At 41.1% G+C, this 60,948-nt stretch overlaps 1 protein-coding gene across 4 annotated transcripts; it reads right to left on the bottom strand.

Moving 5' to 3' along the window:
- Window positions 1-10,795: 10,795 nt before the first annotated feature.
- Window positions 10,796-60,725, bottom strand: LOC141790574 (dual specificity testis-specific protein kinase 1). 4 transcript variants are annotated; one of them, XM_074670553.1, is made up of 10 exons: window positions 60,481-60,725; window positions 54,837-54,907; window positions 25,748-25,938; window positions 25,284-25,405; window positions 24,966-25,014; window positions 24,411-24,560; window positions 17,447-17,620; window positions 16,741-16,824; window positions 11,868-11,954; window positions 10,796-11,516 (listed from the first exon to the last, which is right to left on the bottom strand). In XM_074670553.1, exons 2-10 carry the CDS (start codon window positions 54,865-54,867, stop codon window positions 11,412-11,414), a joined length of 993 nt encoding a protein of 330 aa, XP_074526654.1. In that variant the 5' UTR covers window positions 54,868-54,907; window positions 60,481-60,725; the 3' UTR covers window positions 10,796-11,411. The 4 variants fall into 4 exon arrangements, with proteins under 4 accessions (XP_074526654.1, XP_074526653.1, XP_074526656.1 ...); XM_074670552.1 differs by having other exon boundaries at window positions 25,748-25,941; XM_074670555.1 differs by lacking the exon at window positions 54,837-54,907 and having other exon boundaries at window positions 60,481-60,724.
- Window positions 60,726-60,948: the final 223 nt, after the last annotated feature.

The raw sequence follows: 60,948 nt of genomic DNA on the forward strand, positions 1-60,948 counted from the left end.
GTGGCTCACAACGGACCTTTGACTTCACAACATTTATCTTAATGTTACTGAAACATAATAAACAGAGTCAATCAAACAGGAGCAGTTTAAACTTATGTATGATCACCTTAAAAATCAGAGAAAATGATCAGCACAATTCTGTACCTCTATCTGAGAGGCTGCAGGTCGCTGAGGACTCTGCTCTGAAGTTCCCAAGGTCTCGTTCTCTGCGGGGTCTGTCTCAGTTAGCTGGGCTCCATCCTGTAGAACAAGTTCAACATGAGAGTGCAGATTTTTGAGAAAAACGATAAGCACTTACAATAAAAAACAAAGCAGTATTTGAGGAATTTTGCTACTAACTTTATACTTTGTGTGCAGAAACAATTTTACTTTGAAAATAATTTATTTGACTCTGATTTCAGACGTAAACTTGTCTCCTGTGCTATCAATCAACTCCAATGCCAAGCTAAAGTAGTGCTAGCAGAGCTAAAGGTCCTGTTTCCACAGCTTATACAACTGGTAAGGAGAAAAGAGTAACCTTGTTTTAAAGGACTGTGATATTTGCAATGTAATTTGAGTTTAAAGCACAAAAAAAATCAGGCTTCTTAGCATTAAATGTGTAGCATGTTGCTCACTTAACGGGGTCCCCACAAACACTGTGGACCTGACAAGTGTGTGTGGGAAAGGGGGAGGGGGACTAGAAAAACAACATCCTGACTGGACCCCAGAACTTCATGAAAACCTGGATGTGGCTCACATCAGACCTCTGACCTTAAGGGGTCCCCACAAACACTGTGGACCTGACAAGTGTGTGTGAGATAGGGGGAGGGGAACTAAAAATACAATATCCTGACTGGACCCCAGAACATCACCAAAACCTGAATGTGGCTCACAACGGACCTTTGACTTCACAACATTTATCTTAATGTTACTGAAACATAATAAACAGAGTCAATCAAACAGGAGCAGTTTAAACTTATGTATGATCACCTTAAAAATCAGAGAAAATGATCAGCACAATTCTGTACCTCTATCTGAGAGGCTGCAGGTCGCTGAGGACTCTGCTCTGAAGTTCCCAAGGTCTCGTTCTCTGCGGGGTCTGTCTCAGTTAGCTGGGCTCCATCCTGTAGAACAAGTTCAACATGAGAGTGCAGATTTTTGAGAAAAACGATAAGCACTTACAATAAAAAACAAAGCAGTATTTGAGGAATTTTGCTACTAACTTTATACTTTGTGTGCAGAAACAATTTTACTTTGAAAATCATTTATTTGACTCTGATTTCAGACGTAAACTTGTCTCCTGTGCTATCAATCAACTCCAATGCCAAGCTAAAGTAGTGCTAGCAGAGCTAAAGGTCCTGTTTCCACAGCTTATACAACTGGTAAGGAGAAAAGAGTAACCTTGTTTTAAAGGACTGTGATATTTGCAATGTAATTTGAGTTTAAAGCACAAAAAAAATCAGGCTTCTTAGCATTAAATGTGTAGCATGTTGCTCACTTAACGGGGTCCCCACAAACACTGTGGACCTGACAAGTGTGTGTGGGAAAGGGGGAGGGGGACTAGAAAAACAACATCCTGACTGGACCCCAGAACTTCATGAAAACCTGGATGTGGCTCACATCAGACCTCTGACCTTAAGGGGTCCCCACAAACACTGTGGACCTGACAAGTGTGTGTGAGATAGGGGGAGGGGAACTAAAAATACAATATCCTGACTGGACCCCAGAACATCACCAAAACCTGAATGTGGCTCACAACGGACCTTTGACTTCACAACATTTATCTTAATGTTACTGAAACATAATAAACAGAGTCAATCAAACAGGAGCAGTTTAAACTTATGTATGATCACCTTAAAAATCAGAGAAAATGATCAGCACAATTCTGTACCTCTATCTGAGAGGCTGCAGGTCGCTGAGGACTCTGCTCTGAAGTTCCCAAGGTCTCGTTCTCTGCGGGGTCTGTCTCAGTTAGCTGGGCTCCATCCTGTAGAACAAGTTCAACATGAGAGTGCAGATTTTTGAGAAAAACGATAAGCACTTACAATAAACAACAAAGCAGTATTTGAGGAATTTTGCTACTAACTTTATACTTTGTGTGCTGAAACAATGCTTTTTGATTCAGTCTTAAAATGTCCCCTGCTCTATCATCCCCAGCACATCATTAAAATCTGAAGGACCTCTGATTTATGTACATTGACCTTAATGATATTAAATCATATTTAAAGTGCTTACAACTTTTCAAAATTAACTAACCTGTTTTCTCCAAGGCCAATCAGCTCCACCATAATCGTATGTTATTTCTTCCCCAACATCAATGTCCCTCAGAGCGAAGAGACACAGGTGTGGTTGCCTCTCTGTCAGGATCTTCTTCATCTTACAGTTGGGTTGCTTGTGGTCATCATTGACCAGCCTTCCTAGACTGCTGTCTTCTTGAGCTGCATCAATACTAATAAAAAGAATATCAACCATTTAAGAGTTCCCTTAACTTAATCTTCTATTGGATCCTGACACAATGGCCCACTGAGTCTTAGAACGAGAACTTAAGGCAAGATCATTTAATGTTTTTTCGACTAACACATCTCCTAAGTACACATCTTTACAGTCAAACAAAGTAATTAATTCCTTTAATCGTAACCCTCTGTGCAACATAAAAAGTCTTTCAAATGGAGTGTGAAGAGGTGTGAAGTTCACACATAGCCTTACCACCAAGTTCTCCCATGCCATTGAAAGTCAAACATGAAGACAGCACATCTGCCATGGTATATAGATCTTCTCCTTAGGGCTTCATCAGCATCAATCAACTCCCCTCTGTACTCCACTACAAAGTCTCCTTTACTGAAATGGGCCTTGGTAAAGACCCCTCGACCTGGTGTGAGCACACGGGTTTGATGTTTAAAGAGTTACAGTTGTTCATACTCCCATCCTTGGAACTGAAAGTTCTTTAAGTAAACCTAGCATCATTAAGAGGTAGGCTATGAAATTAAAATGACAAAATGAAATAGTAGTGAAATCTTAATCATCATACCTTTGAAAGAGTTAATATATTTCACCTCCAGCTTTGCTGTCTTGTCGAGACCCTTGACAGCATGTTCTAAGGCATCCTTATTTGGGGAAATCCTTCGCCTCAATGAAGCCATTCAAGATCCTTTAATCAAATACAGTGCAATTTTAATGAAACCATAATCAAATCAAATCAAATCAAAAATAACAATCATAACCACAACATGTGATCACATGTCTGAACAGCACCCTGCTGCAGTTGCCACCACTGTTTCTTCATTAGATGATTCCCACAGCTGATCTGTCATTTCATTTTAACATTAATTTTTATTGCTGAGAAAGACTTTATGAAACAGATAAAGAAACCGTTGATTTGAACAAAACGTTATCTGTGACGTATTCTTTATGTAAGCTGGAACAAAAGACATTTAAAGAGACACATTTTAAATGGAAAACACTGTATCTCATTATTATGACTAACTGTCTTATAATCATGACTTAGTATATCATAATTATGATTTAAATTTATTTACATTTTTACCTTTCCTAATTTTTTTCTCAATTGGCGGAAACGGGCTTCCATTTCATTCACACTGGGCTCTCAAGTCTGCACCGAGCGTGAGACACGTATTTTAACCTGTTCACGCTCACACCTCTATTTCTCACGCAGAGTAATTACTGAGGCCATGCCAACATAGACCTGCAACCCCTTTATAAATGGACACCCTGCAGCCAATCAGAAAATAGCATCACTGTCTCCGGGGGAAAACAATGCAAGGTGGTTTAAAGGAAAAGAACGCACATTAGCAATGCATACTGAACGCAGATTAGCGGGTGCGTAGCTTCATGACCGGAGCACTCCTTAGCTAAAATACTGCAGTTAAACATGTTTAACCTGACATTAAGGCAAATAAACAATAAGGCGTGTCACATGATTATTTTCTTGTCAAATAAAAAAAGCCAGACACAATAATGACTAATCAGTGTACAATCATGTCGCATTAATGTTAGCCACATAACTTTTACTAGCAGCTAGCTTCGTTGGTCATATAATATCCAATTATACATCAATCAATACAGTGTCATAGAAATGTCCTAAAATAAATCACAGTTAAGAAGATTAAAGTTAAACTTACCTGGGTTTTAAAACAACTTTTATTGCCTTGCTTCGTTCTCTGCTGCCAAGTACGTCTCTCACGTGTCTTCTCTCCGTGCATGAGTTAAGGAACGCTTGCATCTTAAAACGAGCACATCCTGGACGGGTGGTGCTGCTTATAAGTTAGTGATTCTTGTATCCGCCCGCCTGGCATGTCAATATGTAACACCAAGGCCCCGATTCACACTACAGCTGCCACAGCCATAGGGTTTTTTTTTCTTTCTTTTTTCATGTTAACTTTATTGTAAAAAGCGTTACATGTTACAAACAAACGAACATACCGCTGTATGGTGCAGGACCCTCTGAATTCCATTAATCACAAACAGGAAAATAAAAACATATTTTTTTATGGAGCCCCGAATAAAATCTTGAATATGTCCAACTTTCAGTTTAATGAGAGCACCGTAGCGCCAAAAAAGTCAAAAAGAACATGAAGAATATTTTAACTTTTCTTTTTCTTGTGTTGTTGTGTGTATATTTTTGTGCATCTTTGTTGGATGATTGCTGTATCTTAGCCCCTGGCTGCAACTATGTGTATATTGTTAATTGTACTTTGGTAATACTAGAAGAAAAAAAAAATACTCCAAAACAAAAAAAGAAAAAAGAATCTGCAGTACTGTAATAACTTTAATTGCACATTCTTACATGAAATAAAAAAATAAAAAAATAAAATAAGAATAAAAAAAACGAAGAAAACTAACTTCCAGTTTGCCTTTTCAGGTAGGCTTTTGTGTTGACAATATGGCAATGCTCAGTCCCTGCAGATGGGTGCTCTTGGCTGCCTATGGGTGCTGACAAGTTGTAGGGCGGCCATGTTGGTCCGGTCGGCCGCTACATTCAGTGTCATCTGTTTGACCGGAGCAATGAAGTGTCATCGCATTAAATCAACCATAAGTCAATGAATACTAAACTGATTTTCACACATTTTTTTCTCTGTAAACCTCATACTTATAGGTCTGATACAGGACATATGGTTTGGTGTATTTTGATATCTACAATAGCCTTAACTGTAATAGAATAATCTGATATATGATATTCGTGATGTTTGTAGGTATTTTTCAAAGTATATGATGTGTATCAATTCAGATAGGCAGATTTCATGAGATTTCTCAGCTTATACTCATCTTATAAAACTAATCAAACGTGAGTGCAACAAAATCCATACTTAGCCTGGTTTTATTTAAATATTTATTCTATCTAAAGGGACAGTGCATATTAATAAGTATTTCACATAACATCAATGTAAATATTTCAATTTATTTCTATTGTAGCCACTAACAAACCAGAGCAGAGTTCATAACTGTAACTACTGTAACCTGTATCCAACTTCTTAATTAGGTCAGGTTTGTCATCCACTGAGCACAGCCACCTGTAAATTTATTGAGAAGTAGCTATTTAATGCAATAACAACAGTAGTTTATTGTCTGTTTTTAGATAAGTTTGATGGGTATGAGTGGGTAAAAGGATTACAATAATACAGCTTGTGACCTCTGTGTAAAATTTGCTTGTTAAAGTAATACCAGCAATATATTTTTATTTCTACCATAGCATTCTTTTCACTGTGATCTAAGTCTGTGTTGTGGAATATATGATTTGTAAAGTCTCAGCTAGCCTAACAGCAGGGTGAACACCGGCTGTAAGCGTAGCATACCTAACGTGAGCTGGCTACGGTTTTGCTGGTGGGCATAAATACAGCACAATAACATTCTTTTCTGTGAATCCAAACAATAATAATGTTCAATCTTACCTGTGAAAAGTAATCCCCTGAGCCTTGACCCCAAAAGTCTGCCGATTTTCATGGGAATACACTGCACAGTGCTCTGGCATCTTGATTTCTCTGCTGCTTCAGCATATATTTACAGGTAGGTTGACCGGACCAAGAAGGCGGCTGTATTTCTAGTGCCCGAGCAGCCATAGGGCGTCTACTCTTAATTATGTCCATGGCCACAGCTCCATCAAGGCTACTCAGAAGTCGCTACAGTCACACAGACTGCCGTTTACTAAGAACAAATCATGTTTCTTCATGAATATTCAGGTTCCCTTAAATACATTTTAAAAGTTAATGAATAAAAAGGGTTATCCAATCTGTTTTCCCATTAATAATATAACATTTGACTAGTGTGACGGCCACAGGTCTTGGGATCAGGGTGTTCTGTCTGGCCTTCCTGCCTCTGTTGTCTTTTTTCCAGGTCTTCCTGGTTTGCCTGATCCTCCCCTCTCGTTTGGGGATTGGATCCACTTGGTGGTGACGTATCTTGTCTTGAAGGAGGATCAAATCCCCCTGACTGACTGTGTACTTTGTGGGCTAATGTCCTAATGCTGGCTTGAAGGAGACTAGGAGTTCAAGATAGAGATGAGATCAGGCAGCTTCAGTCCAACACTTAATTCAAAGCAGGCAGATGAAGTTGACACTAAGGTGGCACACGGTCAAAACCCCAAAAAACTAGTGTTCAGTCCCTTCCTTTTATCCCCATGGGGGTGTATGCATGCAGTTTGTCTATGGACAACAGACTTTCTGTCTCTGGGTTTCTGTATATTTCTGGGTCTCTGAGTGAGCAGAAGTTGGTCAAGCACAGCTGAGAGCACTAAATCTATCAGTCCTGATAAAATGAAGTATTTGTCTCAAGTTCACAGTCAGGCTAAAGTTTTCCAAGGGTCAAAGGTTAGCTCCTACTCTTACTCTTGCACACGCTGCAGGCTTCTGCAGGCTTCTCCTTTCCACTAAATGAATCCACAACATTTCCCCTGTTTCGTAATGTGACATCACAACAACCTAAAATTAAGACCAGGGGCACATGCTAAATCTATAACATTATTTTACTTGTGCATGGATATATGTGGTACATTTATGAGTCAGTAATACTGATACTATAGGGTGATAAAATAAAGGCAGCATTAAGGGACATTACCATTAACAATGTCAAAATTTAGCTTTAGTTTATAATCACTGCACATCTTTTTATTAAATAAACTTTCTGTATAACACAAGAACCATTTAATGGTAAATGAAGTAAATCACACAAGCAATAAGTAGATCGGGCAGTCCCACTCTCTCACTGTTTTCAAAACTTCTGCTGGGGCAGTCCCAGACAGAGGCACATTTCTTGGTTTACAAGCTTTCAAAAACTGTCTGAGTCCAACATGGGCTCTCTCTCTGCCTTCCTGGAAGGCTCGTACCTGCCAGGCACCAGCCTTTGGTTTGGTTTGGTTTGGTTATGCTGAGTTTAGCCTTTGTTTCCTTTACACATAGTGTTACAAATCTGCCAACATTTCACAGCACCCAACACCCTCACTTCACTACTGATAATGACTTAAACACTAGTTAGGTTTTATTGAGTTGTTCAATAAATTAATTTCTTTACTTAAAGTTATCACTGTGTTAACCTCCCTTATTTGTTATGCTCTACATGAGCTGAGCATAAGACTAGAAAATTCTACATTTTTTTATTTTTTTTTATGTAGTTTCAATGTTTATTGTACCTTTTTTTATTTTTATGAGTGACAATATTGTGTTCATGTGAAACTCGACTCTTGGCTTTTTAGCATGAATGTTTTCTATGTATTCAGAACTGATAGGTAAAAAGGTTGTTCAATTTGACATGACATATCACATATGGTTAATAATATGACAACATATAGTCTTAAAAGTAATTTATTTTGATATGTGAATAAATGAATAAATCAATAAATAAATTTGATTTAAATTTGCTTGACTTACAATAAGCCTGTATTATTACTCAGTGTTGATACTTACTCCACTGTGTTTGAAATCCATTTTTTTAAGTTATGTTAGAAATAACTGTCAGCTGCTCTTACAGGCCTACATTAAACTGAAGCCCACATAGGCTGTGTGTTCTGAGTTTTGGTCCAATCAGCTTATTCGTACCTCATCTATCCAGTCCTGAGGGCTGTACTACAAAGCCGGATTTGCGCCGGATAGAGCTCCTCCCACAGTGAAGTGTCCAAGCTGCAAACATCTCACCCTCAGTCTCTGATCATCATCCCTGGAGCCCTTAATCATGTATCGCTCTCCTCCACTCTCCCTACCTTCACCCAGTACTGGGTGAACTGGACTGCCCAACCAGACACAATCAAATTTTGGAAAAAAGCGTGAGTTGACAGTCACCTGGCTGCATGGACCGTGATTTACCTCACTGATAGACCACAGTGTGTGAGGCTCCAGGACTGTGTCTGACATGGTGATCTGCAGCACAGGAGCACCACAGGGGGCAGTGCTCTCCCCCTTCCTCTTCACCCTGTACACCACGGACTTTTGCTACAACACTTGGGGCTGTCCACTCCAGAAGTTCTCTGACGACACAGCCATTGCTGGATGCGTAACGCAGGGGAACGAGCGGGAATACAGGACTGTCATCACTGACTTTGTTGACAGGTGTGACGTGAACCACCTCCAGCTCAACGCCAGTAATTTCTGTGGCCTCATTTTCACTGGGCATCTGGATGAGCTCTTTGATTGGTCCTTTTAACATGCCCTTATGAAACATGAATCTAAACTTTTTCAGGTGCTTTTGTGAAGTCAGTATTGGTTAGAGATGAAGCGGTACTCTGCAAAACTTCTAAGTCCTTACAGAACAATTGCGACGCACATAATACATGGAATGGGTGCTCTGACGGTGACCTCATCTGGAGCTGTAAATCCACCCACTAGTTCACACAACTTTGTGAATGATGAGCACGTCACCTGAAAGTTTTGCTTCCATTCAGTGTCAAAAAACTCCAGAAGCAAAACTCACTCCCTCCAGTCTCTGTTGCGGACCTTCATCCACAGCTTTCTGGTCTTCAGAGGAGGCATTGGCAGAACAGGCAAACATCTGAAAGCACTCACCAAAGGCCCTCTTCTCTATGCCTTCCATTTTTTCAGTAATTTGAGTTTGAGCACGCTACTATAAAGCTGTTGCTTGAGTAAAAGAGTTATACCAGTCACAACTTCAGTGTCGCAGCATGTTGCATCTTGCATGCATCACATCGGGCCTGCTGTAAACATACAATACAGTTTACTTGCTTTATCTTTGTCGCATTATTAAGATAATTCTGAATACCTTTCTGTGGTTCAACCAATTCAGAATTGTAGCTGAGAACATCAGTTATAACAGTTAAACATTAGTTACAAAATGCTGAGTTTAAATCAGGCTCATAATTGCAGTTTATATGTCGGCTGGCAGGGCTTGGACACAATTTGCATGTGCTTGGATTGGGTGGGGATTGATATTTTGGGCCTGATCTAACCTCTAATATCTAATACCCCCTTGCTATTTTATCTTAAACTTGGTTAGTCATGCCATAAGAGCAAAAAAACACAGAGAAAAAAACCCTGCAAATCCTGGTTGTCATAATTAATGCATGACAGGTTAAAAAAGCACATTTAACGATGTACAATTACAGGAACTGTCACTTAAGTGTAATTTAATGAAGAAATATCCCTTTTAAGGCAGTATCACTCCCCTGATTTTATATTTTTAATTTATATTTTCATATTTATGTATTTCTGATTTTGGATGTTTTTAATGTTTTACCTATGTTATTTTTATTCTTACAACATCCGCTTGTATTGTCTTTTAGTTTCTTTATCATTTGCAAAACATTCTGTAACCCCATATAAAAAGTGTGATATAAATAATACTGATAATAATAATAATAATAATAATAATAATAATAATAATAATAATAATAATGAACAGCAGACAGAGCCTGCATCAAAAATGGCTGCATGCCCCTCCATATTGTAACCAAATGTGTGTAAAGTGTGTATAGGGGTAGTACCACTCTCTACCACTAGAGGTCGATACTGAGTTACTTCCCTGATACACACCTAAGCACACTTTTTCGGGTATATGTGCAAAATGGGGAAAACCCTGAAAACTTCACAGGAGACTATTTTGAGCTTTCTTTAACTGAATTTAAGCTAAAATTTGTGGGGTCCAGCATTTTGGTCCCCACTTTACTTTCGGTCCCCACACTGTGAGTGGGCTAACATGTTTTGGGCCCCACATTGTAACAAAAACACACACACACACACACACACACACACACACACACACACACACACACACACACACACACACACACACATATATATATATATATATATATATATATATATATATATATATTGTCTTTAATGTTTTTTTTGGAACCATTAACGTACATAATGTCTCCTGCGTGAGAATTCACAAGTGCAATTATTGCTACCATTGTGCATCTTGAAAATCTCAATGTAAACAAAAAGGAACAAAAAAAAGAAGAGGAAACTCAGTATTTCTTTCAAAGTTCACTTTATAATGAAGCTGGATGAAAAATCAAAAGTCAATACAAACCAGAAATTGGTAAACACTGCTCAACCATTGTCCCTTACAAATAACCCCCCAACCCAGAAAAAAACCCTATGCTCAAACATTAACACTTACATCTTCACTTCAAAGTAACTTTATCAACTGAGAAGAGTCATGACTGAAGAGAAAGCTATCAGGAAGGAGCAGAAACCTGTAACTGACCTGTTTCCACAGAGAGACGTTCTCTGTGAGGGACCTGAGCAGAAATGGATCATGATTTTAAGGAAACACCACCAGAGCGCTGTGCTTGATGCTTAAACATAACTGCTACAACCAAAGAGAGGTCTGGATCTGAAAGGATGAAAAATTGTTTTTTTATCTTGGCCTGTTTCTGTCTGGAACATGGACTAACCATCTTTGAATGTCCTCGCCTCCTGATTCATCATGTGTTAGTTCCATGAACCGGTGGCTGCAGAAATATTTTGTCTCATCTCACACAGAGATAGAGGTGTGCAGATCATTCTGGAGTTTCCTGTCAGAGAGCTGCCCAGATCTGAAGAGTCACAGAGACAGGGGATCACACAGAGGGGGCTTAAAACACATCACCAGACTTTAGCATTTATGCCAGACCAAACCAAGAAGAACCAAGACAGGGTGAGAGGAAATAAAACCTTTGAGCCCAGTGAGACATTCAGTAAAATACGGTCACCATGAGTTAGACCATCAGCTCCTTCTGTACAGGCACATCACAGCAAAGTGTCCTCTGAGGGGTCAGAGTGTTTCCACTCTCTTTCACACACACTCTGTGTTTTACTCATTTGTGTGTGTGAAGGGAGAAAAGCCTCAGGAGGGCTGAAATATTCAGACGCATTCAGGGTTTCCTTCTGCTCACGATCAGTCCAGTTTCTTGTTGGAAAAGCAAGAAACAACCTCAGGACACTTGTTCTGCTTCCAGAGGGGGTTACTGACCCCAGACCGACAGCTCAGGACTTATTCACTTCAGGCTTGCTGGGCAGCTCCAGACTTTCAGCCACTTCTCCCATTTCGTCCAGCAGCTCTGTGAACGCTGGCCGTCTGAAGGACTCCATCTAGGAGTGAAGGAGGAGAGAGCAAAGCAGAGCTACAATCAGCACAGTCTTCAAAATGCAAAAAGAAATGGGAGTGAGACAAAAAAAAAAAACGTATTCAATTTATTACAAACAGTGATTAAAGGTAAACAGTCTGTTCATCAGCTGATCAACAGTTTTAGAGCTCAGCCTTCAAAAGATCAAATCTGCTCTGAAATATGGATTCAATGGCCCTCATTAATCAAGCCTGTATACAACCAAAAAAAATGAGTGAATGCTAATTTCCATGCACAGATAATCAGTGGAGGTAGACTGGTTAAGGAAACAGGCTTAGGAATCTCCTAAACTGTAAAAGTCAGGTTTTCTTCCTACCATACAGCAGCTGGCCGCTAACTCCAGGAGACGCTGAGGACAGCCCGTCACCATCTCTCTGAAAGCCTCCACATCCAGTCCGTAGTCCTGCAGCACACAGACATCAGCAGTCTTAGATAACAGCAGACATAGAGAAGGTGTGTCCTGTTCAATGCAGCCAAAAGTGAAGACAGTTTTTTTATTACAGCCTGAGATAAACTGATGTTAAAAACATATTAATACATGTTCCTATTTAAATGTTTTGCTATGAATGACACTAATGTGCAGAAAATGATAACAATTTTCAACAAAATATGATACAGGATAGAATTCAATTAGGCCATATCCACACATAGCCGGGTATTTGGGAAACCACATCTATTATTATACGTTAAGTCCTATCATCCACACCAAACTGCAGTTTAATGACACTAAATACCATGTTTTCTGAAAACTCCAGCCAAAGTGAAATTTGGACAACTCCAGTTTCATGGTTTTGTGTAGATGGAAAACAGAGTTTTTGGTTCTTAGACGTCGCAGCTGAATGACGGGGGATCACTCTGATTGGACAGCACAGGTTTCACTGGAAAACACTGACAAACATGGGTTTAGCACTCACTGGTGGATTTGCCCACTGCAGCCACTGTTTCTGTGTAAACTGCAAGCGCATACAACAGTCCAACTAGGGCTGCACAGTATGGCCAAAATCCAATATTTCAATATTTGTAGGCTATATCTGGATACACGATATATATCTTGATATCCTGATTTCTCCTCTAAATCACTCTATTAATGTTAAATCCAACCCTTTTATGCATAAAATGACACCAGTATAAAGATTTATGCAGACCTTTTAGTTGTTTTTTCTTTTAAATTTAAATGCAAAAAAGAGATATCTCAATCAGGTAAAGTTTAGCAAACCTTTTATTTCAAACCAAACATTATGTAGTCACACATTTTTAGTTCCAGTAAAATAATTCATTCAGATTTATTCAACTGGCTGATTATATTATAATTAATAATATAATATAATATAATATAATATAATATAATATAATATAATATAATATAATATAATATAATATAATATAATATAATGTAATATAATGTAATATAATATAATATAATATAATATAATATAATATTTTACTTTCAAAATATGAATTAGAGTTGAAGATAATATTACTTTTATTTCCATAAAACAGCTACCTGGATAATGTTGATCATGCTGAAAGGACTCTAGTGATTACTGTCTCTGAGCCTGGGGTCTGGTTGACTTGTATTGGATTTGGGTTTGTCTTCTGATAATATCCCAGCTAGCTGTATAGCTCATCTGCCGTCATGTTTCGTGCAGTGCTGCTGATTGCTGAGATCGAACGGTACTCGGGGTGGCAGAGTGCGCAGAAAAGCGAAGGTGAAAGTTAAAAACATTCAGCGTTTGTTTCTCGTTGTGTGGAGCTGGAAGAGAATGAGGGATCATACAGGCAGCAAAGCAAACCAAAATATGCAACGAAACTCTGGAAAACCAGCCCCGCGAACCTGCAACCCCAGACTAATAAGGGTGCGTCTCAATGCGTTAACTTCGTGCTTCCTCCGTCCTATTTCCTCCACAACACCGGAAGTACTTTCCCAGTCGCCACTTTGAAGACTGTCCCAAAGCGATAATTGCGCTCAGGGGAGAGAGGAGAGAGGAGACTGATCGAAGGAGCTATGATCGAGGAGACACGAGAGCTTGCTTTGCGGAAGTCTTTTCACTGAACGACACGCCCCCATATGGAACATCACTCTCTGATTGGACGCTGCAGCAGCTCAGACTTCACATGAAACTTCACAAACACAACGGAGTTTAATGAGAAAAAAGACAAGCTGGGGACAGGCACAGAGGATCGTTCAGAAACTGATCATAAATCTGGTAATAAAGTGTTTGCTGTGAGTTTAAAGCACAAAACACTGAACACAACCATCATCAAATCAATGTAACAGAGGATTAATACAGAAAACTGACTGATAATAATATCTTCCTGAGACACAATAAGATGGGATATATTAATATATTAATATAACCCACCTTATCTGATCGTGAACTCTGAAGCTTCAGAGTTAAAGGCTAAATAATTCATAAATAATCTCACAATTACGCATTTTACAGGAAAAGTGATCAGTGAGCTTCTAAACAGCACACAGAATAAACAGAGAGCAGGTTTTCTTCATGGTAACGTGTTTGTTAAACTGGTTAAAGGAACAGACAAATCTCTGTTACTGTTTCTGTTTGATCAGAGTTATTACAGCGCACATGCCCAGACGCACAAACAGCTGTTAGAGCTCACTGACAGATGATCCAGAGGTGATCAGCTGATGCCGTCATCACTGAAACACGTTGCTTCATGTGACGCTCCGAAGCAGAGGATGTCCCATTGCTCTAAAAAGAAATCTCCTCCATCCTCTCTCCTCTCTTCATTTCCTCGCGTCTCTCCCAGGCATCTCTGGTGGGCGGGACTAAGACGCAGGTGAACAACGCAAGTGGAGGAAGGAAGGATGGAACTTTGGAGCTTTGAGATGCACCCTAAGACGTGCAAGCGACTTTTCTTCTCTCCTCTCCTATCACAACACGCATGCCCAGGAGAATTTTTTCAGGGTGGGCTGGGGAGCGTGGTGCTCGCTGTGAGAGGAGCACTGGCTGAGCAGCAGAGAGTGAAACCAGCGAATCACCGAAGAGATTTACGTTCTCACGACTGAAAACATTTAGTTATCTTTTTATACTCAATGATTGCGATATAGCCGTGTTGTATATCTCAAGCGCAAAAGCCCGCGATACATCAAGAATACTCGATTTATCCCCCAGCCTAAAGTCCAACAGCAGCATTGTTAGGATTGTTGTGGTCTACCATGATGTGCTTGTGCTGCTCAATCTGCCGAATCTGCTGACTGTCTTTAACAAAATGAGCATCTGTTGCTCAACTTCTGCTCCAAGCATTCAGCAATACACCAGGTGACTGGCCCAACTCTACATCAGTGGAGATCTACCAAAAGCTGCTTCTGGACAAGACAGTTATAGCGCTACCTACAGGCCTGGTATGCTAAATACAGGGTTTTCAGCCCCTCAGCATTTCTGTGTAAACGCAGATTTTTTTTCACTGTGTTTTTGTGTTTGAGGTGAAACGTTGTTGTGTGAAAGGGGCCTTATTCTGTTACAAAATAAAGTCCTTCTCATTTTGTGCTAAAATTTTGTTTCAGAACTCAGGACAGAATTTAAGATGTGTTGAAAAGTTGAATACTTAGTGATTCACCTTGGATTATTAAAAAAGAGTTTACAAAACTGTTATTGAAGCTTTTCAATTTATTCTCTTTATTTCAACGTTATATGGTCAGTTAAAAAACCAAAGTGTGCTCCTACAGGTGCAATCAGAGGTTAAGAAATTAAAACTAAGAATCTGAAATGACCAAAACAAACCTGCTCTTTCAAATTAAAAGAGCTGTTTAGTAAATTAAAAGTGTTTCAAGAGTCTCAGTGATTTATCATTTGTCTTTAGTCTTCACTCTTTGAAATCTGGGAGATAAATTAAATGAAAAAATTAGTCTGAATAGACATTTTCAAAAGAGGGCATGAAGACTAGATGAGTACTATTCACGCAGGATTAGTGTTACGTGGGGACCTCTGGTGGTTTGATTATCACGCTTTAACATCAGTTGTTGATGCGGCGCATTCTCACAGGATCAGTAAAGCCTGTAAATAACTTGGTGTTTCTTATGTTTCTGAGTAAAAACACTGCACAGACCCACAGTGCACCTCACTCTGCAGCTCACAGCTAGCCGTACGTCCTGATAAAAGAAGACGACCACATTCAGCTTCAGTCAAACAATGTGCACTGAAAATGTCTGGATACGCAAAATAAGTTTATAGTCCTACAACTTAGAGACTACTACGCAAAAGGTCAGTTCTTATTAAGTTCTACCCTTGATATTCAACCATCAGGAATCTGGATTTTGATGTGTCTGAGTTTGTGAAGCAACACTAACTGAAGCGCTGTGATCTTGCTTTACTCTTAAAAAAGGTAAGCTAGTTCACCTTTATTTTCTGCTGACATTACCATAACATGCTCACTCTGCTTGCTCCATAAAGGCCATGAACTCATCCTTTAACACAGTCAGCAGCAAAGCCTCTCATCCTCCCTCCACATCTGGATCTCTGGATTTCTGTCCATACACGACAACTGCTCAACATTAGCTCTGACTCTGCATAGATGCCTGATAATCTACATTTAAGAGCAATAAAACAGAGAAACCAACACTGTTTACTACAGTAATACAACATGAGAGGTTGTCTGTCTCTGTGTCTCAGCCCTGTGATTGGCTGGACACCAGTCCAGGGTGTACCCGCCTCTCACCCCAAGACAGCTGGAACAGGCTCCAGCCACTGCGACCCTGAACAGGATAAGAGGTATAGAAAAATGAATCGATTTTTTTAAGTCAGACTTGTCCAGCCTACTTACCCATGACATATGGGGGTCTTGTGTCTATCTAAAGTGCTGTTAAAACCTTTGTTTGGAATGACCACCACCGTCTCAACCATTTTTAATCAGAAGAGGATCAGAAAAATCTGCAGACACCTTCTCAAAAAAATGTTACCACCTGACATTAGAGAGGAGGCCATTCAGACTAGATTATGGAGTATTATCAGAGGATCTGTGTGTGTCTGAAATATGGTTGGTGATTTGTCCTGGACTTTCTACTTTACACATTAAGGACATGATTGATTCACACAAAATTAAAATCACAGAGGTCTTCCACAATTGTTACAAATGAGCAGAGGTCACCAGGCGAAACTGACCCCATGTGACCAGGCCTTTAGATTCCTGGTTTTGCAGTGGGACAGATCATAGTGTGTTAGCTGTACCTGTGTTCGGGGAAGTATTTCTGGGTCAGCAGGGATTCTGGCCAGGATTTCACAGAGCACGATGCCAAAGGAAAAAACATCCACCTGGACACAATGAGGGAAAATATAGATACCTTCAATGAGGTGGATACCAAACATTAAAATTTCTGAAAACTCAAGCAGTTGTCAAAAAGTGCATCACACACTACAGCAGAGGTATAAAAGAACAGGAAGCAGTCACAGGCTATAGTAATCAGATTACCTTTACAAAGAATAAGTAGTGTAACAAATTACTGCAAACTACTTTTGAAATTCCAGAAATATATTACAGTTTACCCCTTTCTGAGGATATTTACCCACTAATGATTTAAGATCCATGGATTAATTTCATCTCCCATGTCAGCTGAGCAGCCAGGTTAGTCTCTTGGTATGCCTTTGTCCTGTAAAACTGGACATTTTCAGGCACCATGGGGGGGTCCATCTCTTAAGTTTTGTCATGAGAAAAGATGATAGCATCATTGTTGTCAGATGTAAACTGTGTCCTGGTACAAGGCCTCAATCAGCTTCGATCAGCTCGGACTGGATTTTCAGAGTTTCTGCTCATCATAGCAGCAGACCCCTCTGTCTGAGTAGCTTATAAAAGAGGCCTCACTGATTTATTATCTTACTTCATTCCTGAGCCAGACAAACTGACCCTGGTCCCTGAGCTACCATAGAAGTTTGTTACCTTGCGATCGTACGGCTCCCCTCTAAGCATCTCTGGAGCCATCCAAAAGGCTGAGCCCACCAGTGACAGCTTCCTGGCGGGGTCTTTGACTGGCAACTCCACCACCTCTCTGGCCAGGCCAAAGTCCGTCACCAGGGCCTCCCGACCCCGAGGCGACACTCTGATCAGACAGTTCTAAGGAGCATAAAAAAGGAGCATGTGATTGTTGAAAAAAACACAGTACGTGACATTAGTCAGCCCAGGTCAGTACTTGCATCACATGGAGAAGTACTCAGCCATCCTGTTTTTGCCAGACGCAGCTGTGACTAAAAAATTCAGCGTAGGGAAGATCAAGAGGGACATGAAGTTATGACCAGAAACTACCTAAAAACACCCAGACTTTCAAATTAAAACAAAACCTGTCAAAGTTAGATGGTATTTATCTGGACTACAACAACAAAAACATAATGAGCGGAGCCAGACCAGGAGTCAACAGGTTTGAGGTTTTACAGCCCAACATGAATGAAGAGAGACTTATCAATGGAGGGGGAAGAGCAGGAACTCCTCGGTCTGTGACTCCAACTGTCTGTCAGTCACACTGCTTGTTGGACTGAACACGCAGCTGGTGTGAGTTGACAAAAGCAGTCAAGGGACTGCAGACCTATCTGGTGTATTTGAGGCGTTATCCAGCACAGGTCAGTACTGGAGATGTTGCATCAAACGTAAAAATAAATCAAACCCACGACAGCTAGATGTTTTCCCGTCATGTTCTCATTGTAAGCTATTTTATGTGTCTAAAACAGACATGGAAAGTTTTCCCAGTGACAGAGTGGCATCCATGTGTTTATATTTTGAAGGTAAGCAATAGAAGTGTTGGTGGTTATGAAGGGGAGTTGACAGCAAAGCTGGTCCGTCTTGTTGAAGTCATCCTTGTGTCTTCATTTGACCCAGTACAAAGAGTCCAGGCATCTTTAATGACCCTGGGTGACTTTAAGTCTTTTTTAATTAAACAGTGAGATGGAACAGAGCACCACAGATTCAGGTTTACCGATTTTGGAATAAAAACTAGAGAGATCTTGAAAAAAGAAAAATTGTGACGTATGTTGTATCACAAAATTTGTCCATGCAGATTTTTATTTGTTCCATTTGAGTGATGCACTTTGTTTAGCTGCAGTGTTTCCGATTGGCCAGCAGAGAGAGCTATTGGGCAGAGAACATCAACATTTCCTATTGTCCTCTTAAAATGAGAACATAAAGCTCTCCTTTAAACCCTGGAGGTGACCATGCAGCCCTCGGACACACAGACCCTCTCTGCATTGATTGAGTTAACAGACTCTGTCATCAGCACCTTTCCTCTACACTCAATAATTCACTAGGACCCCCATGTGAAGAGGATCAGTGCACAACAAAGACTCAGTGTGGCAGCTGGAGGCTGGTGGTAAACTGGTTTTCAGTCTGTGTGGAAATGAACCAGCACTGGTTGATTTATTTCATGGTGAGACATGCGCTGAGAGGCCTCAGTCACAACAGGAGGCAGCAACTAGTGTGTACATCGGTCTATATGAGGGGTGTGACACATGTGCATCATGTATATCTGTGTGTGTGTGTGTGTGTGTGTGTGTGTGTGTGTGTGTGTGTGTGTGTGTGTGTGTGTGTGTGTGTGTGTGTGTGTGTGTGTGTGTGTGTGTGTGACATAATCAGCATCTGGCTGTTATTCCAGCAGAAGCCTTTTCCATCAATCCTACCCTGTCATTACGAGGAGACTCTCCTGGGAAAGACTTCAGTCCCAGACCTCTAAATTTAGCCCTCCTCTGGTCTCTGCCAAGGAAAGCAACACTTTGGGAACAAAACTAGAGCACATTAGTGAATACAAAGAGGAAAAAAGAGGAGCTTGTAAGCTCTAATTAAAAAGGGGCCTCTTCATTTCCAGGAACTTTAACTCTGGAGCGAGTCAACGTGCAAAGTCACAGACGCATATTCACAAAGGCAGCTTTGGTTCAGAGGGCTCAGGAATGCTGCTTGCCTTTTGGATGTCCCCAGATACCGGCACTTCAGGCACTTTAATGGGTTTGCTGTATAGTTACAAAACTTCAAATGAACGTATCACTAAACAAACAACAAAAAAACATATATATATATATATATATATATATATATATATATATATATATAGTCTGAATAGGGGTGGAAGGAACTCCATACACGTCCTGCTGTTACCATCTGTCATTGAGCAGCTTTATGGTGTTTTGTGGTTTATAAAAGCATTGTTGTACTTTCTTTAAGATGCTTTGAGGAGGATATGTTTTAATTGGACTACCTCACCACCTTCTGGTCCAGAGTTTCATGCACACTGCCTTAAAAATGTGACTTTTGTCCAGGCATGTGTTTGTTTTGGGACAAATTTTCTTAGTTTAAGTCAGCTTTTTACTGGATACAAGGTATTTATCAGTACAGTTATGAAGTGCGGTTGTTTGAAACATGAAAACAGGCGTATGTTGTAAGTTTGTAACGTGTGTCAGTAGCTGGCTATATGTGGACTAGCTAGTGCTGCTATGAGACATGGCTGTAATGTGTAATGTTTGTACCAACATGTGTGCTGGACACACAGGAATCCTGGTTTTGTCCTGCCAGTCATCTACCAAGCAGAGCTAATGTAACCTCACTCTTTGTTTTATTGATAGACTCTCAGGTTTGAAACAGACCACTGCAGAATAACTGCTGACTGTGGGTTGGAATGAACATTAGCCTCAACAGTTTACCCGATGTGTTAGCCTTTAGCTTGTGATTCAGCCTTTAGCTTGTGTTTTAGCCTCTGGCCTGTGTTTTCCACTTTCTGTCTAAAACAGTTAAGGTCTAGTGTCCACCATCACTACGAAATTAATCACAGAAAGCGTTTTCATCAGAGAAAAACACAGATATCTCTTCTTTCTACTAAGCTCCATCAGCTGGTGTGGTGTTCGTAGAGACCTAGGTGTGCTGTCAATCAATCTGGTCCTGTTCGACCCGGTTAGGAAGCTAAGAAGTAGCATTTTGAAATAACCTGTGACCTGTAATACTGGCACTGATAATCTCATTTTAAGGTGTGAACTTTTTCAAGATCACTTAAGTCATCAAGCAGTCCGGTTTAGATCAGTACGAATTGGTATGGGTTGGCCTGGTTAAAGGTATGGTAGGTCATATCTTCTTCTTCTCTTCTCATCTTTTCATTCTTTGTCTTCTTGGTATTTCAGGAACTGCTTTAGCTTGGCTCCGATCATATCTGTGGGATCCATCTCTTGAAAATGTTTGTTGTGATTTGGGGCTATATAAATAAAGAATTGTTAATTGAATGAACTTATGTTTGAGTGGAACATTTTAGAACTGTTAACAGCCCTGCCCCAAACCATAACAGAGTCCTGCAGAAGCTTTGGGGTTAATTTCTGGCATCTCTAAAAGCACCAGGCTTTTAATAAGTCTAAATAACTGAGACATTTAATGCTGAGATAAGGTCAGAGCTGGTAACCATGACGCAGCATGAGTCAGCTTTCTTCTGACAGACTAGGCTTCAGGCTTTCTTTTGGACTTTCAGTGTTTGAATCAGTGTGTGGTGGTTTGTTCAGTGTTATGGAGGAGACCTTCATCACATTAGATCTCCTGGATTAACTCAGAGATTATTGATGAGTTTTCCTTTGAGTCTGCCTGATCCCGTTGGTTTGTGAAGAGGGAGAGAGCAGACCACTTTACAACCTCTGTGCCTGAGCGTGACACAAATCCACTGTGGCTTCTGTGGGAATAAAGTGAATTGGGTAAGAGCCAAATGAGCTGCTTCAGGGTGACGTGCAGGAGAGGAGGGCCCCCTTTTCACATACCCATGCATGAGAGACTCAAGCTGTGGGTCTAGCAACTGCTACTAGTTAGCAACAATCTGTTAGCATGTCAATGGAGCATCGATCAACTTGTTGCTTTGCTTTGTCTGACTTTACTGTGAAGCCTGGCAACCAGAACACAGGGACAGTGTGAGCACACACACACACACACACACACACACACACACACACACACACACACACACACACACACACACACACACACACACACACACACACACACACACACACACAAGCACAAATTCATGCACCTCCAGGCCTCACATCAGTCTCCTTTAAAGTCAATGAAACTCAAAGACAGTGGTCCTCATTTATCAAACGTGCGCACGCCGAATAATGGGCGTACACTGCTTTCCACGTACAGATCGGCATTCATCAATCTGAGTGTAGCCACAAGGCACACTTAAATCCCACGTCAGGTCTGAGTTCATGTACCCAAGTTTCATGTCAGTGGGGAGCCGCAAGAAAAATCCATCTGAGGAGGAGAATTATAAGATCATATGAGCGCAAAACATTTCAAACAGAAAAACTGATGTTTTTAGATTATTATTTTAATCGCTAATTTAGATATGACACAATGAATGTTTTTAACATTTCACTCTTCTTCTGACAATCTATAAAACACATTGCTATGAAAGAGCAGCAGTGTGAGCTGTCAGCTGGTATAAAAAATGTGCGTTTCCTTTATCTGTTTACTTTAACCTTGAATATTTGGGAGTGTGTTATATCAATTATGATTGTTTTTCAGCCGCTGCATTTATCAACAACTGATCAGGTGTATGCCGTGATTGGCTCTGGTACATACGGTTCATAAATCACACTTAAACGCTGCCTGAAGCTCAGTTTTACACCCAGATCTGCACCAATTCCCATGCAGGATTGATATGAGGGCCAAAATGAGACTGTATTAAGTTTTTTTTTTATGTAGGAGCACAACCATCTGAACCTACAGCTCCCTAAAGTAATATAAAAGTCTCAAAAGGGGCTCACCCATAACTCAAGGCCTCTAGCAGGCTGGCCAATCAGAAGGAAGGGGTTTGTGGGGCTGGGAGCCTTAAAGAAACAGCTCCTAAAATGAAGTGTTTCAAGCAGAGGCTTAAACAAGGGTTCCTCACACACCAGGGAGAGAACAACATGGATGTCTTCAGCTGTAAATTATGGAAAGATACTACAGGGTCAACAGAGAGACAGTATTAAAAATAAAAAAGCAGAATACCCCCTCTTTAAGTTACATTCCTCTTGTCCAACCAGCATGCAAACTATTCATGTGACTGTATTTATAGTTTCACTAATCCAGTGTAAATGATCTTTCCAAACATTAGGCTGACAAACCACAAGTGGAGCAATGTGGTCTCATTTCTAATATTCATTTTGAAATATATCCAGTACTTCTTAGAGGCAGCGTGCTTTCACTAACTTTCAGTTTGGACCCCTCAGTGTTTGTGACAGACTAAAAAGAACAGTGTCCACTAATGCTGCCGTCACACCAGACCTAAATCAAGTTGTTTGCGTGAGTGGATCACATGTAAAGTCTGTGTAGAGATACACGTAGATATATTTTGTCTTGTATTCTTGTGAACAACACAAACTGTTGTTGATTAAGAGCACGGGAATGAAAAGAAGCTAACTCTGAGGAAAGTGATTCAGGAGGTCTTGTTATCCCGGAACATTGTGAAAACTTGAGTGCATCACTCAGGGAGAGCTGCTGTTCGTAGTAACCAGTTATCTCTTTCCACCCTTTCCTTCCTGTAACATCCCCTTCTTTGTAATGTACGTGGATTTAAAAAGTAAACACACAGCTTTTGGGTGATTGATACGGTTGTTGAATTTTCGTAGCATGTGACCTCACATAAGACGGATTGAAACAAATATAAAAAGTGAGACATCCTGAAAAAGCTGATGAATAATTCACATTATTAGAGAGGTTTCTCGCCATGTTGTCTGTACTGTGTTTATCCATAGAGGGGTCTCTGTGGAGGGTGTTTACACATCTGAATGACCTGTGTCAGCTGAAGTGGCAGATTATCTAAAGCAGTGATCCCCAACCTGTGGGCTGAAGGGACTGCAAGTTGGACAACAAATCATTTCCAAAATAGTTAGATATTTGTGGGGGTGGGGATGTAATCATACACAAATAAAAATGTTGCTTCATGTTACAGATGCTGTGTAAATGACTGTAGAGCTTCCAACATGTTCCTCATGTGTTCAGTTCAGTCCTTCATGCTCAATCTTCAATAATAAAAAACGCTCGGATCATATGCAGGGTCCCTGTTTCATAATGAGGATGGCTGCACACGGCCACATCACAATGAAGGCTGCTTTGCCTTCAGGATTATCATCTTTCTTTTTTTAGACATTTTAAACGTACATTTTACTGTACAGGGCTCTTGCACATGCAACCAAAACTTTTAAGAATGCCACAGACATTTTTTCGAGGTCTCACTGGTGCACCTGACGCTGCCTGAAAGGAAACAGATTTCTTTCACAAGCAGCTTCTCTCTGAGACATAAGTTGTAGTTTTCTGTCTTATTTGTTTTTAAAACAACCAAGGTGTTTTCCTCCAGTTGTTGTTGATCAAACCCTAAAGCCTGTTAGCTTTTATAACACGCTGTGTCCATGTCCCTCTGTGCAGGGGCTTGTCCAGATATTCAGACTTGGGTGGCTCTATGAGGGCAGTGGCGTAGGTAGGGGTGGCCAGGGTGTGCACAGTACTTTTTTTTTTTTTTTTTACTAATCATCCTCTCTAACCTCACTCCCTTCTTTAACAACTGTGAGTGACTATGATTGTATAGATATACAAAAAGTATGATACCTACATGTGCATCAGCCAGTCTGATAGATTTAAAGTTGTTTCTGAGCCCAGATAAAAACATTGATCTCAGCCTGGCTGCAAACTGTGCCCTTAGATAATTCCTCATTATGTTTGTGTTCAATAAATAATTTATCTATAAAAGTTTTAATTTGTGATTTTTTTTCAGGGTTCGAGCAAAGCCCTCCCTCACAGTTTCAAATCCCCCTGAAGGAAACACTGTATGGCCCCTGTATTAAATAAAAAGTGGGCCCTGAGCTGGAGTAGGCTTGGAACCTTTGATCCAAAGAGCAGAGCCTCTGGGTCTCACCTTTGAGTTCAGGTCCCTGTGATAAATGTTCTTGTAGTGCAGGTAGATCATCCCTCTGCTGATATCACAGGCGAGGTCCACTTTCTCTCTCCAGCACAGGGGGACGTCTTTCCTCGCCAGAAGCTCCTCCAGACATCCTCCGTTCACGTACTGAAACAACACACAGTTACCAGAATGCTCTGCTCCTGAACCAAAGCTCCACAAAGAACCTGTTCCGTTACAACGAACTCCGTGGGTGTGATGACTGTGAAGTTAATACACACTATCAAACAAACGTGACATAATGTGAAAACGTTTCTGAATGAATCCAAAGTAAAGCCTGAGGTCCAGACTTCACTCGCTCACCGTTTCATTTTCAATATCAGCTCGAATCAGTTAGCAGGTTTTCTTCACACCTTAGACACAGCCATCCTTTGAACACACACACACACACACACACACACACACACACACACACACACACACACACACACACACACACACACACACACACACACACACACACACACACACACACACACACAGCAATGATGACTCAGGAAAAGGAACACTCACCTCTAATATTGGATACAGTTTGTCTTCTTTGACACAGATTCCCAGATACCTAGAGAACAGAGAGGAAACAAATCCATTATTTCTTTAGTTTTTTTGACAAAGATTCTCAAGCATTATTTATAGTTTTGCACACAAAAAAAAATAAAATAAAATAAGCAACAGGCTATCTCTCTTTTTCTTTTTTCCTTTAGACAAATTATTTATGTTTATGTAAAAAAAAAAAAACCCTTCAAACAGAAAAGGACTGGTTTAAATTAATGTTTGGATTATTGTTGTCTTTGAGTATCTTAGTAGGGTAGGGCATGACTAAAGCGATACCTGACGATGTTTGGGTGGGAGAGCTTCTGCAGCAGGCTGATCTCTCGTACGATGCTGTCCTGGTCTACGTCATTCTTGTAGATCTTCACCACCATCACCTTACAGCTGGTGCTGTGCATCACCTGAGGGACACGACACAAGTTTCACCTGAGCTGTAAAAACCAAACTCAGACTTTCTCAATCACTGTTGTGCCGTGCTGCCTCTTTTTGGCTTATTTCATCAGGGACAAAGCCTACATGTGTGAGAATGAGCTCCTCTTACAGCTCTCTGCAGCTTTCACATTAGCAGTTATATAACACCTCAGCTGGGGATGAGTATCAAGCCCCCACGTCCTCAAACGCTGGTGGGCCAATCATGGAATGGTAAGAATGTCCCAATTAGCAGCTGAAACAAAGCGAGCTCTGATAGCCGCTCACACGTAGGCTGGTGCCACAGCCGAGGGGAGTGAGGGAGGAGGGATCACCTTATAGACTTTAGAGAAGAAGCCACTCCCGATGAGCTCGGCTGTGAAGTTCTCCCAGAACTCGAGTTTTCGGACGGCGGTGCGGAGCTTCTGCCAGCGGTCCACCTGGAAGTATTTGTCTGAGGATTCGCCTAAAAGGGTGGGACTGCTGGGCTCTGAGGACACGTCAACATCACACATCCTGGAGATGTCTGCTGTCAAAGAAGACACATTTACATATTCAAATCAAATTAAAGCTGTGCAACAGAATCTGTATATACAGCACAGATTACTGATAAAGTAATCCACAGGTTAGCTTTTCTGCCACAACTTAATTCAGGCTATTTCCCCTTTTAACAAAGAAAACCTTTAACCTCTTATGACCTGACCAGTGTGTTTTCTTCTTCACCTTTTCTGCAGCTTCACTCACATGATGTGCAATGACTTGTCTGCCAATTGATGAATGGAGCATGGACTGTGACTATGTTACACACAGTCAGACAAAATGAACCTTTTTGGACATTCTTTTTTTTTTTAATCATTGTTGGTGTAGAAATTGGTCTGATTTCTGTTATATTCTGAGTCATACTAACCACTCATACATCAACAAGCTCCAGTGTGTTCTGAAAAAGATGTGTGCATGGGGGCTGTCAGTTGGCTGTCTACATGTGACTTTTGTAGCATGTGTTTGGCGGAGGGTTTAATGCCCTGAAGTCAGACTCCCAGGCAAAGGTTGCCAGGCCTCATCCCGTTTGATTCGCACGATATAAGTAAAGGATAATGGCTGACAAGGTGTCCATTATCAGAAATAAATGGACAACACTGAAGCGTGAACCAGATGATGGACACGTCTCTGGGCATATTCTACTTATACCATGGTCACTTACAAAAGAAATAAATATCATGGCTCTTTGTGGCCATGCCCATCGAGTTACAAAAAGTCCTTGTTTGACTTGTTATCATCATTATATGTCATACACAAAAGGAAAATTTGAAGTTGATCTGATAAAAAACAAACAAACATGGAACTAGTTTGTTCAAATAAGTACTCTGTAGATCATCAAAACACAACTTATAACTCTAATTTCTGAACTTTCTGTTAGAAATTCACTATGGTCGTGAGAGACTTTTCTGTAGCTACTGTCATAAAAGTTATGGGGCTGCAGTTTTAAGTCAATAGGGTGCACACTGGGGCAGCGTTTGGCAAGAATACACTGGATTCATAAATTTTTCGCCATGACTGAATTTTGTGGTTAGGTGTGTTCGCATTAATTTCAAACCAAAGGCACACAATTTGGGGTTAAATTCACTCGTCAGGTAGTATCCAGACACTGGGGGCTGCTGGTCAGTCAAGGAGGGCAAGCTCATTTTTTTCCGGCCTACAAAGATGCTTTTAATGTCTGATTTGTCTCTGAGTTTACTTGGCTGTTCTTGTCTCTCTTGTCTTGCTTCTTCCTGCTTTATCTTCTGTATTATTTTATATGCTTTTTTAAAAAAATATTTACCTATGTAAAGCGTCTTTGAGTACCTTGAAAAGCTCTCTAAATAAAATGTATTATTAAATATATTATTACATCATAAATTTGTTTATTCATTTAAACGTAACTTCTACCCTCTGTTCCTTCTCAAGAAAATTATCTCTGACCCTGTCGTACCAACCAGGTGTTTTTTCCAGGGATTTTACTGGTGTTCTCTCAATGGCCAGCAGAGCTAGACTGCTTAAACGCCCTTGACCCATTGTGTCGCGGGCGTAAGACTTCAGCCGCTTTAAACAGGAGAAGCTCCTCTCTACACCTGCAGGCTGTAAGTGTGAGTGACAGGGGGAGAAGTTCCACAGCTGTAGCTGAAGCTGCTTATTGGTGAAAAGAGAGAGAATCTTTAAACACAACGCTCGTTGTTTTTAAGAAAAGTAAACTTGCTGGGGATTGATAAAGCCTCCGGATCAGTCCAGAACAACTGAATGTATAACTCAGAAGATGCTCCGGTGGAAGGATATACTTCAAGATGGCTGACTGGCTCATTTCACTGTCAATCAAAAAGGGATTCAGTCTCAGACAGATCATCCAATCATCATGCAGAAGCCCAGTGTCCAGGCCAGCCACTGCCTCATAGACCCCCAGAGACGCTAAGCTTGGGCGGGACAAAGCCCAGCGTTTATCCAATGATCGTCCAGTTTCCACAGTGGAAAGACCCACTCTACGCTTCCCCACTGAAGTCAGAAGATGCTGAGCGTCCGACTGTGTTAAAGTGCTGAGACGCTGCAGGGATGAATGAGAAGGAGGTGGAGCCAGTTACCTGTGATAGGTAGCTGATTCTGAACAAAAGATGAAGAAATTCTAGCACATATTTTGTCAATGCAATGTACACACAGTAGTACATAGCACCACTTTCTTTTGGGGATACTTTAGGAGAAGCTGAGCTTCCCTTGCAGTCTTAGAGCAATCGCCACTGTATGCAGAATAGTGTTACATGGTGCTATGCTTAAGCTGTTTGCATTACTCAAACAGGAATAACATGGTTGAATTTATAAAATGAAATGAAACAAATACACTTGAAGGAAGATTATTACCAGAAATAAAACAGTTTCAAATGTGGCCTGGTTTGTCAGATACATCAAAACTTGAGTTAATGTAGTATTCTCATTTCAGTTCATGTGAAGGGTTATTTTAATTTGGCTCACTTTGCTCTCTAAATGCTCGACTGATCAGCAAAAGACAAAAGAGCCAATTATGCAATGACAGTATGCAGGCGGCCCTGGATGAAAGAGAGGCTCACAAAAAGTCTGTTTCCACTCTCCCACTTATTAGCTGCATGGATTAGGGAGAGTGGCTCCACTTCATGAGGGAAACAAAGGCAGTGAATAATGTGAGGCCTGAAATAGAAGCAGGAGAACAGGGAGGCTCACTTCAAGCACACACCTTTGGAGGTAGTCAAGAGAGACTTGAGGAGAAGGTTTGGGATCATTTCTGAGAAAAGACTCTCATTAAGGGTGTATGCATCTTTTGTGTGGTTGGTCACCAAACTCATGTTTGCAGTTTAATGTGACAAATACAAGACAAACACACTCTGCTACCATCAGGCCTCTTTCAGGAGCTCAGATACAAACAGACAGAAAGAGAGAGTTGGTATTTTAGAAAAAGGGTAGGGATGTGCTGATCTGACTTTTTGAGCCCAGAAATGAAAACACATACCCTGGATCAGTATCGAGCAATACTGATCCGATCCCATACCAGGATCAATTTATCACTCTCTATTCCTTTACATGAGGATGAGATGAAATATTATGATTTGCTAACTAACAAACATTATAACTGTGATGATGGGGATAAGCGTGAGACACACAAGTAATGATGAGAACAATCATGTTGGCACGTCTTTAACAAAGAGCTGATGCTAAAGTCGACTTTTCAGCAACAAATATCACACAGCTACCTGTGTGTGTCTGAGTAACCTGCAGTCAGAGAGGATCTCCTGCAGCATCTTTGGACCAAACCAACTCTCTACTTTCCCTGGTAACTATTTACATTTATGAAGGAGTAATTCAGTTACTAATTCAATCACTTTTTGGGAAGGGGCCTGGGTCACTGCCATAGTTTGTATAACAAATGGACGTAGAAATTGTGATGTCACCCATTTGTTTCTGGTACAGAGTTTGGGAGCCTATTATTATCATTTATGGAGTTGTATTTGTGCCAAAATTCTGAGCACAAAAATGTTGCAAGAACTCCAAATCATATTTAGAACAAAGCAGTCTGAGCCAACCATAATGTGCTCAAGTAATTTTTTCATGCTTGCATGATTTTCAGCAGAGGAAAACACAGATCTCTTTTCTATCTGCTACTTTGTTAGCCAGCGTGGTGTTGTCATGGAGACTTAGACATGCCGTAGATCAATCTGGTCCTGCCTGACCCGATTGGGAAGCTGAGAAATAGCATTCAGGAATAACCCATTTTTGGTGCTGATAATGTCATTTTAAGTTGTGGATGCACTGTTTGGCTAAGGTGAAACTAAAATGACCTAAATGCTGACTTGGTTTTGTGTCCCATGGCCAGCTGAACTCGTCCTCTTGTCCGATGGCTTACAGTGTTCTCTGCTTTGTGCTTTTTCAGCATAACGCAACTTTTAATTCAGATTTTGTTACTTTATGTATAGTGCAGTAGGACACACAATGGCTCTTTAGCTTTGCAGCTCGCTGTATATTTTACCCCACGGCAGGAACTAGATGAGTTGTTTTTACTCTACTTGGTGCTTGTTTCCTGATGTTCCCGGTAACTCTGTTTCAAACATGCTGCGCTCGTGATTTGTGTAGTTTTCAACAGAACAGTCAACTCTCAGACTGTAAATTGCATGTTCTATGTAAGGGTTGCACAACAAAATGATGTTCCTGCAGTGAAAGTTAGAAAACATGCAAATAAAGATGAAAGCTGCACATGTAGTATGAAAAACTGCTCATGGTTGGACGTGAAACAGTCCAACCATGAGCACATGTCAGAGTGGTGCAGGTGGAGGGTTTAAAAGAGAGCTTAGAAGAGACATGGAGCACAGATCTTTCATCATTAACTGTGTCTGTCTCCCTTTCTCTCCTGTTCCTATGCAACCAGCGGGCTCACTGTGGCCATAAAGGACTCTGCTCATGTGCAGCACTCAGCATAAAGTGAGGTCATGTTGAAAGGCTGCCAGGGTCAGCTAACTCTTTTTTTTTCCTTTTGTTGTCATAGAGCTTTTTTTAAAGACCCTTGTCAGAATACAGAAAATGACCATCCACTCTTTCATGTGTCTTGAGAAAAAAAAAAAAGCCCAGCTGTCCCGGAACCTGTTGGAGCAGCTCTCTCTTTGTTCTTTTTTTTCCCCTCATTTTTCTCCTCTTGTTGGTTCTCTTTGTATTTGGAGCCTGATGTTACTTTTTACGTCTCATTTGTCGGCCATTGGCACCAAACTGGTTAAGTTTGCAGTGGTGTTTTCACTTTTTATTATTATTTTTTATTTATTTTACTCCTGTGTGTGTCCAGAGATCCAGCATGTAATCATGGTTGCATAGTTTGCACACAGGATTTCACCTTTTGCAGCCTGTAGCATGTCAATGCTAACCATTGCTGGGGCTGGTGTTCTCTGGGAAACCAGAGGGCAGAGTAGCATCATGCTATTCACAGAGACATGACTATTGCAGTGGGGGAGAGGGCAGCACAGGAGAGCGAGTGTCGCATCTTCAGAGAGAAGGTGCTGGGAGGTGTTTCTTGTGGTGGTTTTCTAGCTCTTTGTCCGCAGAGCTTGTTTGTGTGTAAATGCTTGCAAGTGTTTGTGTGTGTGTGTCTGTATTGGGTGGTACTTCACTGTAGATATCATAAGGCTCTTTAGTCTGTTAAATTAAAAAATACAAGGTATAGACCTGATTTATGAGAGAGGTAACTTTAAAGTACTCCTGCTGTGATCTGGCGCTATACGGAAAATAAAATTAACTCGACTTCCGGGGGGGGGGGGGCTCCCCCACTTTGTAATGCAAGGGGAAACACGGGTCACTGAACCAACACCAGAAGGATACACCAACCCTACACTGAAGGATTTCACCTGCTGTGAGTGGACAGGATACAGGAGAGAGAGACTGAACAGACTGGTGAAGAAGTCCAGCTCAGTCCTGGACCCTGTGGAGGTGGAGGCTGCACTATATACTTCTTGTGTTGCTGCTGTGACTCTGAATTTTCCTTTGGATATAATGGAGTACACTCTTTTCTATTCTTTTCTATTCTATTCTGTTCTATTCTAAGCTGAGGATGGGATGTTGAAGGCAAAGCAATGGCAGCTAGGGGATGGGTACCTTTCACATTTGAAACGGTACAGTACTGATGCCCAGTACCTGGCAAATGGTACCCAACAGTTCCAATTTTCTGAACTTTAGTGTGTGTTCATGTGGCAATAAGTACTAATAAGTACTTAGTACTAACGTGACATAATTAGGCAGTGAAATAATCCCTTAATGATGAGCTCATCCCCAATTCAACAGACTCATTTAAAAACACACTGATAAGCAAAGAAAGGGAATTTAAAGCTTGTTGTTTCACACTCTCAGCTACAACATTGGATACATTCAGATAGTAAAGAGGGCAGTTGTATTTTAGAGACAGACAGGTGGTAATATTCAGCAGGTAAGAGGTGATCTCCCAAAGGAGTGATCAGAAAAGGAGCACTTGAGAGCCAGACTGAAATCTGTCCTGATTCAAACAGCTGTGGACTGAAACTCAGTTCCCACAGAAACAGTTTTATTGCCCCTGACAAAGGGGGAAGTCCTGACCTGATTCCAGGGGCTGGTGCGACAGCAGTAAAGATTAGAGTTTGTTTTTCCATGACAACGGCCTCTTCTGCCTTAACAATGACGCCGGTGGAGAGCACACAGTGACACGCTGACACAATTGGCAGCGTTTTGTCAATCAAGCCGGGGAATCAACCCCATCTATTCATGCTGCTTTTGTTCATTGGGCTTCAGAGGAACAATCACTTCACTCTGAGCTCCAGCACTGTCAGAGAAATGCTTACAGTGCAGGCCTGTCGTTTAGCTGCCACTTTCTGTGCCCCTCCATCATCTGATTTCTACTTTTTACTCCTTTCCCTTCCAAAACATGCAGAAACAGTTCAGAGCTGTGAATTGTTATTCACTGCTGAGGTTAACAGTTAAACTGTAATTCCTGTTAGTATTGTACATTTACTCTCAACACATTAACACATTTATAATTCAATGATATAATAAAACAGACGGTTTATATTTGGTTGCAACATTAAAAAAGCTTTAAGTTTCCTCAACAATAAGTCTCAGTCCCATTAGCATACTAAGGAGCTGACAGTTTGAAATGATCACTGGTATCTGACTGGATTAGTGTTAGTATCAGCTGAAATCAAAGCCCAGGTACGAGTTGTGCAACTGAGATCAGTGCATCCATATCTTTAAAACATGCAGTCATCTGGTCACAGATCACTGATGAGACAATGGGAGTTTGTAATTTGGTAGAACTTATAAAACTGTTGATGGCTTAGGATGAACAAAGCAGACACGTGCATCAAGCTGACAGTCAGAAAGAAGTGGAGGGGGTAACCGCTGTGTGAAGGTTTTAAGGAAGCATAGACTGTATACTGTAGTCTCTGTGAAGTCACCCTTATTCTGATTCAGAGTTTTAAAGCCTGTCGTCAACAGAAGCCATATTAAAAATGTTGAAGTCAACCTTGCTCTGTCTGCGTTAGACTGAGAGGAAGAGGCAGGTCTTAGCCCTTTAGTGACAGCTACAGGGTGCCCACCTGACAGTCAAGTCACCCATGGCCTTTAATAGGGAGAACTTGTAAGTTAACATTATTTTATATTATATTATATTATATTATATTATATTATATTATATTATATTATATTATATTATATTATATTATATTATATTATATGTAGTGCTGGGCAAGTTAACACGTTATTTTCGCGTTAACCCGTCAATCTATTAACGCTGTTAAATATTTTATCGCACCTTAGTGCATGTTGCTCACATGCTTTTATTTTGTAAATGTCTGTCGCTGACCAGAAGTGAAATTGGCGGAAAAACACGATGAGTAACCAAAACAAGCATGAAGAAGAGGGGCATTTCGGCTATTTTTTTTTCATCCATTGCCAGTGTTATCATAAAGTCAGCTCGTCTACTGTCTTCAGACTACGACTTCGAGTTTGACGGTTGTCCTTACCGGTTTGAGCCTGAGTACACGGACGAGGAGCTCCATGAAAGAAAGATGCAGAGGGAGAGAGACGAAGAGCTGGCTCGAGAACAACAAACAGGAGCACGTCCACGACTCAATGCAAACTGGTGGTGCACTTGTGGACAGTGTTCACCTATGGCAACAGAAGAGGACTGTGTTTGTGATAACGATGGATAGAGATGGCTGAAAAAATATAGCTGAAATGAGCGATTTTGCAGAGATTATGTCCCGCGCTGAAGCTCCCTTGCCGTGGCCCCCGCTAAGTGCGGCTAAAATCTGTTGGATCTAACTAACTTCTGAAGGACTCCGAGCTGCACGATGTTTGTCGGAGTGAGTATATGAGCATGCACACACCTATAAATAAGGTCCAGGTGTCAAAAAACTGAAGTTGCCCTTGAAAGGCGCTTGCCGCTTAGTGTATCAGTCCGCGCGCACGGCGTGCCAGATATAAACAAACGCAGGTAGTCTGCCAGGACGAAGAGACACGATGAGAACTATAGCCTTATTTAGCGGTGTTTTTGTGTGAAAGTAACACGCTGAAAATTCTCTAAATAAAGTGTGAATGCAGACCCATATCAGATTTTTTCTGTGGGTGTCCGTTTATTTATGTTTTTGGTCAAGTAAAATATGGCCCCGGGTGTTTGGTGCGTGCGCTCTGGGCTTCTGCTGCACAAAAACACTGCTGTAGGGGTCATTTCTGCCCTAAACCTTGTGATAGGACCCAACTTGTTCCATCCCGGAGTATCACTTTAATGCCCTGACAGTGGCAATAAGCTTTAATTTTGTATTAACATTTTGTAAATTTGATTTGCACTAAATATGTGATTTAACTATTACTGTATAACAAGTACTGATTGAGTGTTTGCATGACAGATGTTATGGCACTTTCACAATGTGATTAATTATGATTAATCAGGGAAATCATGTGATTAATTACGATTAAAAGTTTTAATCATTGCCTAGCCCTAATTATATGATAATATAGTATAGCAGAGTACAACATAGCATAGTATAGTAAAAGCATAGTAATAGTAAAGTATAAGCAAAGTGTATTCATAGTACTGGCAAAAGTATAGTAAAAGTTGAAGAAGATAAACTTTTTAATTCCCTTGGGGGAAATCTGTTTTCTTCACTCTGAAAATGCCATCTACACAAACACATGCACAAACAGCACTTCTGCACAGAGTGATGGTGCTACACTTTTAGTGCGCACCTGAGCAGTTGGGGGTTTTGGTGCCTTGCTCAAGGGCCCTTGACAGTGCTCAGGAATGTAAGCCAACATTTCCCAGCTATCAGCCCATTTCCCAAACTTGGTCCAAACCTGGTCTTGAACCGACGACCCTTCGATCACTAAACCAGGTCCCTACGGACTGAGTCTTTGCCTCTGCATAGTAGTCTTTTATAGTATTGTAATAGTATGTGTTTATGTAAAAGTATGTGCTGTGTTGCAGAATTTGCAGCTTGTTTTTCTGATGTGTTGTTTTGTGGTCTTTGCAGCGCATTTTCTAAATGCTGCGTACGTGCTGTCGAATTGATGAAGATGTTTTCTTAATTTGCTTGTGTTTTGTCTTTTTGCTTTCTTAAGTTGCAGCGCTGTGAGCTCTCAGGGCCACCATATGAAATGATAAATACTCATCTGTGACTTCAACAGATACTTCTTTGGGAAAAGATCACTAAATCTTTCCACGAGGAATATTAAAGAGGAAATATCTCCACACCCCGACGGCGCTGTGCAGTGACAGAGGCTCTGCATCTTCAGCTCCTGGTGTTTAGCGCTTGATAACGTGATGTAGAGTCTTCTTCCCTCTCTATTATAGACAGTTTTTTTTTTTTCAAAATCTGAGTCAAAGACTAGTGTCAAAAGTCCCTTAACTTTTTAAAAGTAAGGAAATGCTCACACTGCACCCGTAACACTCAGTGGGGAGGAGGAGGGGCAGAGTGCCCATGAGCCAAGTTTAATACTTCCACATGGAAGTATCGCATGAAGAGAAACGAAACGAAATGCGTTGTCATGGCGAGCTGGAAAGGAGTCTGGCGGGCTCATAAAGAGAGCATAGCAATCCCCAATGAGCAAATAAACATTAGAAGACAAGCCCAAAGTAGCTAATAACCTAACTCTTGGTAAATGCAGTAAAAACTGCAGTGCTGTAAGACAAATATTCAACCCTCCTGATATCAAATACATATCAAAGTTAGATGTAAATAGTTCTTCCTGGAAATACTGTACACGTACTTTAACTAAAGTGTCTGAATCATTATTGGTTTTTTTTGTTTGTTTGTTTTTTTTTACACTGACTTCACTTTTAAAGATTCCATGTGGAACGGGAACTATGTGGTCTAAAAGATTAATGCTGAAGCTTTAAGGAAAGAAAATGCTGTCTTAGTAAGCATTAACATGTGAGTCCTTACTAAAGAAGTAATGTTAAAATGTTGACATGTTTTTCCTGTTATCAGCTTGGACAGTTGGGAGTAGGCTCCATTTGCTGTTTCTTACATAACTTTCACTGTTTCTACTCATACCCTCATTGTTTCCATCAGCGGTCAGCTCCTTCCAAAACAGCACTCATGATGTCCCAGAACCACCAAAAACTGCAGAAACATGGATATTCAAGCTGTTACATCATCCTGAGTGTTTCAGAGCCTGTAGTTTTGGTTTACCACTCCTCATCCTCATCCTTTCAGGAGAGAAAACCCACACTTAGCTGAATCACAACAACAAGCTCCAAACACATATTCTTAACCTGCAGCTCGGCCCTGCAGCTAAGAGGATTAAAACCAGAGTGTGCATGAACATTTCTGTCTCTGAGTCCTTGCACAGTCTTCAGACGCCCAAGGCTGGTGTGTTTTCCACCCTGTGACGGGAAGGTTACACAAGCAACACGCAGGAAAAATGTCTGTGATGGAAGGTTGTCATCACAACCTGCTGTGAGTTTGACCTGCATTTTGACGCATGCATCAATGACAGGAACACCAGGCCGTGGCCACACCTTCCTGACATACACTCAGTTGGTGCTGCTGCTCATGAAAGTTTCAATAAAGCCTTCACACCTCAGCGGGACTTTTCCCCAGCGCTCCCTCTCTCAAGTCCAGGATTGTCCTTGAGGAATGTTCCCAGGGTCAGACTGCTCTGTGATGTTTACTCACCTCTGGGTCCTCACACACCACAACCACAGCTTCCTCAGCAGCTATTTCCTGTCCCACAGAGAAAGATTTGCATGATGCTCTGACACCAAGGTGGCTCAAGGCTCCTTCCATATAAATCCAGAAAATGTACATCATGTAAGAGAGCGATACTAACGAATTTAATGCTCAAGACACTGAAGGGCAAGTTTGCACAAAATGATCTCTAAACCAACTCTGCAGCTGTCACTGATGCAGAATAAGTGAAACACATCAATTAGATCTAACTGAACTGAGCAGCAACCACAAAAATAAAGTATGCAGACAACAAGGGCAAGTTGTACCTCAGCCGGGCATTCATCTGCCTTCAACGACCCCCCACTCAGGACATTCTCAGCTCTGGCATCAAATCCAAGAGATGCTTTGTCTCTGAGCCACAGCAGCCGTGTGGCTCTGCCTTTGTCCAGTAATAATTACAATAATAATACATTTTATTTGTAAAGCACTTTTCATCAAAATGATCTCAAAGTGCGACAGTAAAGCAAGATTAAAAACAAACAACATGTGATCTTCCTTCCGCACCCTTATCAGGATCCTAGCGGCGCTATTATGTATGTATTGAAGTTTTTGTAACCTCTTGCTAGGAGTCCCGTTGAGATGTGTGTTGCAGTAGTCGAGGCTCGAGGAGACAAAGGCGTGGGCGAGTTTTTCAGCGTCTGAAAGACTGAGTAATGGGCGGAGTTCTTAGGAAGTGAAAGGAGGTCTTGTGGATGTGTTTTATGTGAGTGTGGAAGATAAGGTGGCTGTCGAACCTTACACCCAGGTTGGTGACTGTTGATGACAGGGGTACGTGCTGACCGGAGAAGAGGATGTGGGTTATGGAGGATGACTAGACCTGGTGTGGTGTGTAAACTGAAATAGCTTCAGTTTTTGAGCTGTTTAACTGTAGGAAGTTGTTTGACATCCACGCCTTTATCTCCTCAAGGGAGGTGCTCAGAGCTGATGATGATGATGTTGAAGATGATGATGATGGTGGGGCTGCAAATGGGAAAGGGTCTGTCTTTATGTAGAGTTGGGTATCATCAGCATAGCAGTGGAATGATACTCCATCCAGCTAGCAGCTAGCGTATGGTTAGCCTGTGAGTAGGTGTCTAGATTTGAGCCCAGCTCGATGAATGAGTGAAAAGCAACCGTGGACACAGCTCTTCTCTCTGTAGCAGTTGCAGCCAGAGCCAGACCACTCATAGTAGGGACATACCGCTGAAAACCAAACCAAAAATGAGGTAACCAAGGTTGAAAACCCCATGACATTTATGGCTATGACTGGAAGTCTGGAGTAGTTCAGAGGGTCAGTAAAGCAAGTGAATGTGCTAAAATCAACCAGTGTCCCTCCAGATTAAGATTAGGTCCTATTATTGATACATAAGCATGTCCAATAACTATAGGTGACAGTACGCATGGACACAGAGTAAAAAAGTGGCACTGGATTTGGTGTTACCAAAATTGATCCACTCAGCACCTTCACACTGTGGTGTGACATCATAATTCAATGTGATCATTGAGAATAGAAGATCATTGAACAAACTGAATTAAGTATTAATTCAGAATAAGGTAAAACGGCCTCTCTTGAAAAATATGTTTTATGTGAATTCAACCTATTTTTTCTCTAAAAAAAATAAGTGTATCACCTAATTTTTTATTCCAAAGAGCAATAAATCCTTTGCTTCAGGAAAGGCTGATGTTTTCAGTGCGCCACTGAACTCCAGCTCCATGTGTCAATGACAAATGGATTACTTGTGTGAAACTGTGGGTAGTGCACTTTACGGTCATGTCAACAGAAATTGTTCTGCATTTCTAATTGGTTGGAACTTTAAAAGTAGCCTGAGGCTGCAGTGTGTATGTGGATCCATCAGGGCAACAATAAGACAAATCAATCCCTGTATATCCACCACTCCAGCACCAGGAAACACTGACCACTGACCAGATTTCATTCTGTAGATGTTTTCATCACTTTAAACTCAGGAGAACTGATGAATCAGTTCAACCTCACACTGTCGGGGGGGTCAGTCAGGAAACAATACATAATTTATTTAATCTTCTAAGTCCACCCATTCCACTGTACCCATCCCTCAACACCACTTAATCCTGAACTCGTGTTACACTTTACCAGCTCTTTGAACCAAACCAGCCTCATTTTCCTTTCTTTCTGTTTTCTTGTATGTCAAGATTTGAACATCAAACTAAGCAGGGGAAAATGAAGAAAAAGAGGAGGGATCATTTATATTATTTTGATTCTGAAACCCCTTGGCAATGGCCAATTTTTAAATAAAAAAACACCAATTCAAGAAAGCTATTGGTGTGACTGAGGCAGATCTTGGTGTTTCAAAGTGCCTTTAGGAGACCCAAATGCCATGACCTCATTTTTTCATCAGAGGTCATAAAGATCTGCTATTTACAGAGCACAGCATTTTCAGCATTTAACAGACTGATTCAGATAATTCTACAACACATATGTAGAATTTGCACATGCTCAGTCTGAACAACCAGCACTGTGAATATGTGAATGTTTATCCCTTTTTTACTTATGGGAAAGCAGAATACTCTTTCTTTAAACTCAACAAATTCTTGAAACCATTTTTGGCCAACCGACAGCACAAGGACAACAGTGTACAGTATTACAGCCTTCAAAGAGGCTGTGAGGACTTTCCATTTGATGTGGACTGGACTCTGTGGCCCGCAGTCTCACACACACTGTGGTGAAGACTTGACTCTTAACAAGGCGTGTGTTTGTTTTGGAAATGAATGGAGATCAGATCTTCTTTTTAACTCTTCTTTTCTTTGTTCAAGACAACTTTTTACCTGATACAACTCCACGAGGTAAGGTTTTTATCAACAGTTAGGTAGAGCTGTGCTTGTAAATGTGACAATAAGTTAACTTTGTCAGATGGTACCATAGTTTAGTAGCTGGCTATATCAAGCTCTACTCACAGCCCGGTGCTCTGATGTAGGGCTGGAGGATACATTAATTATACTTGATGTATCGCAGGTTTTTGCACGTGAGATATAAAATGACTATATCGCAACCATCGAGTACACACAGTCACGCTAATGTTTTCAGATGTGTGAACCATAGACAGTATATAGAGTGGACAGTTTGGCTCTGCCATTTACCATTGTACGGTTTTGAAGCCAAAATACCCCTGTCACAGGCGCCACCATTGAGCAGTTTGCAGCCAGAGTCTGCGCAGTAGAGACGATGAGGGATTCTGGGTCTTAGAATCTGAGTGGAGCTGGGTGACAAAAATAATATATATTTTTTTTTTCTTTCGAGAGTCTAATCACTTCCTGACTCTACCTCCCGACATATTTTACAGTCCCCGAAAAAAATACACGAGAATGGCAGCTGTCAATCATCGTTAAACATGACGTAAAACCTCGTTTTTAGCCTTGTATAACTAATGAAAACGTAACTTTTCAGAAAAAGGAGGACTTGAATACAAGACAGCCAAATGATATCTTCAAATCACCACAACGATCAGACATGAGAAATATTTCTACGAGGTGTATTCATTTTTTAAAGTTTGACCACAGCCCATCTGGAATGGCTGGAAAGCCATGTTTTTTAACCTACACTGCAGCCAGCCACCAGGGGGAGCAGTTTTTGTGGAGACCTCACTTCGAGCCGAGCAAGCGGAGGTCCATTTTTTTTACAGTCTATAATGTGAAGGTAAATCTCTTTGGTGATTCGCTTGTTCCACTCTCTACTGCTCAGCTGGTGCTCCTCTCCCAGCGAGCATCACGCTCCCCTGCCCACCCAGGAAAATATTGTGCAGCCCTACTGAGACATGCCTGTAATGTGTTATGTTAGTTAATTATGGTATTGTCCTGCCAGTGCTCATCTACCAACTCCAACCTCACCAAACAGAGCTAACGTAACCTCACTCTTTATTTTATTGATAGACTCTGAAGTCTGAGCAGACCACTGCAGAATAACTGCTGAGTGTGGGTCGGAATGAACATTAGCCCAAACGGTTAAACCTGTGTTTTAGCATTTAGCTTGTGTTTAAGCCTTTAGCTTGTATTTTCCAGTTAAGCTCATGTTATAGCCTTTAGCAGATGCTTTAGCCTTTACATAATGTTTTCACAATTTGGTTGTGTTTTAACCTTTCGCTTGTGTTTTAGCTTTTAGCTATTTATCCTGTGTTGGAGCCTTAAGCGAATGTTTTACCAATTAGCTTGTGTTTGAACCTTTAGCCTGTGTTTAAGCTTTGGGCTAATGTTTTATCCTTTAGCTTGTGTTTTGGGCGTTAGCTTGTGTTTAAGCTTTTGGCTACTGTATTGTGCTTAAGCTTCTCTATAAACCTTAAACTAATGATTTAGCCTGTAGCCTGTGTTTTAGCTTTTGGCTACTGTATTGTGCTTAAGCTTCTCTATAAACCTTTAACTAGTGATTAAGCCTTTAGCCTGTGTTTTAGTAATTAACTTGTGTTTGAACCTTAAGCTTATGTTTTAGCTTTAAGCCTGTTTTTTATTAGCTTATGTGTTCGCCTTAAGCTTATTTTTTAGCTTTTAGCCTGTGTTTAATCCGTAAGCTCATTTTTTATCATTTAGCTTATGTTTTATCCTAAAGCCTGTGTTTAAGCCTTAAGCTAGTGTTTTAGCCTTTAGCTTGTGTTTAAATATGTAGCTGTGTTTGGCCTTTGGTAACTGTTTTGGCCTTTAGCTTGTGTTTAAACGTTTAGCCCGTGTTTTGGCTTTTATTTTATGTTTAATCCCTTAGCTTGCATTCAAAAATGTAGCCTTTGGTCATCCATCCATTTTCTATACCGCTTATCCTGTTCAGGGTCATGGGTGGCTGGAGCCTATCCCAGTTATCATTGGGCGAGTGGCAGGGTACACCCTGAACTGGTGGCCAGTGAATCGCAGGGCTGACACAGAGACAGACAACCATTCATGCACACACTCACACCTACGGACAATTTAGAGTGACCAATTAACCTGGTGAGCATGTTGTTGGACTGGGGGAGGAAGCCGGAGTACCCAGAGGGAACCCATGCATGCACGTGGAGAACATGCAAACTCCACACAGAAAGGCCCATCAACCAAGGTGGGGATTTGAACCGGTGACCTTCTTGCTGTGAGGCTGCAGCGCTAACCGTTCAGCTTTCTTCAGCAGAGAAAAAACACAGATCCCTCTTTTTTCTACTAAACTTCATCAGCTGGCGTGGTGTTGTCTTCAGCTGGCGTGGTGTTGTCATCCAGACTCTAATGTGCTGGTAATCAACCTAGTCCTGTCCGACCTGATAAGGAAACTGAAAAAAAAAACATTGACGAATAACCTATTTTGGTGTTGATAATCTCATTTTAAAGTGTGGATTACAATCAGGCATATATCTAGAGGGGAGACTTTTATTAAGACTACTTAGAACCTCCTCACAAGGACTTAAACTTATGAGCAGCATGTAGAGACATTTCCCCACATACTTAATTTACCTTAAAATAAAAATGGTCCTGACACCAACTGGCTCTGATTTAATGTGGTGAAGTCACACACACCTGATGTCTGGTATTTTCAGTTACATTACTAAACATGCACAGTCTTGGAAAATGTCTCATAGCACAGGACTGATGGGTTGTGATATGAACAGTGATCAGACAGTGCCCTCCTTTCTTCCTCCTTAAAGCAGTGAATAATTCAACAGGCATTAGTTAAGCTGGACCTCAAGCTTTCAAACAATGTTAATGCTTCTCTGTAAGCCTATATCCTCTGGCCCCTTCACTTGCACATGTAACACCAAAGGTCAGGCAACTTGGTGTCTACTTAACATGAGTAGAGTTAACATGTGCTGAGGAGGGGCTCTGGGGTTTCACTTGGGGCTTTTATCCCTTAGGCTGCCTTTGTACTTTGGTTTCATCATATCAGCCAGGCTCATGCTGTGGTTGTGCATGGCATCAGCAAAAACAATACAGATCTCATTTCACAACAGAGGTCTGTCCGGAGTTTGTAGAGCTGTTCACAGAGTGAGAAGCCCAATCACATTCTTTCTGCTAAGAGACCTTTGTGGAGACAACATGCTGCTTGTATGGATATGCGAGTGGGCTGTTGGACACTGTTGGAGCTCATGCAAAGTGTGTAAACAGCACAATGTGTCCGTGTTCCTTCACTGCCTCACACCACCACAGCACTCCACTCATCCAGCCCTCAAAAAGAGTAAGGAATCAACCTGCATCATAAACATTTCTGAGGGCCAGTCTGAGAAAGGTAACATCCAGCTAGGGGGAGCTGATGTGGCAGTATCAACCTAGCTCCAGTCAGGGGCGTCTATAAAGGTGGCCTGGGCCACAGCTGCTCTCTCTTTAACCTCTTAAAACCCGAGGTCTTGTCTGGTGTGAAGTTTTTAATGCACCTTGCTCTGTGGCATAAGTAAGACCCAAAAAAGAATAATAACTAAACTTGGCCATTGTACGGGAATTTTGATTATTTGTGTTACTAGTTATCTATAAGTTGTTTGTTAGTAGTTTTATTGAACTTAAATACATTGGTTTTTTTCCCACAAAAATGGGTGTATATTGTCATTTCAGCAAAAGATGATATGGGCAATGTCCCTAAATGTGGCTAATAGGTCAGCCTTTTAAAAGCTGCAGTAGGGTGTGCCATTTCATATAGTCTAAAATAATACCTGTAAAATTTTTTGACAATATAAATTTGTCATTTTGTGATATTCACAGTGCAGAGGGGCAATGATGTATGACGCTCCCTGCCGTGTACAAACAACAATGACCGAGAGTGAAAGTAGCACGGCAGCATCAACTTCAGATTCAGTGCCTGAAAGAGGAGCTACCTCAGTGATGTGGAAGTGGTTTGGCTGAACAAAGTTCAGACATGCAGAAAATGTGTAGGAGAACTATTACCAACACCATAAACAACACCACAAAAGATATGATATTATCAGTGCATTTTTTTGCCTCTACGACAAACGTGTGGACGATCCGAACGCCTGAACCTGATATCAGCCTTACCCCTGATTCACAAATAAAGCATAAGCGCTGCGCAGCACAGTTCCACAGATTTTTCTTACTTTTGTTTTCTTAAATGCTGCTGTGACTCCTGAATTTCCCCTCGGGGATAAATAAAGTATTTTCTATTCTATTTCTATTCTATTCTAAAACTTCAGCGGCTTCAGTCCATGCCTTCCCCTTTCTGGTGGTGCCCTTATAGAAAGGATGTGTAGTATTGTATGGAATTGTGAAGTTTTTTGCCCCCAAGATTAACTTTTCCCCCTCTAATTCATCAGATTCCCTCTGGACCTGACCTACTAGTAGACCTAATAGTAGTAAATGATTGGAGAAGTGGCTTCCCTACTGTGTGTGCAACAAAATTTGTTTATTTAGAAGCAGCAACCACTAACAAGTTTTTTTTATTTTTCCCCCATATCGTCATAAGTATCATCGCAAATTTCATTTACATATCATGACATAATTTTGAGGCTTCATCACCCACGCCTAAACTGCAGTATCATGGGTCGGAGAGGCAGAAATGTAATGTCCACATATGAGGACGCTGGGTCTTAAGAGGTCAAAGCTCCCCTTCAACAAACCCCCTCTCCTCTGATTGGCCAGTCTTCAAGAGGTCATTCAGGGGACAGGGGACCCTTCAGCATGGCATGATGCATACATGGATGATTTTATACAATCTTATCAAAGTAAAAGTGCTGATGTGTTTCAACAATGGTTACACTTTCACAGGTCTTAATGCTATGCTAAGCTAGGCCTAAGGACTGAGCTGTTAAAATTACAGCTGAGTCACTAGAGAGGAAATGTATTTGTTTTTTCTAACCTTGTACCCTGCTCAGGATATGTTTCACTAATTATTAAAGCTACCCCCCCACCCTTCACCCTACACCCCACACCCCCCGACACAACGGTAGCACAAGTCCTCTAAAACGCTAAAGTAACCTCTTGTTTTTCTTCAATGATTTTAAGCAAGCAAGCAAATATAGATGTTAAGTTAGCCTAAATATGCTCTAAGCTACGATAGCTTTTGGTATTTTTCAGTTTATTTGAGTCATACTAAGCCCAAATATATCAATCAAATCAATTATAAAGCCTAGTTTGTTTTGATAACATACACCTAAAGTTTTAAAGTATTTAGCTAAGCCTGGGAGCTTTATATATTAGTGATTAATTTGGTTTGAAAAATAATATTGTCAATAATTTTGTTTATAATCAAAAATTGTGGCACAACATGTCCTGCTAAATTTCGATCAGGCCTATATTAAGCTACTTACTGGTTGGCTTGTTATTTTGTTCTATGTGTAGAGAAACACTGGTAACAATTTATCCCTGGTTATGAAGCATTAATGATGTCTTTTTATGCAGGCATGGACAGTAAAGTGTATGAGAATAACTCTAAAAATGTCAACACAAGTTCTCCAAAAGTTCGAGTATGTGTGGTTTGTCAGGAGGGAGGCACACTGCTCTGTAACATACTGAGACTGCTGAGGGAGTGGAGATGAGGCTGAAATAAGTTACACCCAAACCTCTCATGGAGACAAATATGAATAGAGAGACTGACATCATCAGGCACTAAAACATGCAGCTGACACAGTTTGCTAAACACCAGGGTAGGATTCAACATTCAACACTGCACTGGTGCTAACCTGTGTGGTCACTGTCAGAGGGATCCCCCATGAATATTGTTGTGGAAATTTTCCTGTTTCTGGTGAAGAATGAAATAGAGACTTCTGCCGGCCAGCAAGGTTTTATTTTCCTTTGCAAAGAAAAAGGTCAGTCAACACGCGAGCGGTCAAAGTGAAGAAAAGACCCCGAACCTAGTTCGAGCTCAACATTTATGCTTGAGAGAAACGCCCCAAAAGGTACTGTTCACACCCCTCTGTCTGCTACAGGAAATCACATTGAGATCAGAGGCCTAGAAGTTGGGCTGAAGGTGTTAGAAATCTAGACACAAGACAAAAGGGTCTGGATGCTTATTGAAGAATCAGGAGATGGGGTGTCTCAAGGAAGCAGGATATGGGGCATCTCAAGCAGTGAAAACAAAGACAATAAAATTACCATTACAATTCCCCCTTTTGATTATTCATTAATCAGTTGAACACAACCAGAGGGAAAAAAATAAAACAAAATAAAATAAAATAAAATAAAAAGAAGCAAAGGAATTGATAAAAAAGAAAACTTAACTAAACTAAACTAAACACCAATCAAACATTCAAAAAGCATCATGTACAAAATGTCATCATCAGAGTCAGAGCTGGGGCAATGATGGGGGTCAGGAATGTGAAATGAAAAATGAATTTTGATCTGCATTGTTAACATTTACATAAACTACAGTCACAACTGTGGTAGTCACAAACATTCTAGTTCAGCAAATTGTCTGGTCTAGAAACAAAGGACATGATGATGTTGATGAACAAACACAAGTTTCTGTATGCCGTGGGGGAACTTCAGAGACCATATTACTAGGGGTTGAATGAGAGTCAATAAAGATGATATTTGGATGTGGAGCAACAATAATATTGTTTCTGACTTGTTTTCCAGCAACACCCAACTGTCACCAGGAATCTTCGACTCTTAGAGTTAGAGCATGTGTTGTTGTTATTGCATTGTCTGAGAGCTTGTTGCAGTATATCGTCCTTATGATCAGCAATGTTTGTGGAAACGAGGTGGTCGTCTTCTGTCTCAGAGGCTGTTGAGACTGTCTTAACATTTGACAGCATGTTCAGTGAAGTGTCATATGAGTTTGGTGGCTCATTGACTATGAGTCTGTGTTGTCTATACATATCAGGGTTTGGATATTCAATTTCACACCAATATGGGCCTGCATCAGTGGATGTCACATTAGAGATGGTGATCTGGCTCCATTGGAAGTTGGAAGTTTTGCTACTGTGATACGGGGTCTCTGTTTGGAGCAAGGGTTTTGTCAGTAGAGGCCACGATCAGGTTCCAATTGTGTGGGCCACAGGGGTCTCTGCATTGGTACTTGTCATATTTGGCAAAATATGCACAAATTGGACTCGATTGCCCAATTTCAGATTCAGCAGTAAAGTAGGTAAATGTTGTCCTTTTGTCAGAGGGACAGTCTTGGCAGGTTTGTAGGTGTAGGCTTCCATCATTATTGCTGAAATGATAGGGTGAAGATCAGGTGGTATGTGGTGTAGTTTAATGGGAAGACGTTTTCGTTGTCAATCCTTCTCGTCTAGTTGTCGTCTGGTGAGTTCACGGTTGTTCCTTATGCTGTGCTCTCACGTGCTGGTTCCTCCTTGCGCTGTCTGTCCTCCTCTGGTCTGGTCTCGTGGTCCTCAATTGGTCGTGTCTACACGGTCCTCCTCTCGTCTGGTCTGGAAGGTCCTCCTGTTGTCTGGTCTGCTCTGTGGGCTCAGGAACCTTCCTGCAGTGGCTGGTGTGAATTCACGTGGTCCCCTCAGTGATCTTCATGGCAGCATGCGTTGTCAGGAGCATCTGGGATGGGCCTTCCGTCTTAGGTCCTTTACACCACCCGGTCACCAGCCTGGAACCATGGAGCGATGCGGAAACTGGTGGTGGAAGGACTTACTTCACCTGCTGGGAGATTTGAGAAAAAGTAGAAGATAAGTTTTTGCAGTATTATATCATGTCACCCTCAGGTAGGCCAGTGGAGGGGAGTGACCTGGTTGCAGTCTTCACTCCGAGTGATGGGGGTTCTGCCAAAAAGAATTTCAAAGGGACTCATGTTCACTCTGGACCTTCTCCTCATCCCCATTTGGATCAAAACAACAGACAGAGCCTCTGTCCATGGCAGTCCTGTTTCCTCAACAACACTTGGCCCCATTAGATTTTAGAGTGCCTCTTATCTTATTCCATAGCACCTCCACTGGCAGGATGGTATGCATAATGTTGACTGAAGTCACTGGCAAGAAACTCACTGATTTATGTTACTGCAGAATCAACAAAATCTTAAACAAGACAGTTCTATGAAATCCTAATCAAATGTTCTAATGGTCTGTCTGGTGGTGGTGGTTGTGGTGGTGGTAGTGTGTGTGTGTGTGTGTGTGTGTGTGTGTGTGTGTGTGTGTGTGTGTGTGTGTGTGTGTGTGAGTGTGTGTGTGTGTGTGTGTGTGTGTGTGTGTGTGTGAGTGTGTGTGTGTGTGTGTGTGTGTCCGTGTGTGTCCGTGTGTGTCCGTGTGTATGTATGTGTGTGTGTCTGTGTGTGTGATGGTTTTTGCTCTTACCTGTGTTTTGTGTTTCACAAACCAAACACAATTAAGAAAAGAAAAAAATTCTGCTCATAAAACTGAAAAACCCTTTTGATGAACCATTGTTGAGTGATGGCGCCCAGTATTCCCCCTCTTGACACATGGCCCAATCCATGTGTCAATTTTTGCAAAGTGTGTAAGGAAAACTTTGGGTAGGCGATGTTTGTATCTGGTCCCTCTCACACTGCGTCCTCATAGGATCTACACGTCTTTCCTTTGGTTGTTAAAGGACTGTATTGCCGTGAGGAGCTGGGAATAGAAATTGGAGTCGAAGCTAATCAAGAATCAAGAATCAAGAACACTGGGTTGGAATGCATCTCATTTTGTAGTGGCATCACTATTTGAGTTTCCTAGAAAGAAGAATTCTGAATTGTTAGAGTGATGACAAAAGGTTCACAGTTTTTCACGAGACAGACATCATACTTACTGACAGCCTACAGAGTCTTAGTGACCTCCTGTAGGGCTGTAATAACTGTAGCTTGATTCTTCAGACAAATGAAAAAAGTTATTGAACGATTTAGAAGTGCTTTAGGTACCAGCTGGATTTTCTCTGAGTGTGCACAACAGATGTTAAACTGAAAACAGCACTGCCGTGTCAATGTACGAAAGATCGATCAGATGTTTCTTGCCATTAGCAAACGCGCGTACATGATGTCATAATGGGCCCCAGCCTTTATGGTTATCTGATGTTGCATGTGTGATGTGTGGGAGCAAATAGTTAATTGTGTACATGTCATATTAAACTGGTGTAAGACATATCTGTTGTGTTCGATAACAGTGTGACAAATCAAGTCTGTTGAATCTTTCTCTCACCCAACTTTCCTCATATGGTTCATCGGATCCTGGTGACACATTTAAGGTACACTGCAGGTCCTCTGGTGTCATGAAATCTATTGCAGCTGTTGAAACTGTTTTTCTAGCTTCTGTGAGAAGCTCAGGAGAAGCAGCGAGTGATTGCAAATCATTGATATGTATATCAGGTTCGGGGTGTGGTAGACAAAAGAGTGTGAGAGATTTGGTTTCAGGTCAGATAGTCTGTGAACTTTGACACCTCCTAGGGTTGAGATCAGACAAATGCCAAATTTGCACATCAAGTCTCTACCCATCAGGTTGATGGGTCAGACTTCACAGAGCAACGATGCATGTTTGAAACTCATGGTTAACTCACCCCCACACTTGAGTGGGATGGTAATGTTTGTCTAAGCTGATCAACAGAGTACACATAATCTCAAGTTAGCAAAGGTTCTGTTTTTCTAGTTAATTCTAAAGCTTTAACCACAGTCTGTGGAGTAAACCAAAAGTACAAAATTTCGTTCTGCGATGGTCAATGTATGTTGCCGAAAATTCTTGAAATGATCAGATGTGTGCTGGACAAATTTTGGAGCAATTATATGTTTGTTGCTTAAGCTCTCAATAGATTGTGTATTAATCTGCTTAGTATGTTTGTGTGAGTGTGGTGCAGTACCTCCTTCAACCTCACAAGTTAGCTTGGCTTGTCAGCTGGAGTCCATCCTTCTCCAGCAACCTTCAACCATTTTGAGTCCGACTGGTCTGCATGAGTTGATGAGATGTTTCTGTGGTCAAACTGTAGAGTTGGTGGTGAAGCAGGCATTTCAGAATGAGCTTCCTCTGAGGTCTTCCTCTTTTCTTTGTTGTTGTCTGTTGAGTCTGTTTCTTTTCCCTCCTTGGGTATTGTAGAGTTGTGCAGTAATGGAGCTGAAGGATGAAAAGATGGGTTGCTGTTGAGGTCTGGATCCTGCTTCAAAGCGGTCATCTGTGAAAAATATAGGAGACAATCTGCAAGGTTTGGTGTCCTTGCTTTTGTTAATTTTGATTTTCACTGGTTTCAATTTTTCCCACACGAAAAGAGTCATGTTTCTACAGTGTTTTTCTAGTTCATGACTTGCATCTCCTTCCCGCGTCCATGAACTCTCTTTTTGACCTTCCAAATATTCAATTCCATTTTTTTTTTCTTTTTAGACAAACTTTTCTATTTTTCCTTTTTTATTTTATTTTTTTTTTGTTTCGTTCTTCTTTTCGTTTCCTTTAAGTTTCCTTCTAAATTTGGTGTGTTTTTTAACCTGAGGGATCCCCCTATTGGGAAACCAAACTCAGTTGTCTAGACATCTAAAAACTTTTAGACTTTTATCCCCGGTTTTCCGTCTCATAATATCCACAATATGTCCCACCGGAGGTCCAACCTCACGGATTTTACTCCGCATTCCAAATGTGGAGGCCGTATACGACTAATTCAACACAGACGTCTCTATGCAGACCGCTTCGTTATAAGCTACAAGCGATAGAAAAGCGAAACACTTCCTTATTTTTTTTAAGCCACAAGTGAGAGTAGCTTTCACTTCCTTATTTTTAACAAGCCACAAGCGAGAGTAGCTTTCACTTCCTTATTTTTAACAAGCCACAAGCGAGAGTAGCTTTCACTTCCTTATTTTTAAGCCACAAGCGAGAGTAGCTTAGAAAAATTGTGGATATTATGAGAAACGAAAACTATTATGCCAAATTCAAAAACCCAATTTTTAGAGAGAGAGAGAAAACAAAACTAAAATCATTTAAAAGCCAATATTTCAGTGCTCACCAGATAAATTTAGCTGAACTTGCGCTCGTAAAATCCCAGCAGCAACGATCTGGGGTGTCCACGGACAGTCCTCCCTTCTCTAAAAGGATTTGAGGTTGGAGGCTGGAAATCTTTTTTCTTCCAGGATGGCCTGTTCACTGTCCGTGTCCCGTCCCAGACGATTGCTTGAGGGATCCCACTTCTGACACCAAATTGTTGTGGAAATTTTCCTGTTTCTGGTGAAGAATGAAATAGAGACTTCTGCCGGCCAGCAAGGTTTTATTTTCCTTTGCAAAGAAAAAGGTCAGTCAACACGCGAGCGGTCAAAGTGAAGAAAAGACCCCGAACCTAGTTCGAGCTCAACATTTATGCTTGAGAGAAACGCCCCAAAAGGTACTGTTCACACCCCTCTGTCTGCTACAGGAAATCACATTGAGATCAGAGGCCTAGAAGTTGGGCTGAAGGTGTTAGAAATCTAGACACAAGACAAAAGGGTCTGGATGCTTATTGAAGAATCAGGAGATGGGGTGTCTCAAGGAAGCAGGATATGGGGCATCTCAAGCAGTGAAAACAAAGACAATAAAATTACCATTACAATATGGAGTCAGATCAGTCTCAAAATTCTCACAGAGAGATTCACAAATGTTTCAACACATATTTACATAATTACAGCCAGCACCAAGTCTCTAACCATCAGCTTAAGAGGACTGCCTGGGGATACTACTGTAAGATGTGACTGTGTTACACTAGGAACGATTAAAAGCTCAGACTTTTCACGGACTGCATACATAAGGCTGATTGCATTAGCACAGAGGTCTTCAACAGGGGGTCCACAGCCCTCAGGGGGCCCGCCCGAGGTACTGCAGGGGGTCCGTGACACTTTTGGTTGATTGAGTTTTGTGTTTTAAGTAATTATTCCCAAATATTGACATGTTTCCTCATGTCGTTTTCTTTGAACAAACATCAGTGGACACATGGTCGCCAAAGATGTTATCTCTCTGACTTCTCTGACCCTACACCCACATACACACACACACACACAACACCATAGTTCCCACTCAAAACCTGCTGATTCTCCCAACTTACATCTCATGTAAATGAACAAACCAAAGGATTGTATCACCTTGTGGATACATCCAGTGACTGCCACAAAAGAAGCCGCTGGACACTTGGGGAAATCCTAGTGACAGCCTGGAAAGACAGCTGGCAGGAAGGAAAGACCCCATCCTGCCATAGTCTGGCTAGGGTTGGATGAACCTGGCACCAAAGTACACAGGTGCCACCGATCTCTAGCTGTGAAGAGTTGATGAAGGTGTGGCTAAGGGCAGAGGAGAGCACGTCTGGGACACCAGATGTCGCCAATGAGCCCTCTTGAGGAGTTGAAGACTACTGTACTTTCCGCACTATAAGGCGCTTTGGAGTATAAAGCGCACTTTCAATGAATGGCCTATATGAAAACTGTTTTCATAGATAGGGTGCACCGCATTATAAGGCGCATAGAGTAGAAGCTATAGTAGTGGCTGGGGTTGCGTTATGCATCCACTAGATGGAGCTGCGCTGAAGGGAATGTCAACAAAACAGTCAGATAAGTCAGTCGAACTCAGGCTACATCCACACGGAGCTGCACATTTTCCTATCCAACTATTTTCTGTGCCATTTTCAAAAAAAGTGCGCTGTAAAGACAAAGCCGTTTCTGCCGTCCACAAAAACAGTTTCCAGAGATCAGTTCAAATGCCAGACCCTTGGGGGCGCTGTATTGCTCTAACAAATAACAAGAGAAGAAGCCTGGGCCAGCCTGTAAGCTAATGTTAGCACTTAGTAGAATTCCTCTTTACCGGGTCTTACCGCTGTTACTTCGGCGACGCCCCCTGAACATAGTAGCCATGATTAATCAATATTGTTCCATATATTAGGCGCATCGGATTATAAGGTGCACCGTCGGCTTTTGAGAAAATTGAAGGCTTTTAGGTGCACCTTATGGTGCGGAAAATACGGTCGTCATCAAAACAGCGATGAAGGATGATGTTCTCCTGATGACCCAAGTTAACTTCTTAGCCCCCGCCTCACAGTGCACTAACATCTATAACCCTTTTTGACTGACCTGGGGCTACAGCTAGTTCCAGGTCAATTCCTGACTGAGCTCTGGTTCTTAGTGTTTCCACCAACAAAGCTCTGCCTCCAGGTGCTCAAAAATGGAGCTTAACAAGCACCAACTCTTTGCAAGGCCAGAGCGAAGCACTGACTACGTGGGAAGCTGGGAGGGGGGCTACAGTGACTAACAATCGGCGGTGAAAAACAGTCATTGTTAAAAAGGAAAGCTGCTGGGCAAGATGTTGCTTTGTTGGTGTTTTCTGATTCATAACTTGAGCTAGAGGAGAAAGTGAAGCAGCAATGCCTTACCTTTCATACATCAGAGGAAAAAAAAAGAAAAATGCATACATAAACCTTTCACCAGGCAAAATGGTTTAAGAGCAGCAACAGCAGAGCTTCAGGCAGTTGTAAAAACACACACCTCTATGTGACCTCTGTATGACCTCTGTGTGACCTCTGTGTGACTTCTGTATGACCTTTGTGGGGCAGCCAACTCTTTTCATTAAAGACTCTTAAATGTGGCACTGCCAAATGAAGTAAAGTTAGTATTAGATGTAAAGATTTCAAATAAAAAGCATTGAAGTGTGGCTAAAGCAGGGGTGTCCAACCAGTCAGAGACCGAAAGCCACAGAAATGACTGTGGTATTACAAAGAGCCACATCACCCACGTGGTCTTACAAACACACATCCTCTCACACATAAACGAAATGACATAAAATAAAATCCTATACATTTCCAATTTTCAAAGTAAAATTTATTATGTTTGTTAGTGCTTTTAAATTGGTACTTGGAGCTGTGTCAAAGACAAATTTCTGTTTTTACTGCAGAAGACACAAAGTTCCATCTATCTATCTCTCTATTTTGATAGATAGCTATGAGCACATGAGCAATTGAAAGGAGCGCATGTAGAGAAGAGAAACTGAAACTTAAGTGTCAATCTCATCACCAAGTTTTGCTCAATACTGATCCAAACGTTGGCATCAATAAATCAGTATTTGGGATCGAGCCACACACCGCTACTCATAATAATACATTTATATAATTTTTTAATGAATTAATTCAAGAGCTGCACACCGAAAGGCAAAGAAACACATACGCCTCTCGAGTTGCAGGTTGGCCTCCAAGAGATATGAGTGTTTTGAACCATTGGATACAGATCGATAATACAATCTTATGTTATGTAACTACCTGTATTAAATGACACTTTTTTTTTTTTTAAATCCTTTTTTTGTTTGTATTTTACTCTTGTAGTTGTGCTGATGTTCTCTTAAGAAAATCTGACCCGACCACAGACATTGAGAAACAGCATTTAGAAAAAAAATATATATATACATTCGGCATTGGCAATCTCATTTATGGTCATGGATCATGAACAGACACTTAGAGAGTCCTCACAGAGCCTTGAAAAACAAACTCACTTCAGCTGTTGCCTAAGAAGAGCTGTATGACAGGTGCTGATGTTGTTCTCTGAAGGTAGGGTCTGCAGGAAGTTGTTTAACTTGTTAGTAAACTCAACATTTTAACTGGGCTCCTAGTTCAGTAAAAAGTTTTATCTGTTAGGTGTTTCCTTTCAGATTAGTTGTTTTTCTTCCTCTTTGCTACTGTGCACTGTGATGGGCTGAGGTAATTAAGCCTACTTTCTGCCCAGAAATGTCCTGACACCACCAAAACATCAACATACAGGCAGAGGAGGGGGTTGAGGGTGTTTAAGAAATCCTACAGACCCTACCACGAAGTGATACTTGGCCAGTGATTGGCTGACAGATGTCATGGCTGTGGTGATAACATCTTTTGATATAAACTGTGTCATAACAAAACAAAATATGTTAAGTAAGCTGTAAATTCAAAGAAGCGTATCCACAGAGGGGTTTGTGAGATGTAGAGAAGGAGCTATAAGCTGCACAGGATGTTAAACATGGAGGCAGTTAACAGGACTCTTCTCTGACACAGAATGCTGAGCCAAGGTGTTTCTATTTCAGAACAATGCCAAGCTAGACACAAAAAGTGGAGAGAGCAAACACACCTGCTTAAAGCTGCAGCTCATTTACAGTACCACACAATAATATAACTCAGGGAGAGTTAGCATACACTGTTTATGAGTGATAAAACAGACGTAAGACAAGAAAATCAAGCAGAACACAGCTGCACACAGCTCAGAGAGGTGATGAAGCTGTGGTTTCCTGCTTCAGTGTCAAATCGTTTCACTTTGTCAGTAAATCACTTCAGAGTGAGCCCACGCTCACTACAAAGCCATCATCAACTTCTGCTCTCTCACAGAGAATATTCAGTAACCCTTTTGTCAGATCTCATGGACAGATGTGATGAAGAGAGAAGGATGAAGTTGTTTAAAGTTACTTACTCCATTGACTTAACAAGCTATTCATGTGCATCTTGTGGGTGGAGGAACAAACCAGAGGTCTCGTGCTGAAGCTGAGGAGGAACCACACACACATGCAACAAAATGAGCAACAGACACAAGACTTAACACACAGACAACAGAGGTGGCTGTCAAACAAGCAATATGGAGCGCTAACACAGAGGGGTGTGTCCAGGAGACGAGGTGGCTCTGAGTCCAGCAGGGGTGGCATGAAGTGTGTGTGCACACACTCACAAATGATTTGTTTCCACTGCTTATCTCAATCATGGCTATGAATGGTCAAAGAGAGGACTGGGGTTTCCTAAAGCCCCATTTCCACCATGTGGTCCAGTTCAGTTTGTCTTAGTACAGCATGCATTCTGTGGCGTTTCCATTAACTAAAATCAACAAGTCCCCAAATTAGTGACCTGTGCCTTCCCCGTTTTTGGTACCCTTCCGTTGGGGTGCCAGACATACCGATCCAACCCGAGAAGGTGGAGCTAGAAACACTGCGGCCTGTTGATTGGTGGAAAGAATCGTCACTTCCTGTGTGACAGGGGTAATAAAGAACAACTCATAACCCTGCCATGTTCAAATCTCCAGTCCATTTCCTGAAGAGCACTTCCTGTGATTTTGGAAAGGGGCATCACGAACAGTGTGAAACTGCTGTTGAAACTGAACTGTGCCATGCTTTTCTTCTTTGTTGCATTTGTTAGTGGGGTACACTGTGTCAGGCTGCTATGCCGCCACGCTGTCACACAGCTGATGCAGCTATTGCTATCTGGCTAACTAAAAAAAGACACAGTTAGCTGGAAACACCAACAGGATCAGACTTTACTGATCCAACCTGTGCCAAACTGTACTGATCCATATAAGGTGGAAACAGGGCTTTAGGGTTTGTACCGTCCCTCTGTTACTCCACAGTCTTTTTAAGGCTCCCTGCTCCACAAACCCCTTCCCTCTGATTGGCCTGCTCCCTGGTGGCTTGTCAGTGGTGAAGTGATGGGCAGTTTTGGTGTTTGAGGCCCACCCCTCCAACATGTCATGAATCAGTCAGAAAATGGTCAAGTAATGGCCTCATCATTTCTGCATTTCGATGCCTGAGTATTGATTATAAATGTACCTTTGGTATTGTACAGGAATTGTCTCATAATCAAACTTATTCCTCTTCTACATACATGTAATCAAACAGCTGTGCATTTGTTTATTTTATAAAGAAGAGCACTAACAATAGAGAAACTTGCTGCTTTAAAATGCAAAGAAATCTCCAACAGCCAGAGATACCAAATTTTGATTTAGGCCTTAGTTCCATTTCTGACAAGTTCAGGTGCCAATCATAGTTTAGGAATTTGCTGCGTCACCTGAAGTGGACAATCTAGAGGCTACCTCCTTTGAACACACCCCTACCAACATGGACACTGAGTGATATGTGATATGACTTCAGGACATCAAATAAGCATCTGCATTTGTTTTCTGACGTCAAACAACAGCAAAAAAGCAGATTAGGTAGTTGATCAGGCATTTAGTTTTTTAAGGAACCTGCAGCTGGTTAGCTTAATGTTATCTTATGGAAACATAGGTTAGATCTTGGTTCTGCAATATTTGTGATTTTAGGAGCCATTTTCCCTGGATTAAAGTCATCACAGAGCCAAAAAATCTACTTAATCTCCACAATAAAGAAAAAAAAAGTGTATAAAATTCTCCACACAGTTAAAAACAAGTGTTTATTGTTCTACACAAGAAGTTTTTTAAATCTATACATTTGTTCATGTGATGTTTTTTTTTCTTATTTCAATAAATTTTTGAATATTTTTCAAAAAGGTAGAAATAAAAATAAAAAAATCTGAGGTTTTTGTAATTTCAACATTTTGTAGATTTCAAAATTTTTGTGTTTTTAATTAAAAAATTAAACATTGAAAAAAAAGCTGACAATTTTGAAATTTCAAAAATTAAAAAAAAAAAAAAACTAGATACATTTTCTAATTTTTTTTTAAATAGCACTTGGATTTGATCACATGTATTGATAATATCGCTCCACTCAGCCGACATGTTGGCAATTAGATGAATCTATCCATGCAGATTTAAAATCTTTATTCTACAGATATTTTTTGTAGATTTAGGTTTTTTTTACCAGGGCTGTAAAACTTGAGGTTAGCCACAGGTGCATGGAAAGTTGGTGGGCTGTTGATGATGTAGGAGGTGAAGTAGAGCGGTGGCAGGCTTTATTGACAGATGTGATGAGTATTTAGTTAAAAAATATTAACCCATGATTTTATTTGGTGTCACTATCTTTAATCATCAATACCCTCTGTAAGAAAAATAAAAATTATTTACATCTATTATATTTTTTGAAGATACAAGGAGCCACTGCAGATGAGTCAAAGAGCTGCATGAGGCTCCAGAGCTGCAGGTTGCAGACCTTTGGGATAGACCTTTTAGCATCAAGTGACTGATACTACCATGCAAATGTGTTTTTAATGAGATATCATCACAAACTGTGCATTGAGATGGAGAAACTGATTGATTTATCTTATTTCTTTTATGTCATCTTTGCATTTGGAGTCTTTAATTCGTCACTGACACCAAACTGGTTACATCTGCAGTGGGTTTTTTTGCTATATTTGTTCTTGTGTTTGTTTGAATTTCCTAAAAGGAACCATGGTTGCATTAACACACAAGATCAGCTGTTAGCAGCCCCTAGCATCTCAATGCAAACCAATGCCAGGCCAGATGTTTCCCACAAGCTGTCGCTGCAGTGCAAGCTAAGAAGAGGAGACATTGACCTGTTCTACCATCCATGGTTATGGGGAATGTTAGATTTATCTCCAGTAAAATGGACGAACTAGCTTAGCTAACCCAGCACCAGAGTGCTGAGTAGCTTCATGCTATTCACAAAGACAGGGCTAACAGAGCTAACAAAGAGGAATTTCTGCTGCTGCAGGCGGAGAAGACAAAGGAGAGCAAGACTGAACAAACCAGTGAAGAAAGACAGGTCTGTCTTAGGCTGCCCTCTGGACCCGCTGGACCCTTTGGACCTTTTTTTAAGTTACTCTTACTATATTACTCTATTTAATATATTCTTCTTGGAATGTTTTCCACTATACTTTTTCTTGCAAACACCCTGAACAAAGGCATATCTTATCTTTACTCTCAAAGAGAAATGAGCCATTCTTATATCAGATTTCAGCTTCTTGACACTTTAGGGTCTCCTTTGTGGTATATTGTGTTTCATGATGTGCCAAAGTTTTTCTTTTTGAATAGGTAACAAGTCAGGAATGCAGGCAGGCCAGCACAGTACCCAGACTTTTCTTCTACAGAGGCATAGCATGTTAAAAATGAAAAATGCAGTTTGTCATCTTCTTGTTGATTATGCAGTCTTCTCTGAAAAAGACTGGACTGAAAGGCAGTACAGGTTGTTCCACACCTACAAACTGTACATCATTTAGCATGAAAGGAGGCGCTCCAGGTGTATGAAATACTCATGACATGGACACCTGTGACACCTCACACCATCAGGAAAGCTGGCTTTGAACTGTGCACTGAAAACAAGCTGAATGGACCCTTGGCTCTTTAGGGTTGACGACAGTACCTAGTGCATGACTTACAAAAAGAATATCAGATGTTTAATGGCTGACCACCTGAGGGCTTTCCACATTGCCTCAGTTAAAATAAACTGGACCCAGGTCCAGACAGGTTACTGGTTCTGGATCCTGCTTCAGTGTGTTTTCCATAGTTTCAACCTGCATGTGTGAATACAGTGACCAGCTGTGTTTACAGACAATGCACTGCAAACACTGAAATCAAGAAAGTGTTCATGTCTTCATTAGTGTTTTTGTTGTTTGATTAAGTAACAATTGTCTCATAACACTCAAAGTTCTTATGAGGAGTTTCTAAGTGATCTTAAAAAGTCTCCCTTCTAGATATATGCCAAATCATAATCCATACTTTAAAAAGAGATTATAAGCACCCTATAGGTTGTTCCTAAATGCTAATTCTTAGTTTCCTGGTCGAGCAGGACCAAATTGATTTACAGCAGGTCGGAGTCTCTATGACAACACCACGTCACCTGATGAAGTTTCAAACAGAGAAGAGATATCTGTGTTTTTCTCTGCTGAAAATGATTTCTGTGATTAGTTTTGTAGTGATGGTGGACACTGGAGTCTAACTGACAGACAGAAAAAAGACAGAAGAGCAGAAGAAAGAGAAACAGGAGAGAAATGGAGCACAAGATTAAGGCTAAAACACAGGCTAGAGACTCAAACACGGACTAAGGGCTAAACCACATGAGCTTGAGGCTTAAACATAAGCTAAACGTTAAAACACACAAGCTAAAGGCTAAAACACATGGTAAAGGCTAAAACACAGGTTAATCTGTTTGTGATAATGTTCACTCCAACCCACAGTCAGCAGTAATTCTGCAGTGGTCGGTTCAAACTTGAGAGTCTATCAATAAAATGAAGAGTGAGGTTACGTTAGCTCTGATTGGTGAGGTTGGAGTTGGTAGATGAGCACTGGTAGGACATAACCAGGCCCATTACATGGCACAGACACGTCTCAGAGCACCGGGCTGTAAGTAAAACTTAATATAGCCGGCTACTAAACTACGGAACAAACTGACAAAGTTAGCTTGTTGTCACATTTCAAAGTGTAGCTCTACATAACCGCTGACCGCTGGAGTTGTACCTGGTAAAAAGTTGTCTTGAACGAAAAAAAGCAGAGTCCTCATCTCAGTGTGCTTGAGACTCCAGGTCAAAAGGTGGCGCTGTAGTGTACTTAATCAGACCATTTTTCATTTGTCATTTTTCTTATCACATTAGCAGATCTTTGAACTCTTTTCAAGCAATTTAAGCATCATTTTGTCTTTTAATATCTTGATAAGAACTTTTTCTAGACTTGCCAGGTCAATGTGGCTCAAATTTAGTCTAGTGGAAGTTTTTAATAAAAATAAGACAGAAGCCTTTGCTTGGATTTCAGTTTTTGCAGTGCAGGAGTAATTTTCTTTCCTAGTCTAGAACAGACCGCATGCATCTCAGTCCATTATGCAGCATCTTTACCCTGATTTGTCTCTGCTGAGCTATTTAGGAGTCTGATTTCTTTAACAAATGACTATTGGAGGATGTTTTTCATTGTCTCCTGGCTCAGTCAGCTGTGCTCTCAACAGGTGACTGCAGACGCAGGGGAGAGAAAGGCCCTTTGGACAAAAAACAAAAACGTTTATTTAAAATGTTCCCAAGTGTTTTTATTTACACCACGTGTCCCTTCGCACTTTCATGCAGGTCGAATGTACCTGAATTATGTTCATTAAAGTAAAAAAAAAATCCTTGGCTGTATCAGTAGCGCTGAGGCCGTTTATATTATCTTACACTTCACTGCAGTTTAGGACTTCGCTTCTTCTGAAACGTTAAAAGTCATGAGTTTGTTCACAGTTGCACACGCTGAAGGTTTTCCACCAATATTTCTAAGGATTTTCTAAAATAAACCCCTTTTTATGAAGATGTCGGATAATTGTACCAAATTAAACCATCTCTGGAAAAAATATCGTCACACCATAGTTCAGGGTTTTCGCGTTTGTATCATCATTTTCCAGTAGTGAGGTTCATTGGTTTTGTGACAGCTAACAAAACGACACCCAAACCGTATCACCAACCTGGATGTTCTCCCGGCGTTTCGATGTGAAGGTTGCTGCTTTACGGTCTCTCTGAAGTATCGTCGCTCATATTTCCGCCCTTAAACTGTGCAGAAAGTCGCGCTTTGGACACTTTTCCGTCTCTTGCAGTGTGTAGTCAACGACTGTGGTTTCCTGCTGCTCGCTGCTCTGTGTCTGTGGATGTGGTGGCGAAATACACCCTGGGTAATGCGATGCATGTTTTATGGGTTGTCTTAGGAACCAGCCTCCAGTGCGTCGGTGGATGAAACTCCACCCACGAGCAGTGGAGAGCGGCTGAAGCTGAGCTGCGGGCAGGAGGCTGTGCCGCTGCTGGGGGCTGGAGAAGAGATGAGAGGTGCTTTCCTCTAGGATCGGTTTCTCATATTAATGTCTTTGACACAAAGAAAGAAAGTGAATTACAAGAGAAAAAGTTAAAAAAAATGGGGGAAAAAAAGAGAGATAAAATAA

Source organism: Halichoeres trimaculatus, unplaced genomic scaffold (genome assembly GCF_033239565.1).
Source record: "Halichoeres trimaculatus isolate MK-OKI-2021-1 unplaced genomic scaffold, fHalTri1.1 fHalTri1_scaffold_5, whole genome shotgun sequence".
NCBI lineage: Eukaryota > Metazoa > Chordata > Actinopteri > Labriformes > Labridae > Halichoeres > Halichoeres trimaculatus.

Coding starts and splice junctions, on each gene's coding strand:
- LOC141790574 (XM_074670552.1), bottom strand. CDS start 54,867: ATGCACATGAATAGCTTGTTAAGTCAATGGA. Junction 25,015..25,283: donor TCCCACCCAAACATCGTCAG/GTATCGCTTTAG, acceptor TCTGTTCTCTAG/GTATCTGGGAATCTGTGTCA. Junction 11,955..16,740: donor AAATACTTCCCCGAACACAG/GTACAGCTAACA, acceptor TGTGTGCTGCAG/GACTACGGACTGGATGTGGA.